The 72,089-nt window shown below is 43.8% G+C and overlaps 1 protein-coding gene across 8 annotated transcripts; it reads left to right on the forward strand.

Moving 5' to 3' along the window:
- The first annotated feature begins 22,274 nt into the window (after positions 1 to 22,274).
- Positions 22,275 to 52,486, forward strand: TBC1D24 (TBC1 domain family member 24). 8 transcript variants are annotated; one of them, XM_083585167.1, is made up of 8 exons: positions 22,276 to 22,466; positions 36,474 to 37,508; positions 40,091 to 40,108; positions 44,100 to 44,258; positions 45,177 to 45,240; positions 45,922 to 46,017; positions 47,570 to 47,804; positions 48,863 to 52,486. In XM_083585167.1, the coding sequence occupies exons 2-8, from the start codon at positions 36,550 to 36,552 to the stop codon at positions 49,015 to 49,017; spliced, it is 1,686 nt and encodes a 561-aa protein (XP_083441293.1). In that variant the 5' UTR covers positions 22,276 to 22,466; positions 36,474 to 36,549; the 3' UTR covers positions 49,018 to 52,486. The 8 variants fall into 8 exon arrangements, with proteins under 8 accessions (XP_083441295.1, XP_083441293.1, XP_083441294.1 ...); XM_083585168.1 differs by having other exon boundaries at positions 22,276 to 22,438; XM_083585165.1 differs by lacking the exon at positions 22,276 to 22,466 and adding an exon at positions 22,506 to 22,594.
- Positions 52,487 to 72,089: the final 19,603 nt, after the last annotated feature.

Below are 72,089 nucleotides of genomic sequence, written 5' to 3' on the forward strand. Positions count from 1 at the left end.
CCCTAATCCTTTATTGTAAAATTATATCAAATTAATTTTTATTTGATTAATACTGTGTGCAATTAAATAGCTATCAACATATCAGACTCCCTGTATTTATGCTCTGCCAGTTTTGTAACAATTCCTGGCCCCCTCGGGCTACCTCAACACAGCATTTCTGGCTCAGGGCCTTATGAGGGTTTCTTTTTTTTTACTAGCAAAAGACAGAAAAGAGGGGGAGTTGCATCTAATGCCAAGAACAAGATTCATATTCAGAAAGGCTGGTTTGAGCACTGGGCAAACTGCAATAAAAGGAGATTCAGTCAGTGTTGCTTGCTGGCATCCATCTGTCTCAAGAGACAATTGGGTGCACCTCTGGGGGTGAAGTTGAACTGCTGTGTTAGCAGCCCAAAGTGACTTTCCCTGGCCGCAAGCCTGGGCCATGTCTATGGAGGTCCAGACAACAAGACCCCCCTCTCAGTTTGGCTGATCTGGTACAAAAGTGCGCAGGATCACCACTTCTCTCTTTTTCCGCCACCCCCTTTATTTTTATTTTTATTTTTATTTCTCTCTCTCTTTAATCCCCTTTCCTTCCTTTCTTTCTTTCTTTATTTCTTTCTTTCTCCCTCCCCCTCTCTCTCTGCCACCTCCCCTTTTTAATTTTCTCTCTTACTGCCACCCCCCCCCCTTGGTGGATCTACACACAGGGGGGGAACGCTATAAATAAGTCAGAAATTAAATCGTTAGAGCAAAAGGGAAAAAGCCATGTAAAATCGCACAGAAAAGCTTTCTGCTCTACGGCGCTATCTGATGTTGCATGTTTACAACACATTCAAAATGCTGTTTTTGGACTAATGTAGCTGAGTCCTCTCTCTGTGTGTGTGTCTCTTTTTCTTTCCAGCCCTTTCCATTCCATTGACCACCCTCCTCCCTGCCACCTGAATGAAATTGGGCTGTATGGAATTAGGTTGAAGGCCGCAGGATTCCCACCCCAGTTCTAGGTTTCTTTAGCTCCACTCTGGGGACAAAAATGACCTTGATGGTTATGTTCTCTGTTATGTACTGAAGTTCTCACCCTGGGCCAGCAGGGGGATACTGTAGATAGTTATGCAAATAAGGGATCGAAAGTGACGTTCAGTGATTGGATAGTTTTAGAAAATTGTTACAGTTACGTTGTACTGGAGCTCTATATAAGCAGGCTGACTGAACCCTTCAGTTCAGTTCTGTTCTGGCCTGTGAATAAACAAGAGCTGTTTGAAGAATCGCTGTGTCGTCTGATACGTTCACCCACAACTTAACATTCTCCCTCCACCCTCAGAGGCATTATGCCTCTGAATACCAGTTGCTGGGGGGTACAAGTGATCAGAGTGCACTAACGTCCTGCTTGCAGACTTCCCATGGGCAACAGCAGGGCTTTTCTTGTGTTCCTATGATCACAAGCTAATCGTGATTCAGGCTGCATCATCATCAGGAGCACCATGTGAATGTAACATGAGAGATAACAGAACTTCCTCCCCACCCCCCACTGCTTAGCAGCAGGCCTTTGAAAAAATGGCTTCCTATAATTTGGGTCCTTCAAAAAAAGGATACCAAGGAGCTGGAAAGGATGCAAAGAAGATGAGAAAGGATGACAAAGTGTTTGGAATGCGTGACTTATGAGAAAAGTATGAAGAGTTTGGGCAGATTTTGCTTCAAGGAAAGACCATTGGAGGGGGGGTGAGTGAACAACAATAGCAATTTTCACATATTTTGGAGACCGCCAAGCAAAGTTGCAATTAACCCTTTGTTCTAAAGGAAGGGTTTGAAGATGAAGCAGGAGCAAGAGGTTGTTCCATTGGCCCCTAAATCAAGGGAATGAGCATCAGATACAATAGCATTCTGTTTTTATGATGATTGAGGCTCAAAAGGCAGTTGTCAGAGAAGAATGTGGGGTTTTGTTGTACAGGAGGGGAAACAGAGGCAAGGAACACACCAGAACCAGGGAGCTAATTGCTTCCTGGACTCTGCACATTAACCACGCTGGCATCCACCTGGGCCTAGAGACGCCTCTTCTAACCTGCAATATACATTATTGCAGAACTTCTATTACTGTGGTTTGCTGTTTTTGAAATAATTTTATTGGTTTCTTCCATGAGCCATGCATATTATATAAAGTCGCAAAACAGAAATTAAATATAACAAGATATAAAAAGCAAACAATGAAAAACCCTCCTCCCTATGCTGGTTATATATTCTTATGTATAGTCACTGTTGCCTGTTTAATTCATCTTGTGCATTGCTCTTGCAGGGCCCTTGCATTGTGTATTGCCAGGAACATGTGTCACTATTTTCATTGGCCAGAAGAGATCAAGATATCTGAGGACAAAGTTCAGAGCAGAAACATAATCATCACATCCAAATTTGAGCTGATGCTGATGATACAGTGTTTTGTAAACCTGATGTCTTGGCATCTGTAATAAACGGCCACCAAATAGCATATAATGTGTCTGGTTTCTTTTTCTTTTTCTTTTATGAGTGTGGTTTTAAACAAACCCCAAGCATTCTGGAGAGATTTGACCCTCTTGACTTTCCGTTTTAACTTTCCCCCCCTCCAGTCCCTCTCATTTTAGGGAAAATTCTGACTATGCTAAACTTCCTTCTCAATTGTACACTTAGCCTATATGTTGACTAGCAGTGGGTCCCCTGTTCTCAATTGGTTCAGGAACCCTTACATCTCATACCAGTCTCTGGGAACCCCTTAAGATTAAGCGTGGGTATCGTCTGCTGTTCTACCACAGGCGAAAATGTCTTGTGCCAGCTTTAGAAACGGTTCACAAAGCTCAGAGATCCCGGTTCCAGCCTTGGTAGAGCCTCACAGCTAATCGAACCCAGTTGGTTTCCCCTGATGGTTTTCTGCTTGCAGGCTTTTTCACTGGTGGCCCCAGGGCTGTGGGATGCCCTCCCTGCTGAAATACCAAAGGCCTCCTTGGTATTGGCATTCTGCCAGCTCTTGAAGGCACACCTGTTTATTTCCCTGTTCCCCTAACTACAGTCTCCTGGTTTAATAGCTGTCTTAACCATTTCGATGTGCTGTCTGGATAGGCTTGCATTATGATACATTTTAATTGTGGATGCTTTTAGGTTTTGGGGGAATTGTTTTGTTGTGCATTTTAATTACGTGTGTTTATAATTTTTGGCAATTGGTTTTCTCCATGAAAAAAATGTAATTGCCACCTTAGCAGTTTAGCAGTATATAAAAAAAAAAGAAATTGTTGCGAGTGACTTTTATTCAGACTAGCTGCATTTAAATTGACGTATGCTACTCATTAATTTCAATGGGTCTACTCTGAGCAGGACTAACATGGGATTAATAATACATGTAATTCACTCAGTGCAGATGCGCAGAATATCCTCCATGGAGCTCTGTGGCTCAATGGGGAACTTCAGAATTTAAAATATATCAAAGCTGAGATATTTATTCCAGATTAGTGCACCTTCTTTTAACATAACTAGAATATTATATCCTTTAGAGCTACACTTGAGAACACATGGGTCAGAGGACAGTCCTCTATTTGAAGGGCACCCTGGTCCAAAAGTGATGCTGTTTTAGCTCTATGAGGACCAACACCTTGTGAACTGTGATCATTCTTTGTATAGACAGCAGATAACTTCTGAGGCAGTTTACCTCTGAATACCAGATGCTGGGGTCAGACAACAAAGGCAGGCAATGGCCTTCAGACCATGCTTGTGAGCTTTCCAGATGCTTCTGACTAGCTGCTGGTTGGAACAGATTTCTGTAATGCAATGGTTTTCAACTAGAGTTCTGTGGCACCCTGGGGTGCCTTGAATGATGGACAGGGGTGCCGTGGGCAACACTGGGTTCTGTCCCTCTTTTCTTCCCTCCCTCCTCTGATGCCCTCTCATGTCTCTGCCTCCCAATGGTTTGCACAGCTGTTTGTTGCAGCAGCCCTGGCTATTAGCTCCACAGGTGAATGGTGCCTCTGGGGCTGGCCAGGGGGTGCTCCCCAGGCCCCTGTGGGGCAGTGTGAGGAGGCATCTCTCCTTGGGTCAAGCTGGGCAGCTCAGAGATCAGGGGAGGCAGCCCCGGCTGCCCAGAAGACTCCCAAGGAGAGGGGAGAGGGGAGGAGGCTGAGGGAACACTCCACAAGGAAGGTTGTTCGAAAAAGGGAAAGAGGCTGAAGACAATGGGTGGCATAACTGGGCTCCTGGGCTCCTGAGCCCCACAGGAGTGCCGCAGAAAGAATGTAGTTGGTCAAGAGAGCCATGGACTCAAATAGGTTGAAAACCTCTGCTGTAATGGATGTTGAACCGCATATTGCTCTTAAAGTAGTCAGCGCAAGACGGCAAGAGGTGTTATTGGGATATATCTTCTGACTAGTCTAGGGACGCGGGTGGCATTGTGGGCTAAACCACTCAGCCTAGGGCTTGCCGATCAGAAGGTTGGCGGTTCGAATCCCCGCGACAGGGTGAGCTCCTGTTGTTCGGTCCCAGCTCCTGCCCACCTAGCAGTTCGAAAGCACACCAGTGCAAGTAGATAAATAGGTACCGCTCTGGCGGGAAAGTAAATGGCATTTCTGTGCGCTGCTCTGGTTCGCCAGAAGTGGCTTAGTCATACTGGCCACATGACCCGGAAGCTGTACGCCGGCTCCCTCGGCCAATAAAGCGAGACGAGCGCCGCAACCCCAGAGTCGTCTGTGACTGGCCCTAATAGTCAGGGGTGCCTTTACCTTTACCTAATCTAGAGCAGGGCTGGGGAACCTATTTCAGCTCAAGTTCTGCATTTCCTTCTTGGCAGCCTTCCAGGAGCTACGTGCCAGCAATGGGCAGGGCCAGCTTCAAACATGGGCAGAGCAAGGGGTGCAAGTGTTACCGTTGTACAGTGGACTAAGAACACAAGAAGAGCCTCCTGGGTCAGGCCAGTGGCTTCCCATTCTCACGATGGTCTATCCAGTCCAACATCCCATTCTCACAATGGTCAACCTGATGGCTGTCAGAAGCCCGCAAGCAGGACTCGAACACAGGTGCACTCTCCCCTCCTGCAGTTTCCAGCAACTAGCATTAAGGAACAATACGGCAAAGGCTGAGCATAGCCATAATGCCTGGTAGGCATTGACAGCCTGCTTTTCCATGAATTTGGCTAATAGCTCTATAAGGGAAGAACACTCCAGGAGGGTGCAAAGCAGGGTCAGTGAGAGGCGTGGCCTGCAGAGAGGGGGTGTGGCTGGGAAATATTTCCAAGGCCTGGTAGAGAGGCTTGGAGGTCCACATTCTGACCCAAGAGTAGAGCCTTGGCACCAACTCACTTGCCTTTTCCCCAGCTGATGATTGCCGGAATCTGCAAAAAATATATATTAGGTTGCAGTCCCTTGTTGAGCAGGCGGGCGGCAGCGGAGCTATCGGTTTTTTTCCATCTGTCGTAATCTTGCCTTTGCATCTTTATTGGTAGAATGGGTAAAAATGTAAAACATCCTCCTTGGAAATTAGAGCAGTCCTTCAAAGCTCAGCTGCATCTGGACAATGTAGGGTTCCGTCAAAAATGTTTACAGAACGCGGAAGGGGGGTTGGGGGTGGAAATCAAAGCGCTTGTGGGGAGAAAGAAGAAGATGGCAGCCCCAGACGTCGAGCAAAGCCCCACTGTCATATCCCCTTGGGAAACGGAAGACGGGAACATCAGGACTCGTTTATTTTAAGTAAACTATAAATATCAGACGACAAGGAATGCATGTAAGAAATGAAAATTTGGGCCGGATCCAGTGAGTTTCCGAAAGGTCTTGGACAAACATGTCTGATTGAATCTGGCAATTCACCCCCCCACCCCCACCCACCCATTGGTTAAAGTTGATCAAGAGAGCAGAGAGTGAGATACAGTTTAATCCCTTCCAAATGAAAAGCAGATCGCATCAGAAAGAAATCAAGATAGAAGTTCTGCAGGAACTCGGCGGCGGGATCAGTCAAGACATGGGGCTGAGGGCACAGTGTGCCCTTCTATGCTTTGCAAAAGCAAAAACATGCAGCCAGTGGCCGCAAGGTGCTGTTGGGAATTCTCTGTGGGTGCCATTCAGAGGCCTGCAGCGCGATCCAATCCTGCATAGCATAGGACCACTGCCTTCATGTCTGAAAAACACTGCAGATGGTGCTGGTTTCTGTCTCTTGCCCTCTGAATCTTTTCCACTAGTCCTTAGTATGTGAAGGTCAGAGTTATTTTGGCAGCGGCAATGAAAAGCCACTCTGCACATCATAAAGGCACCCAGGTGTGTGTTTTTTAATAACTTCAGAGCCCTTTTGGTGCACCATATGCAGATAATTAGAAAGCAATCCATCTGCCTCTGCTCTGGGGAAGTGTAAGCAGGAATAAAAGCAGCCTTGGCCTATGGCTGCCTTTGTTTTAAAAAATCCTGCCATCAGGTCCTCTGAGCCTATGCAGAGTGCCTTTTCCTCTGATCAGAAACGGCTCTTACCATAAACAAAGCTTTTGCTATTTTTTTTAATTAGTGTCTCCTTAATGTTACTGTTTGCTTTATTCTTTTTATTGCTAAAGATGTTCTCTTTCGTTGTACAACATGTGACGTTGTAGGAACCTAAGAGCAAAAGCACAAGCCTTCAACTGAAAAACTATTGGATGATTTGCTGTGGACTCAACCCTGACCATTGGCTACCATATTGTTATGAACATCAGAATTGTCATATTGGATCAGAAGGCCATCTAACCTAGTTTTCTGTCTCTGTCAGTGGCCAGCCAGATTGTAGTCCCCAGTTACCAGTAAATTCATATATGTAAATAAAGATTTTGGGTAGAATTCAACTTCATACTCTTCCAGTCATGCTGTCTGCACAAGCATTGCTGCTTGCCAGATAGAACAAGCCCCCCCCCCCCATTCCTCCCCCCCCCCCCCCGCAGCATGCTGTTCTGGGGGTTTTCCTGACACACACCCTGAGCCAATTTGGAGGGGTGAAACCCCATTGCGCAAGCAGAAATATTTGTGCAGGGCTTCCACTGGCAAATGAACACCTCATCAGCTAACATTTACTCAGAGGAGACTCACTGAAATATCTTGTCCATCAGCTTCAATGGATCTACTCTGATCAGAACTAGCATTGGATGCAACCCATAGCCTCCGGTGTGTTAGAAAAACCCTGCTATAGACTGCTTGTTGCAGACCTGTACATTCCTTTTCTTTTCTTCCTCTTTAATAAACAGGACCCTCCCTGCCTCCCAGCCTGGGCACCCTTTTACTCACTGCCTCGAACCCAGAGTTCTGTCTTCCTGGGGCACAATTACTTGCTTTATCTTACCTCCCAAGGATCCCTGGGAACTGTTACGCTTGGTTGGAATGACTTGGGAAATCCCCTTTCTGCCAACTGTGTCCCAAGAAGAGGAGCAAGCAGGGGCAGGAGCCTGGGTGGGCATGCCCTGGCAGGGCTGTTAGAAAGAGGACAATACAACAATTCATTCCCCCCACCCTCTCCTTCTAGCCATTCCCTTCCTAGGCACTGATCTGCTCAGAGCCCTCTTGGAGCTGCCATTCAAAAAAAAACCCAATGATAATTAAATTCTGTTTCGACCTGCCCTGGCCTCCAAAGACTGTGGCAGTTAGCCAGGGACAAGGTGTTGCTTTCTCTGTGCAAGAAAGCCAGGCCCGGCTGCAGCCTTTTAAAAGGTCTGAGCAAAGGATGTGCTTAGGTCTTTATGACCTGCTTCTCTGGATGAGGTCAGGTTGCCAGAGGGGAGCGAGAGCAGAGCAAGAGTGGGCCAGACATGGGTTTAGTTCTCATTGAGGGAAAACCTATGTCTGGGTTAGACCATTTCGGGTTGTAAGTATGCATACCCATGAATGGTGATGTTCGTGTGTGTGTGTGCGTGCGTGTGTGTGTGCGTGCACACACACACATACGCTGCAACTGTCCTGGGAAAACCGGGACATCCTATTTTTTCACACGAGAGAATGGCGGCACCCCAAAATGCATGTTTTGGGGCACAATGTTGTCATGCAAGAGCACAGCCTTGAAAAAAAGCTGAGAAACTACCAGGGCAGGGAAAACACGCTCAGTGGTTTGGGCAAATAATAATAACAATAAATTTTATTTATACTCCACCCTCCCCAGCCAGAGCCGGGCTTAGGGTGGCTAACATCAATAAAATTTCAGTAAAAATATAACAAGAGGGAAAAAATTAAATACAGGTTAAAATGCAATTTAAAATGCAGCCTCATTTTAAAAGTCAAAACCATAAGGGGAGGGAAATATAAGGGTCAGACTGAGTCCAAACCAAAGGCTAGGCGGAACAGGTCTTTCTTGCAGGCCCTGCGGAAAGATGTCAAGTCCCACAGGGTCCAAGTATCTTGTGACAGAGTGTTCCACCAAGTTGGGGCCAGTACTGAACAGGCCCTGCAAAGGGCCACTGGTCAGTGGTAGAGCATCTGAACTACTAATGCAGACATCACCAACCTTTCAGGGCCCATTTGCACACAAGAGAAATTGTCGTGGGCGCAACACACAAAAAGCAACTTATTCTACTGGTTACAGTGCAGTCCTTCTTCCAAGCCTAATTTCAGTTGGAGTGGGTGGCTGGAAGGGACCTTGCTGACACCAGGGAAAGTCTCTGTGGGCACCGCATTGGTGACCCTGTCCCAATGCTTGCAGATTGAACTGCTGTTAAAGCCACAAACAAGACCTGAATAAAAAGATGGAAACTTGATTGGGCCAGGTACAAACCTGCAATTCTGTCACTGCACCAGGTTAGATTATAGGACTTGAGAGCTCCCAACCCTTCCCCTTGCTTGCATGATCTGACAAAGATAAACAGGCTGCTCCCTAGGCCTGTGGACTTACAAAGTGAACCAGAGTAAGATGGAGCTATCACAGAGAAGTTGGAGCGAACCAATGGATTCAAATTGCAGGAAAGGAGATTCCAACTAAACATTAGGAAGAACTTTCTGGTGGTAGGAGCTGTTTGACAGTGGAACAGACTAGCTTGGAAGATGATGGAGTCTCCTTCATTAGAGGTTTTTAAACAGAGGTTGGATGGCCACCTGTCAGGGATTCTTTAGCTAAGATTTCTGTGTTGCAGGGGATTGGACTCCATGACCTCTGACATCCCTTCCAATTCTATTATTCTATTATTCTTTCTAAAGATTTATACAATTCTGAAAGACTTTTGGCCCAACAGCTTCTCAAGTTTTCCTCTATCCCATCCCACCCTAAGTAAAATAAATATAAGAATTCAGCAAAGTGTTAGGATCTGATCTGCTGCTGGACCCCTTGAAGCAAGGCGGGTCAGGACCACGGATAGCTCCAGGGGAGCAACTTGCTCCAACAAAGGTTCAAAGCAGACTGAGCCCTTTTAAGCCTCTGCCCTCCTCCTTCCGACTGCCTCTCCAAGGCTCCACCCCCCCTTGTGGATGACCTCCTTTTCATAAAGGGCCAACCCTCTGGCCTGTACATAGGTACTGCTCCTTTGTTCCATAGCCTCTCATCCGGTGTGCTCCCTGAACCATTCGACCAGTGAGGCATTTGGGTCCTGAGATTCAGGGGGAGGCGCCATGAGGGCTGAGGTTCTGGCCCTACAGGCCACAGTGGTACAGGACGTTCTTCTCTGTGCTCCTGTCCATCAGCCTCAAGCTCAGTCTCTCAATTTGCAGGGCCTGGGGGCTGGGCTGGCTCCGTTGCCAGAGACTCCACAGCCTCTGACCCCAAAGCCAGACTCTGCAGTCATGACACAACGTTGAGTGAGGAACATCTTTTCATTCAGTTGCAGGCAGAAAAGATTGCTTCTTTTGTTGTGCAGATGGTAGTGGCTGGGCTGGGGTGGGTGGGGAGTGGAGTTGGCAACTCAAGGTATACATGATCCCCCCCCCTTTTTTTTTAACATCCTGCTGATCAGGGAAATAAGCATTAAGAAAGGTATGGAATGGCTTCATGTGATGAACCTGGTAGCCAAGAGCAAGAGGTCAAGCCAGGTATTTGCATATAAGTTAAGGATGGCAACTTTCCAACTGGCCATGACTCTGAGGACCTAAACAAGTGATAACCTTTACCCCTGTGTTATGAAAAGCTTTGCCTGTTCCTTTCTGCACAGCAGGCAGCCTATAAGAACTCTGCCCCATGTTCATTTTCGTCCTTTGGCAACTCTAACTTGCTTCTGCAGTACCAGTAAGCTGCAATGGGGAAGTTTGCCCTCTCTTTAAGAGGGTGCATCTTAAAACTCAGGCTTTTATTCCTCTAAGTTCTACTTTGACTAGACATGTTGGAATTAATAGGCCTAAATTAGTCATGTCCATTCATTTTCCTCATAGTCTGACTTAACGCAACACACACCAATTTACAGCTACTTCTGATATTCCTATACCGTATTAGGCGTTAGGAAGAGAAAGGGCGCTCTCTGCTGTTTACTGAGGAAAAAGAAGCTTTTGAACAGGGCAGAGTCTCCAACCTGGAACAATGGAAAATGGTATCGAAATGTAATGTTTGAATCTGCCAAAAGCTAGGCCAGATACCATTTGGAAGTCCCACCCAGAATTTTTGAGACAACAGGAGTCAGCGACTGGATTCAGTCATCATATAGAAATTACAGGCCAGAAGCACATGAGCCAAAGATTCTATATCCACCCCAACTCCCCAAGGACAGAGACATTCACTGTAAGGGGACCAAGCTGATGATATTTCCAAATTGTTGAAGCAAGCAGTTGGGTGATGCCCTGCGCCTTCCAGTCCTCCACTCTTAGCCCATGGCTTCCTTCCTCGGCCACTGCAAACGAACAACATAGAGTGCTATTGCACTCAGGTGATGCTTGTGGGCTTCCCATAGGCATCTGGTTGGCCACTGGGAAAGCAGGAGGCCGGACTAGATGGGCCTGCAGCCAGGCTATTCTTATGACTTCATGATCTACTCACTCGGTTCCTGGTGGGTATTACAACAAAGATTCAATAAATAGACAATAATGTTGATCAAGTCCCCTGCCTTAATTTCCCTGCTCCCACTCTGGTGCTCGCAATGGGAACCGAGTATAGTAAAGATTTTATGTTGTGATTTTATGTTGTAACTGCCCTGAGACCTGCGGGTATAGGGTAGTATAATAATAATAATAATAATAATAATAATAATAATAATAATAATAAACCCAGCATCATGCAAAAACATACAGCGGCTTAGCACTAGAAACTCTGTTGTTCACACCAATAGGCATTACTGCTTCTCAAATAATCAATGATGCAAGAGAGGAGGGGTGAGAGCTAAAGCTAAAGTGAGAGAGCCCAGAGATATATGAAGTCCTTCATGGTACAAGTGGTGTGCTCTATGGGTTTCCTTGAAATCAAGTCTCTCTGTTAAGGTCTATCCATTCAGAGTAGGTTTCCACAGATCCACCCACTGATTTGCTAGTAGCCAGGAGTGCCCCCAGTTCTCTGGCAAGTGGAACAACTGGTACCGTGTGGATTGTTAGCCCAGAAGTCTAATTTCTACTGCAGTTTCCAAGCAGGTAAGAAGCTGCAATACAGTAGTCCCTTCCAAGCAGCAGGAGAGACTCCTGCTGTTCCTTTCTACACCCCTGTATAAATGAGATAAGATTCTGTCTGTCTCCCATGCCAGAGGATAAAGGGGAAAGGTCTGGTGGCAAGCACAAATAATGACTGGCTGGTAAACCAGGCTAGAATCTGCCGACTCCTGATTAAGAAGTTAACCAACATATGCTCTATCGCTTATCCTGCATTGAGGTGAGAGAGAAATTCAGTGACATAAGAAAAGAATGGGAGAATCCTTGCTTGGCAGCAGTGAAAAAGATCTAGGTGTCTTTGGCCATATCTGTCCGATACATTTAAATTGTATATTGGTGAAAATGACCAAAAAAATGCTTTATATCATAAGAAACTGCTTGCAAAAATGTGTGTTATTTGACAAAATTTGTCCGCAAGGGAAATGTGAAGACTGACACCCTCCCATTCAGAAAGTCTCACCTTCATTGTCATCACCTGATGGGACCAGAAATACTTATCTTCCCCGCCACCCTGGAACACACGAGCGCTGACTTGGGCCCCAGATTAGGGGCACCCGTGATGTAACATGATGTCATGACATCGTGCCAGGGCCCCTGTAGTTGGTGCCAGTGCTGGAACAGGTTTCCTTCTCCCATCCTCTCAGTGCAGTAATATATTTCATAGCACCTGTGCTGGGAAAACCAAAGGACATTTCTGCACAATTAGAGTCCGAAGCATCAAAGAACTATAAAGATCCATTCATTGCTAGGGATAGACAAAACTATTCAATTTTTTTCTTCTCATTTTTCCCAATATCCACATGTTCCAGGTCAGTTTGCATATTTTTAAGCCCTCCTGAAAATTCATTTATTTTATTTTACTTTACTTTGGGTGGGGTGGGATGGGATAGGTCATTTATCCAGTCAGTTTTCCAATTCCTGGCAGTTTCCCATTCGGACACTAATCAGCTTCAGCAGTGGACAACCATTAGGTACCTCTGCCCTATTCTCTATGAACCAAGATGGAGTCAGAAGCAGCTGCAATATCTTATAAGAACTGCTTTCCTCCCTGAAACCTTTTTCTCCATCTCCCTCCAAATACCCTGCAGGTATTTAAGTAGGTTATAAATGTGGGGGGTTTGCCATGGCACTTTCCCAAACATACCCCATAAATTGCAGTCCCATGCCGATCATAAGCCAGGTAATAAGGCCACTTTTTTTTTTCGTCCCGCCAAAAGCACAGAGGTGGCAGCAGGGAGGGGGTGAAGGCTTATTAGCGTTAAGGTGAATTTTATGTGCAGTGGAAAATGTTTACTCAGCTGAAAGCAAGAAGGGTTTTGAACCCAAGAATGCATGTTAATGAAAACAAGAGCATGCAGAGGAGAAGTGAGTTTTGGCACAAAGTGGCAATTCACTTGCGTGCACAGGTGTAATCACACGGGAGGAGCCCAAAGCCTCCAGGTCAGAGCGCTCACAGTGCCCTCATTTGCTTCACACTTTTGCAAAAACTAATTGCAGGTGCTGCTTCATATTGCAGCAGAATGCCATGGGTAGACATCATTCCTTCATTCTTTTCTGTAACCGTAAAAGGTAAAGGTAAAGGGAGCCCCGACCATTAGGTCCATTCGTGACCAACTCTGGGGTTGTGGCGCTCATCTCGCTTTATTGGCCGAGGGAGCTGATGTACAGCTTCTGGATCATGTGGCCAGCATGACTGAGCCACTTCTGGCGAACCAGAGCAGCGCACAGAAACGCCGTTTACCTTCCCGCCGGAGCGGTACCTATTTATCTACTTGCACTTTGACGTGCTTTCGAACTGCTAGGTTGGCAGGAGCAGGGGCTGAGCAACGGGAGCTCACCCCATTGCGGGGATTCGAACCGCTGACCTTCTGATCTGTAACCATAGGCCATCATTAAATCTGGCAGCGATACAACAGTGGAGCCCAAAGCAACGTACTCAGTGACATAGCTCCTTTGAAGTGCTTGCATAGTCCTAAACAGCTTAGGACTTGGATATGAAGAAGGATATTGACAAGCTGAAAGGTGTGCAAAGGAGGGCAACCAAGATGATAAAGGGCCTGGAAATCAAGCCTTATGAGGAGCACTCAGTCTGGTTCAGAGCAGCAGCTGTTGCCTACTCCATCACCTTGGTAATGGAGACGCCAAGGTGGGAGAACCCTGAACAAAAGTATACAGGAACCTTTGAAGACTTTTGACATTGCCCAACCCCCTTAGCCAAAGACCAACCCAAAATCATCATACATACATCATAGGAGGCAGTCTACAGCAGAAATCCTGTCTGCCAGGATACCTGATAATGGTCGCTGGTTGCATTACCTGGGCAGCCTGGCCATTATTTTGTGACGGTTAATATTTTAGTTCCTGAATCCAGGTTACAGGCTCACCCTATTCATACACAAATACACCCTTAAGACGGGATTTGTAAGCGAAAAGACGATGGGAAGGCTTTCTCCATTTGCCTCCCTTACTGCAGAGGAATATTTGAGGTCATTGGGAGAGTCAAAATGGCTTCAGGATTGCTCTCCTGTACTGTTTCAGACACATGGTCTATATATTTAGATATGTGTGCATTTATGAATATTTATTCTATATTTGAGACCTTAAAATTCTTATAACAATCCCCTGTTTGGAGCTATAATTTTATCTAAAATTGTTGCATCACCAAACAACCTGATGTCCACCCTTCCCAGATGTTGTAACTGGATGTGTTTATGTAACCCCAAAGAGACTTGCACTTCAGGTCTCTTAAGGCTATTCGCAAGTGAAGCAGTGCACATAGCTGGACATAGGATTCTGTATCATATAAAACAGCACATCTTGTTTTGTTCTATGGTTAAATTACTTGTGGCATTCTAACAATTTGGGAGAAGTCTTCTCTCCCATTTCCCATTAAAAAAGAGGGTCTATGCTTTACACTCAGCAGGAAGTTCCATTTAAAATGAAATATGTAGTTGTTTTGCTCCTGCTTTTTTTGTGTTCTCAGGTGTCAATGTTAGCCTCCTGGCCTGCTCCTCCAGTATACCACAGCAACATCCCCCAGTAGGATTCCCTGGTTGGGCTTTCATTGTCCATAAGCAATATCCCATGTAGCTAGGTGGCAACACGCCCTGGAGAGAAATGGCCCATCTTGCCCATCTTTGGGGTTTTACTATGGCTTTGGTCTTGTGCTCAAGGGGTGAGTTGCTCTTCTTAGAGGTTCACCTATCCTGTCTGAAGGGAAAGATTTGTTTCCTGTGAAAATCTCTGTAAGGGTCTGCTTCCTTTGGGCTTTGCAAGGGAATAGGAAAGCAGATCTCTGTAAACTTCCAACAAAGCAGCTTGGCTTGGCATACACGAGAAATGTCTGTGCATGGAAGGAAAATGTGTATATTGGCAAATGCATAGCCAAGGACTAGAAATTAGCAAAGATTAGCATTAAAAATGGCTTTCCCAAGGCTTGAAAACTCCTCCGTGGATAAAAAGGAATTTCCTGTTCACAGGCCAAGGGATTTGGGAAAACCTGGAATTTTATTTTTTAAAGGGAAAAATCAGCTACTCCTAGCTGTACCCATTTCATACCTATCTGAAAAATGTCATTCCCCAGTGGCTGAAATGTTCTGATAGCTCAAGCTCTGATTACATATTGCTTTGGTGGTGTCTTTGGCATGTAGTAGCAACATGCTGACTGGGGAGTTCTGAAACATTATTATTTACGATTTAAAGTTGTGTTTATTTATTTTAAGCCTTTTAAAAGAGGAGTGTTGCCTGATTAAGAAATCTTACACTGAAGCCTAATGCATATTTATCTGGGAGCAAAGCCCATTGAACTCAAGGGGGCTTTGTTATGCATAGACATTTATAGGAGTACTCTATGCCTTTATTAATTGTATGAGTTTAGTCAAATTAAAACAGGACTGTAGCAAAATGAATACTAACTTTGGAGGGTGGGGCACAAGGTGTGCAAAATTCACCCATGCTTCTCCCAACTCCTTCATGCTGCCAACTGCTGTATTTAAAGCCTCAGAATGTCCCAGAATAATGCTGGAGCACAACATAGCTCCCCACCCCCACCCCGCGCAAGGTGTTATGTACTGAGTTGAATAGGATCCAAAATGCAACAGTCTGATTGGTCCTAGAACAATAGGATTCAGAATGCAGCAGTCTGATTGGTCCTAGAACAATAGGATTCAGAATGCAGCAGTCTGATTGGTCCTAGAACAATAGGATTCAGAATGCAGCAGTATGATTGGTCCGCAGGAGCCACCCAATCCAGCTCTAAGTGGAAGTGAATCTGCACCCTGATTGGCCTACAGGAGAATCCCGGAATTAGCCAATCACGTGGGGCCCATTGTGTAAATAATGTCTATAAAGCAGATATTTTGGGGAAACATTCATTCCTCCTCACCACTATGAGCTGAATAAAGAGCATGAAATCCACTCTAGACTCCGAGTATATTTCACAAGGGATTTTCTGGGAAGTGAGGAAATGGCATTCCCACTGTTGGCTGCTTTAAAATGCTAGTGGGTATGTCACCCAGCCCCTTGCAAAGCTAAGCTGTGTTGTGACATAGCTTTGTTCTAGAGCAGCTTTTGCCAACCTGTTGCCCTTCAGATGTTTTGGACTCCCATCAGCCTCAAACCAACACAGCCATGGTAGATACTAGGACAGCAAAGCAGCTGGCAGCTTCTGCTAGCAAACAAGATCCCTTGGTAAATGGGGGGAAATTACAAAGCCAGTGTGTTCGCTGGACCATGCATCCTGATGCAAGGCTTCTTATAGAGACACGGAAAACCCAACACTGGAATGGCCGCTTACACGTCACCCATAAAAGGATAAAGAGAGGACAAATGGGACACAGATTTGCATATTATTTGCATATGCTAATTTGTATGAATGCATGAAAATTTACAAGGCATTAGTATAACTTAAATAGAAATATATCTCAATAAAATAGGGACTATTTGTGACAAGGTAACCCATATGTCTGGAACGTGGGTGGCGCTGTGGTCTAAACCACTGAGCCTCTTGGGCTTGCCGATCAAAAGGTTGATGGTTCAAATCCCTGCTATGGGGTGAGCTCCCGTTGCTCAGTCCCAGTTCCTGCCAACCTAAAAGTTTGAAAGCAGGCCAGTGCAAGTAGATAAATAGGTAGCGCTCCAGCAGGAAGGTAAATGGCGTTTCCATGCGCTGCTCTGGTGTCTATGTTCCGTTGAGCCAGAAGCAGCTTAGTCATGCTGGCCATATGACCCAGAGCAGACAAACACCGGCTCCCTCGGCCTGTAAAGAGAAATGAACACTGCAACCCCAGAGTCGTTCACGACTGGACTTAACTGTCAGGGGTCCCTTTATCTTTACCTTAACCCATATGAAGGCTCAGTTTGCTCTCCAGATGCTGTGATGTGCATCTTCAAGGCCCTTCCTGCTTTCCCTTCTTAGGGTTCTTTATCGTCAAACCAGATTTGGCCAAGACATCCCTTTATATAGAGGGACCTCAGGAGTTGTCCTCTCTAGGGCAGGTCACTTAGCAATAGGGATGGGGGAGAAATTTGATTGTTAAAGGCAAGCCTACCTAATTCACTCTTTTGGAAACAACCAAAACACAGCCACCCTGCAAAATTTACACTTCTCCAACCAAATCATGTGTACAAAATGCATATATTAAAGTGTGCATATAAAGGCATATATTTGCACAAATAATTAAAAAATGGATTATATTGGGGAAATTGCTTTGCAAAAATGTGTTTATTAGACAAAATTGCATTTAAAAACTTATATAGAATATTTATAGGAGGAGAAATTCACTAAAAATTGCTGGTGAATTTTCTTGGGAACTTAAAAAATATATACTGCAAAAGAATGGGGAAATGTGGAGAACTGAGTTAAAGACTGGAAAAATGAGAAACTGAAATTGACAAATTTCGCCACCCCTCCTTAGTCCCCCTTGTCCTGCCTTGAACAACAGATTGTGAAAGAAATTGCTGATCAGGACACAACCCAATGGTGGTTTGCAGGTGTGGACGTAACCTAAGCCTTTGCGTGTCTGAAGAGGAAGGATTGTGGTCTGTGGGCCAGAGAAATACAACCCACTTGAACACAGTTCAGTACAGGCATTTACACCCACACAGAAACAGTTGGCAGGATAACAAATATTTGAGAAGTCCAGTCGAAATATTTCAATTCATGGAAGTGTGTTGCGCCACATTCTCTGTGCAAGGCAGGGACCTTCAGCCACCTGCCAACTGAGAAAAGTGGAACATGAAGCCCCTATGGTCAGGTGGGCAGAACTCAAATTCTGCCATGACCTCAATCCATTAAGAGCGCAGGTTTGCTTTCCAAATCTCAAGGGACTTCTTACTCGGAGCAAACTGTGGAATATGCGCAAGGGGGGGAAAGAGCCTTGATTTAGGAGAGGTCGCTGTTCGTACACCTGATAAAAATCAAAACACAGGATTGACTTTCCTCTCGGCTCGCTTCGCTTTTTTGGCACACTTCGCCTTCAGCTGGCAGAGCGGGCGAAAATCCATTCTCCTTTGGGTCATTAAACAAGCCATTTCCCCTCTAAAGGGAAAGGGGGGGCACTCTGTACGTCTGCGGACCTGCTGGCCCTACCAAGGCCTGCTCTCCCTCTCTCCTCCCCCCCCCCCACCTTGCCCATCTCCAAGGCTTTCTGGGACATCAGGCACATGGATTGGAGGTCTGCATTAGTATGAAAGCAGCGCACACATCTGGAAGTCCCTTCGCTTAATTGGGCAATTATTCATACCACACTTTCTGGAAGGAGCCTTGTTAAAGGCTGGCCAAGAGCAACAATGGAGTGTGGGCTATGCCCCACCCCTCTCAGCAATTGTATAGCGAGAGCTGAAGGGGGGGTCCAGGAGAGGAGAGGAGAGGACATTGGGCAGTGGCAAGGGTGGAGGAGGAATGTATTACTGTATTCAATCCACAGGACGCACCAGCATTTGGAAATCCTTTTTCATTCCAGCCTGTAATGAAAAGTCTAGATGGTGATGATGGTGATCATGAGCTGTAGCTCAGTGGTCTGCTTTAGGCACAAAAGTTTTCGGTTTCAGTCCCCAGCATCTCCAGGCCATGCTGCGAAAATCTGAAACGCCATAGAGCTGTTGTTGGTCTGCATAGAGAATGCTGAGCTTGATGGGCCAGTGGTCTAACTTGGTATAAGGCAGTTTCCTATAGTGATTGTGCCTGTAACGTATTGGTGTGGAAGCTGAGTGCCAGGGGCCAGATGTGACTGCCTAGGCCAAGCTGTCCAGCCCTGCTCAGCTCTCCTTGGGTCACACCCCTCACTGCCCCAAATGTTTTTGCCTGGCTGGAATGATGAAGATAATAATCTTCCGCTTGATATTGTGAAGTGTACAGTGGTACCTCGGGTTAAGAACTTAATTCATTCTGGAGGTCTGTTCTTAACCTGAAAATGTTCTTAACCTGAGGTACCACTTTAGCTATTGGGGCCTCCAGCTGCCACCGCGCCACCACCATGCAATTTCTGTTCTCATCCTGAAGCAAAGTTCTTAACCCAAGGTATTACAGTGGTACCTCTGGTTACATACGCTTCAGGTTACATACGCTTCAGGTTTCAGACTCTGCTAACCCAGAAATAGTACCTCGGGTTAAGAACTTTGCTTCAGGATGAGAACAGAAATCATGCTCCAGCGGCACGGCGGCAGCAGCAGCAGGAGGCCCCATTAGCTAAAGTGGTGCTTCAGGTTAAGAACAGTTTCAGGTTAAAAACGGACCTCCAGAACGAATTAAGTACTTAACCCGAGGTACCACTGTATTTCTGGATTAGCAGAGTCTGTAACCTGAAGCGCCTGTAACCCGAGGTACCACTGTATTGTGAAGTGTGTCTTTGAGGGTGAAGCAGTGACTGTGGTGGCTGTAGAGCTCAATACGGGAGAGACATGTTTTGTTGCAGCTCGGACAGATGAAGGCATCTGGTTTTGCTGCTGCAGATGCACCATGGTGTTTCTTCCCTCTGTGTTCCTTCCAGCGATCATTCCTCCCCAGGTCTCTGCTATGGATATAAGACCTGACTGTCTGTCTCCAGCACTGTGGTTGTCTGGAAGGAGTTTCCACACAGCAGGGTTGCCGTTGCCTGGCTTCATGTCACATTTGCATGAACACAGAGTTGGTCTGCCAATGGGCCTGGTGCCTGAAGCCAGCTCCCCATAGAGCATGTCCTTAAGGATCCTGCTATCTTCCATTCTGTGGGCATGACCAAGCCAGCATATACATCACTGAGTGCAGACATGCTTTGTTTAAAACTCTGTCCTTCCCCTGTTCAGCGTGAACCAATCTCTGGTCTTTTCTCAGGCTTTCCATAGCAAGAAACAATAGCAATGAACAGCAACCCTATTTCCACATACCCATTTCAACTTCCCAGAGAAGGCAATGTGCTTACAGGAAAATGTCAGAAAGGAGAAGGTGTGCTAGGATCCAAACCAGGTCCCTGCCTCTTTAAGATCTTATTTAAGAACTTCCATTCCTTAAAGAAGAGACAGACTCTAGGAGGGGTGAATTGGCCCTGGGTGCTTAAAACCTTCAAAGTCCACTTCATTGCAGCAGGTTGTTAACTTGGATCTGCAATTAACTTTGAACACGGCCCATCATTTTAATAACCACTTCATTGTGGCAGGTGGATCAGTTTTGTTTTCTCCTTATAGGCTAATGCTATTTTAAAAACTATTAAGATATGTATGCCATCGTTCTCCAGGCACTAGTAGGTAGTTCCTTCTTATCTCCACAAGGGGTCTCACATTCTCAGTGTTTGTCTGACCTCAAATCACTGAGGCTACAATCCTCACCTGGAAATAAGTCCTGCTACCTGCCCTACAAACTGCGGGAGGCAGTGGAAGACAGGAGTGCCTGGCATGCTCTGGTCCATGGGGTCACGAAAAGTCGGACACGACTAAACAACTAAACAACAACCTGCACTACTGAAATATACTCAGAGTCGCAAAGTGATTTCATGCTCTTTATTCAGCTCATAGTGGTGAGGAGGAATGAATGAAAGTCCCCTCAAGGTATCTGCTTTATATACATTATTTACACAATGGGCTGCACATGACTGGCTAATTCCGGAATTCTACTGTAAGCCAATCAGGTTGTGGATTCAGTTCTATCTGGAGCATGATTGGGTGGTTCCTGCCAACCAATCATACTGCTGCATTGTTCTAGGACCAATCAGACTGCTGCCTTTTGGATCCTATTGTTCTAGGACCAATCAGACTGCTGCAGTTTGGATCCTATTCAACTCAGTACATAACAACTACACATTTAAAGCAGTATCATATGACTTTAAACAGCCATGGTCTCCACTAAAGAATCCTGGGAACTGTAGTGTGTTCAGAGTGCTGAGAGTTGTTAAGAAAACCCCACCCAGAGCTACGGTTTCAGGAGTCCCCTGCAGGCAGGACTGATTGTAAAACCACTCTGAAAATTCTAGTTCTGTAAGGGGAATGAGTGCCTCCTTACAACTCTTAGCACCCTGAACAAGCTACAGCTCCCAGGATTCTTTGGGGGAAGCCATGACTATTTAAAGTGGTATGGTGCTGCTTTAAATGGATTGTGTAGATAGGTTCCCAGCCCATTCTTAGGATTGCACTGTGAATGTTGTTATGTATACCACATTCAAATGAGAAGCCATTTTTGCAAACTTTCTACTAGCTTAGTGTTTAAAATACTGTACAACTATCCATAGTCACTGGAAAGTACTCTGGAATGCAGCAGGAATGAAACATTCTCAGCACAGCATCAGTGGTGTAGCGTGGGTTGCCAGTGCCCGGGGGCAGGCAAACTGCCAACACTGTTGGAGCGCCCCCCCCACTAGAGCCAAGTGGGGCTGCACTGTGCTGTGCTGCCTGCCAGCCCATGCAGGGTGAAGCCCGGCTGACTGATGCAGTTCTTGGCGGGCAAATCCCCCCGACTGCCCACAGTCTAAGATGGGCAATGGGATAAACTACAGAGGGATGGGAGGGAAAAACCAGGGAATGGATTAATTTGTGTAATGGTCACAATTTGGGATTGAGGGTTGACTTGCAGCCATTTCCACCTGGTTGTGTCTGAGGGGGAAGACATTCAGCAATGGTCCAACTGCCATTTTGGCTCCTCTGCGGCCATTCCAGCTGGTTATGATGCAGTCATATTTAAATTTATGAATGATGAATATGTGTGATTACTGTCACTAGAGCCTAAAATATTACTTTTGGGCTAAAACATAATTTTACATGATATAGTAGTGGCAAATTTCACTGCTGGTAAAATGGGTATGTGTGGGATAAAGCACGCCACCTGTTTCAAATTGGATTGACAAAATGATGTTTACCTTTACATATTATAGAAGGCCATGTAATGAGCAACCAATTACATGTTTAGAAATATGGACTTCACTGTTACTTGTGGTGTTTTGGAATCATAAATTTCAAGATATATGCTTTCACTTTTTTTGCAATTATACTGTATATAGTTGTTTTCCACAGGTCAACATGTATAACCAAGTGGTTTAAAAAAATTTTTTAAGATACATCGCCTTTTAGGTATATAAGGGGACATAAAAACTAAAGAAGATGCAACTAAGATACATCTGAGGAGATAAAAATAACAGAGTAAACACAGCTAACTCTGCAGGGATATTTTCAACGGCCTTCACTGCGTCCTCAGCTATGAGCCATGGAGCTCCTTAAAAATGTATAAGCCACGCCCCCCCGGCCGTCGCCGTGCACGAGGAAAGGGAAAAGGCGGGGGAAAGGAAAATACAGACAGAATAACGCCACAGCCTGCGAGCGCGCGATGGAGGAGCGGAGCGGAGCGTGCACGCACGCACGCCGCGGAAGCACGCGCCAAGATTTCTCCTCCTGCGCCGAAAAGTCTCGTGCGCGGCCGTAAGCTCCGAGACGACCTTACTACGCATGCGCCTCCAGCCGCTATTTATAATCTGCTCCGTTCGTGGCCGCCGCAAGGGCTCCCGGAGGAGGTGTGTACGTGGATGAACTGTGAGATTGGTGAGTAAAGAAAACGCGGGGGGGGGGGGGAGCGAACGAGCGAGAGGAAGGAGAGGGAGATAGAATGGTATAAAAGTGCGCCTGCGCGGGCTGGGTCTTACGAGCTGGTACCTGAAGTGGGGCCAGAGGTAAGAGGGGCCGGGCGCGGAGGGAGGGCGCGAGGGCGCACTCAGCCTGCGGGGGGCGCCTCCGACCCACACCTCTTGCCGGGAGAGGGGGCTGGGAGCAAAGGCAAGGTGGAGACGACCGTTTTAGCGTTGGGGGGCGGCGAGGTATTTTTGTGGAGAGCAGCTACTGTGGGAGAAATACAGGAATACCCTGGAAGGGCGGGCTGTCTCCTCGCTTGCAGGGCTTCGTTTCAGCCGAAGTCCTCTTCTGTTTTTCATCCTCTTCCCCGTCCCAGTTTCCAGAGATGGATTTTTGGAGTGTGTGGAATAGTTTACACAAAAGGGGGCAGTGTCCTTGAGCATAAGCAGAGTGCCACCGCCAAGGAGCCCACTCTGCGTCTACATTTGGGGTCTCTGTGTGTGGCGTGCAGTGAATACGGTGTCAAGGTAGAATTCGGGAGTTCCTGGTCTGATTGACCCCACTCAGCCCCATAGCGTACTAGGTGACATTGGGGTCAGAGACAGATTCTCAGCCTTAACCGGCTGCACGGGGTGGTTAAGATAAAAGGGGTGTGGTGAGAGAACAGTGTGTGTTGCTTTGAACTCCGTGGAGGAATAAGGTGGGTTATTAAATGTAAGTTATCTTTTTATAAATACAGTGGTACCTCGGGTTACATACAGACTCCACTAACCCAGAAATAGTACCTCGGGTTAAGAACTTTGCTTCAGGATGAGAACAGAAATGTGTTCCGGCAGTGCAGTGGCAGCAGGAGGCCCCATTAGCTAAAGTGGTGCTTCAGGTTAAGAACAGTTTCAAGTTAAGAACGGACCTCCGGAACAAATTAAGTACATAACCAGAGGTACCACTGTATAGAAAAGCTCCCCAAAAGATGTGAATCCCAGCAGCTTTCTTCTAGACATTGGGTCACCTGTAATTGTGTGGAAGAAAGACCCTTAAAGTAGAAGTATTCATCCCTTTCACACTCCAGACCCAACTTGCAGCACTGGATAAGACTAGTATTGTTATCCTTGAGTTGGAAGTGACTCTAGGGATCATCTAGTCCAACCCCTTGCAATGCTAGAATCTCAAGTACATGGCCATCCAAGCTCTGCTTAAAAATCTCCAAGGAAGGAGAGTCCATCACCTCTCATAGGAGTTTTTCACTTTTGAACAGCTCTTACTGTTAGAAAACTCCTCCTGATGTGGTAATGTCCTGTTTTCTGTTGTTTTCATCTATACTGCCCTCCTTTCTCCTTAACCTCCACATTTCTGCTGCACCCCTTTGCCTTCTCTTTTAAAAATGAAATGAAATCCAAAGACACAAGAAAAGTGGTTCAACTGGGGCACCTGCTTGAGGTTGGGCTACAACCCCGTGTTGCATCGTAGCCCATTACATGAAGGCCAGGGTATGAAGAAATCTGATAATGATGAGGTAATTTTTAAAAAACCATTGAAACAGAGTTATGTACAAGTATTGGGTGATGTTCAACTAAGTTTTATTCAGAGTAGTGCCGCTGAAATTAATAAACATTACTAAGTTAAGGCCTTGAATTTCAGTGGGTCTGTTCTGGGTAAAACTCAGCTGAATGCCACCCATAGACGATTGAGGGCTGAATTAGAGGCCCAGCTTGCATTCCTACAGATGGAAAAACAAAATCTTGATTCCTAAAGATTGACATGGGACATTTAAAACACTGAATTTCTAGGCGAATGCAAAAAAGAGGTTCTGCAGCATGAGGGGAAGAGTGTCCTCATGGAAATAAGCCCCACTGATACGGTGGGACTCCCCAAATACATAACTATATAGAGGATCTGTTTACACAACTCCACCCACATAATTGGCATCCTTGCTATATCCTCTACCTTCTCTTTTGACTAGCCGTGTGTTTTGTTTTCCAGAGTGAGCGCTGAAATTTCTACCCACCCTCTGGCCGTAAAATATGGTTGGTGACATTAGGGGTGTAATGGTGCTTATCTGATGTGGGGGGGGGTTGCTAGTTTGGGAAATATGTAACTGGAATCAGATTCTGAGGCTCTAAAACAGGCATCCCCAAACTCGGCCCTCCAGATGTTTTGGGACTACAGTTCCCATCATCCCTGACCACTGGTCCTGTTAGCTAGGGATGATGGGAGTTGTAGTCCCAAAACATCTAGAGGGGCGAGTTTGGGGATGCCTGACCTAAAGTGAAGCAGTTGCTACCTCTAGAATGGATGTTGATACTACAAGCAGCCTGAATTGTTCGTAGTTACAGAGTGGTTGTTGTATAAACACAATAAACTAGGTTTAAAGGCATGTTTAAGTGCCTGTTTATGTTTTTCTTAATCATGTGATGCATGAATCTCATGCACTAAACTGTTCAACTTGAAATTGCCAATATCCTGTAGGTTAAATAAACAAAAAACTTGCCCTTTTAATACTCTTTGCACTCTGGATTATATTTTTAAAAGCCTGTATCTCTCAGGCCTAAGATTTTGAAATGACTTAGGATGTTTGCTGTATCGCTTCAGAATGCATGTTCCCCTGAAAATGTTTTCCGAAACATTCATGAATTTGTAATTAATTAGACTGATTCCAACCATGAGTTATCAATTAGGCCATTTTTTCTCATGACTCCTGAATCTGCCTATATCTGTAGGGTGGGGGAAAGGATTTTTTTCCAGCCCTGAATTTAATTGGTAATTGAGAAATCTTAGGCGCATTCGCACTTCCCTTTCTTCGAGCAGTTACTGCAGTAGTAGTAACTTCTATTTCCACATGCATGCTATAGTTTTATCTGGTTTTATTTTCCCACACTGGGAACCTGTGGGGTTTTTTTCCAGCAAATAGAGATGTATTGATGGTTTTTTTAAGATCTTACATCATATTTCATAAGATCACAAGTTTTGAATCCTGAAACACTTGGCAGCCTTATTGTTGGCGCTGCTGGGCTCTTGGAACTGATGCTGATAACTAAAGTGAGGGGGAAACCCAACTTCTAAACAACCCCAGAAAAAAACTGACTGACTGTGATTGTGATTTTAGCAATGCATCAGTGTTGAAAACCTGCACCACACAGTCATTTACATATCTAAGCAAACTATATTTCATTTCAGTGATAACATGCTTGGATTAGGTTCTGCCCATTTTGTAAAGGGTAGACACACTGGCGGTCTTACATAATGTATGTATAGTAAGCTCCAAATCATCACTTTTTTAAAAGGGTGTTTTTTGTTTTTGTTTTTTTGGTATGGTAAAAATCTGTGTTTGTGCACAACCTAAATAAACTGGACATTCTTTTTACTGCACACGCAGGACCTAATCACAGTATCTCTTTTTAAGAGTAACAGAGGCAAGAAGGAGGTTGCAGTGTTCACTAACCCCAAGTGATACCTGAACTTGTGGATTTGGGCTGGCCTAGTATGGTGGGTGACTCTTGACTTATCAGCAACTGACCACTTTTAACATTTACCGGTATATTTTTATAAGCTGAAGGTACAGCTAAGAGAACAGAATCATTTTAAAACATATTAGGCTGGAAGGGGGTACACAGCTGGCAACTTAAGTGAAAGAAACAGGGAGAGGAAATTGGTTTGGGACTCATATGGGGAAATAGAGGATAAAATTAGAAGGGAATCTGGGAGGCAAAAAGGAACCTGTAAAAAATCATTTTCAGGACATGAGGGGCAAGGAGTGGTAATAGCGTTGGTTATGACAGAAGACAATAAATATGTCCTTGTTACTAAGCAGAATTTCCTCATCCGTTTTCAAATTGCTTTGATCATATAATTTCATCAGATTGAGGAAAATATGCTTGATGCTAACTGCCAAGCATGTTTTCTTTTTTAAGGCTTGCACAAAACTACATATTTTTGTAGGCATTGCTGTGAGCAGGCCTGCTATATATTATTCTGTTATTTTGGGGACATTTCTGCATGCATTGTCTCTTACTGCTAAACAACATTTGTGCAGAAGCCCAAAAAAATAATAGTAATAGTATACTACCAACATTCAACTCCCAGTAGTCTTCCCCTTCATACAGCCCCTCTTATTTCTTTTCTTTTGGGGATTTTAAGAACAATTTCAGACAGATTGCACCTTTACATTTAGACTAATGTTTCTATGTTATCAGAGGCACTTATTTCTTGCATCCTTTTCCACATCTCTATATTTTCCTTTTTGTTGTTGTTGAATTCCTGGCTCTTGTCCTAGTCTTTCCACCTGTTTGTTCTTACTGGTACAGAAAAAGTCTACCAAGCAGATTTTTTGTGGGTGGTCGGTTGCAGTCTCTGAGAAACTCAGTTTACAAGCAGTAAATGAGGTTTTTCTTCAAATTAACTGTTTATGAAAGAAGCAGATCAATCTTTCATGCAACTCTACAACCTACTCCAGACACTGGTGAACCCAATGCCAGGTGTAAGGAAGCCAAGTATTTTTTCCACCTCAACTGTATATCTGATTGAAGTGACTTATTTGTCTAAGTGCCCATCATTGTAAGCAGTGCTGTATGCATAGAGATAGACTTGCCTACTGCAGAGACTGGGGCGCAAGGAGATTCTGCAATATTTTTCACACAGAAAAATGTTGACTCCCCACATTCAGTCCCATTTGAAGGTGGCTGGACTTTCCCTCTGCAACATTTCATTTGTGCCCCATCCCCACTTCATGAGTGAATGACAACTACTGTCTTGTATGGGAGAAAAAGTTGTACAAGGTCAGCACTGGAATGAAGAGTAAATCTGCCCCCTGCTCCTGGTGACCCCCAGTTACCTGGAGTGGCATTTTCATCTGTGTTCCTCCATCACACCTAGTTAACTTTTTATTTCTGAACTGAGTAGAAGCCACCCTGCATCCACACAAATAGATCTTCACCTAAGTAACTCTGGTTTACTCCTTTTTTAAAAAACAACAACAGGATGTATTTCATTCACATTGTTTACAGGCTTGGAGCTTTCTATGCAGAATTAAGTCAGACAGGTTGTAGAGTTGCATCCATCTTGATGGTCCTCAATTGTGGCTTCTTAAATTTCTTTCACAAAGTCGAGGGTTTCTGTTGACTTCTGTAGGTTGGTGTTGGTTCATGAAATGTGGTGAGCTGAAATTAAAAGTCTTTGCCCACTTCAGATATAACCAAAATAATGGTTTCTTACAAGTACAAGCCTTGGGCTCATACACTCTTCTCCCTTCTGTGTTTGCTGTACAAACTAGATTTCATTGCAGCGATTCACTTAATCTGTGGATGCTTTCACAGAGCCTGAGAACCAACCCAAGAAAACATAAATATTTTCACAAACTGAGAATAAGCAGTCGTGGTTTGCCTACATTCAGTGAGTTCATGAATAGATTGATATTTGAACAGGACTTCTGGTTTGTGCTCTTAGTCACTATACTACACAAGTGCTCGTTAGTGTGCAATTATTGCCCACACATACTCTGCTTGGATTACTGTGAATATGCAGAGCACAAGCAAGGTCATAGTTGTAAGCTTCCACATTTCCAGTGTTTGGCCTTATCTTATGGCACTGAGGGGCTGTTAAAATACAAGGATTATAGGTTTTATCTCCTGAAGTCTAGTCAGGGCAATATTATCAGTTTATAAATGAACTCGTGGAACAAAACGGAATACAACTGGACAGATCAATAGTTATGCTGCACATTCTAACAAAGCCCTTAACTTGCTAGGGAAATTGCTTTCAGACCTCTTGTACATAAAGCTCACTACTTCTGTGACCTAATCTGAAGAAGGGAATCTAATGAATAACCATTTACCTGGTCGTTTGGTCAAGTTCTCTTTCACACTGATTTTTGGACAGTGAGGGTGCAGGCAAATCACCACTGCTTATTCCCAGTTTGTGAAAAAAATTATGCAAGGTGGCAGCATGCATGTTTTAAATGAGATCTAAGCATAAATTTTACAGGTGAATATGCCTAGATGTTTATCCTTTCAAAATACAAAGAGAACATTTTTCAGTAGCTAACAAAACACCTCTACTCTTCTCTCACTGCCTCCATTTCTTCCCCTTCTATTTGCCAGGAGGTGATGGGACCAGTGGCCATGATCTTCGTTTTTTGATGTTGAGCTTCAGACCATATTTTGTGCTCTCCTTTCACCCTCATTAATAGGTTCTTTAATTCCTCCTCACTTTCTGCCATCAAGGTTGTGTCATCTGTATATCTGTTGTTGATATTTCTTCCGGCAATCTTAATTCCGGCTTGGGATTCATCCAGTCCAGCCTTTTGCATGATGATTATACAGTATAAGTTAAATAAGCAGTGAGACAATATACAGCCTTGTCGTACTCCTTTCCCAATTTTGAACCAATCAGTTGTTCCATATCCAGTTCTAACTGTAGCTTCTTGTCCCACATAGAGATTTCTCAGGAGACAGATGAGGTGATAGTTTACAACTGTTAAAAGCTCTTTTCCTGTAGTATCTGATATATGCAACTATGAAATATATATATGCTAGATGGACTGGTTGCTGACATATCAAAGATGGTCTTGTGTGATATATATAATCAGGTAATTAAATAGGCACAAGATAATAGTGAAGTACTGAGCGCTGTTCCAAGGCTATTGTGACTATTATGCCATTTTTGTTGCATTTGGATGTGTAAGCTTAACACAGGGTTCATCAGGAAGCCAAAGAACCTGCTGATGTTTCAATCCTTCTGTTTCTTAACAGCACTTCTGCTTATGATTGGGTGGTATTTATATCACATCTGTGCTGCTCAAGCAATGCTGAGTGGTTTTTGGAAATGCCATTCCATCTTTCCCTTAGTCACAAAACCTTCTCTTTCCTCAATACCAATTATTTGTCTGGGTCTCTGGAGAACTATTTAGCTCCTGGTGGTTTTGCACAGCCAGCTGTAATTAAATGCATGTAGTAATCTCTAATATTCATTACAAAGAGTTGAAGAATCTTAATGCAGGTTTTTAACACCACTCTATTTGCTGCTCTTTAGTTAGCTGTGTGGTTACAAGACTTGATTCATGAACTCTTCATAGAAGGCAGAGTGAGGGGTTAGATGTGGCATGCCACATCTGCCAGTCACACAATTTTGCTTTTTATTTTACTACATTTAGTAGTAACATGGTTTTCAGATTGGATTGCTCCTAGCGTCTGATTTCCAGGGCAGCTGAGTTCTCTCAGAATGGAGGAAGACACTTGAGTTCTGTGTCCTCCCTACCCTACCTCTAATTCTCATACCCACAACAGAAAAATGCAATTTCACCTGTCTTCAGAAATAATCCCTAAATGGAGGAGGCAGCACAAGTAGCTACTGTGCTTGGATGATTGTACCTCACTATGTTGTGATCTATGCTCTTGATGGTATTTGATCTAGAAATGCTGGTATTTGGGCTTTGTCAAAAATGAAGTTGAAGTAATTGTTGGATTCATTTATATAGTATTGTTATTTTTAAAAAGTGCTTCAATTGCCTTTCTCCTTGCAATAACACTCTGGCCTGATTCACACAACACACTTGTTGGCTTAGCAAGACCATGTGAACATGCTGGCTCCCAGAGAGGACCTCACACAAGCTTTACTCTTCCTTGGTCTTTCTTGCTGCCACACCAAGCTAAACCAAGGTTTGGCTTAGTTTGTCATCCAAATAGTGTTGTAAACTGAGATATGAAAGCTAGGAGCTAAATGGCAACTTAAACATAGGCTATGGGCACAACAATGGAATGTCTAGGCATACTTTTTTATAACAAGAATATAAATGAACTGCAGCTAAAATATTGTGCTCATTTTTCACATGGTCTAGTCCCTCCCCTGCCAACCCCCGTAATAGTCTTAAGAGGGTCTCTTCTCCAGTCTTCAGAGAGTAGCTGGAAGTGGGGAAGCAGAAAAAAGTCCTCCTTTCCTTCCACTCTGCAGTTTTAATCTAAAATCTTAGGTGCAGTACTGCGCCCAGAGCTCAAAAACTGCTTGCACTAATGAAATTCTCTGTTGCAAAATGCGCCTAGAACAATGCAAGTTTTGAACACTGCATCCAAACCAGGACTCCTGGGTAAGCATTCTCCCCACTAAGCATGAGTTTCAGCCAAGGTTTGTTCTTTGCAACAACTCATTATTAGTGAGCAGAAAATGTAACCACAAGTCCCAATCTGGATGACACATTGGCTTGTCTTAGTATGATACAGCAGCAAAAAGGACCACAGAGGAACAAAGCGACTATGAGGCCCTCTCCAGCAGCCTACACGGTCACACCGTCTTGTTGTGTGAACCAGTTATACAGTGGTACCTTGGTTCTCAAACTTAATCCGTTCCGGAAGTCCATTCCAAAACCAAGGTGCACTTTCCCATAGAAAGTAATGCAGAACGGATTTATCCATTCCAGACTTTTAAAAACAACCCCTAAAACAGCAATTTAAAATGAATTTTACTATCTAATGAGACCATTGATCCATAAAATGAAAGCAATACCAGTAATCAATGTACTGAACTGTAAAATAAATAAGACAGTATTGTAGATGATAAAAATTAAAATTAATATATTTTCTTACCTGCTCTGATAGTCATTGTTTGGATGGGGGGCTTTTATCCATTTCCACAATCACACAATCAATCAATCAGTAGCTGAACTGGGTTCCACACAGTCACCAAAACAAAGGAACCGAAAAAGCCTCAAAAACACAAAATAAATAGCAAAAACACCAAACTTTATCCATTCCGAAAGTCCGCTTCACTTCCGAAATGTTCGAAAACCAAGGCACAGCTTCTGATTGGTGCAGGCGCCCCTGAAACAATAGCCGACAGCCACATCAGATGTTCAGCCTCCAGAAAACATTCAAAAACCAGAACACTTCCAGGTGTTTGGGAACCAAGGCGTTTGAGAACCAAGGCACCACTGTATATAGATTCAGAGGGAAAATGGATCAGGAAGCAATTGTCACCTGAAACACTGGTTAGGTTAGCATGAGTTACTCTGATCTACATTCCTGTAGTCCCAGTTTAAGTGGTGAGAGAAGCTGATGCTGATGTACACAAAGCCTGAGGCAATTCACAGGGAGATAATCGAACTACATTTAACCTCATTAAGGCAATCCATTGAACTCAGTGCATCAGTGTTGGACAATTCCACTACAGAAACAGTATTTCATTAACTCTCATAGATAAACTGGGGTAGACATTTCCTGAGGTGAGAGAATTGTTTCTGTTGCCAATAATGCATGTCTTATTGTTCAGTAAATCTAATGTTTCCTGTTGCTGCACTTGTCTAGACTTCTGCATGTCTGTTTAAAGAAAACTGAAGCTTTGCAAATCTCTTGGAGCTTTTCTTCACCCCCACAAAAAAAAATGTTTATGACACTAATTTGGAACTTGGTCACCCCACAGTAGCCTTTCCCTAGTAGAATGGTCCCTCTTCTAAATACATCAATACCCATAAGGAATGGCATCAGTGTAAATACCATGAAATTGATACTTACAAACCTTACCTTGACCACTAGTAACATCCCTTGCTCAATTCAAGACTGGGACAAAAATAATCGCTGAACAAGTGCTGACCATCCAAGTGTGTGTGTGTGTTTAGAAATCTGGAAGTGCTGATATAAACAAGAATGGAGCCCTTGGAAATAGTCTGTTTGTATAAAGTGAGATGCCGTTACAGTCATGCTTCTCATTGTATTACTTCAAAGATTTGGTCATCTGTGGTATTGTGAATCTGTTCCCATATTTGTGAATATAATATGTGTCCTTGTAGCATTAATGGTAAGAAATGTTAGAGTCAATACAGAAATTAAGGAAGAAGGGGTGTTAACCTTTTTCACTTCTACAGTATTTTTGTACTAATAAAAGATACCCACATTCTCCTAAGTTGCAAAGACTTTACTGTATAAAATGTCAACACAGTTCTGATTGAGTTCTCTGGGGGAATGCCAAATGGTCTGCTCTTCTTAATCAAACCAAAGAAGGTATGTTGCCCTTCCAAATAAATCCACAAAAGTTATTAGCCATATATACGCACCTACATTAGGTGTATATGACCCAAAATGAATTAAGGATCTGACTTTTTATAAAAACTTGGTTGACAGCGATAATAAGTTACCAGGCAAGTGACTGGGCTACAGGTAAGAGCACAAATCAAGGTTTCACCTGTTCCCTTCTTCTGTAGCTTGCTACTTTAAAAACCATGATTGGCCACTATTTCCTGACTCAGTTGGAAACTATTAACCATAGTCCCTAGGTTGTATGCAGTAGGCAAGATTAACTGAGCCTTCTTGGTCTGTTTATATTAGCAGGCAAAGAGAAGAGTCAAGTGAGAGCAAAGGGTTTGTGTGCGGGTTGCTCAAAAGCTTGTGCATATCCTGGCTTTTTATCAGACCATTCTGCCATGGTCAAATCTATGTTTAAGTCTACAGCTACTCACTTTAATAGCTAAATGATACTTCTAGGTACAGAGCTCAAATATTGCTGTGTAGAAGCAGGGCTGTTTAGATCTCTCTGAGAAGCTTACATTAGACTTCTACAGAAAACAGAATGCTGGCTAGCTGGACCTTGGTTTCATCCAACAAAATAATCTCAACTACTTTCTCAGCAAATTTCTAGCCCTTAGTGTTGCAACGGTAGACCAGAAAGTAGTGCTGTGACTGATGCAGTCTCAAAAGCCAAGAGGAAGAGGATTTTCTGAGACTAATAAAAGAAGTGGCTCAGCTAAGCTGTATAGACAGGCCAGTTGAAGAGGATCAGATTCCCATCCATTCAGATCTGACGGCTGATAGAGACCAGAGCATCATAGTTCTTTGTGCCTCCCTGTGACTAACAAGATTAATTTACATGAAACAATCACCAGTGTTGTTGCATTATTTAATCGAGTTACAGCACCTGGATTTCTTCATAGAAAATAGTTTTTTGCTTTTCTTGGAAGAGGAGCTGTGGGGTTCACAGTTCTGCAAAAAGTGTTGTGGAGAGTTGCTACTAGAGAGGCAGCAGTCTGCAGTTGGCAATCTGACCAAATCAGGGATGTGACTCAAGACAACCTTACCAGGAACACTTAATCCCTGTTGGGTAATCCATAACAGTGGACTAAAATACTAATTATTTCCCATTCTGCCTCCTAATCCCAGCCCCTTTTTAAAAAGAACAGCGACGCTTCTAGTCTCAGCAAACAGTGAACCTGCTGGTAACCAGCAGTACTGGAAACTGGCTTCTGCCATTAAATGCAAACTCTCTCTTGTTTGCAGGGATTTTACTTTTGTTTTTCTCAGTTCTGCTTTTTGGTCAAACTCTTTGTGCATATTTAAAAACGAATATATTTTGCAGAGCGCAGACACTGAGATTTCAAAAGGTACAGAAGCTCATGCCATAAATGAATTGTCTTTAAGGTGGCTGCTATTTTCAAGCATGATAAAAATAACCAAATGTTCGAGGGCAACAGCTGTGATTCTCACCTGTGCTCTCTGCTGTAAACCCTGTATACTTAACTGGAATGTACAAGCAGGTTGATTTGTTTGTGCTGAAGCAGGAGAAAAAGGAACTCTACCAAAGAGGAAATTTTGATAGCAACTGTATAAAAGGTAAAGGGACCCCTGACCGTTAGGTCCAGTCGTGGCCGACTCTGGGGTTGCAGCGCTCATCTCATTTTATTGGCCGAGGGAGTCAGCGTACAGCTTCCGGGTCATGTGGCCAGCATGACTAAGCCGCTTCTGGCGAACCAGAGCAGTGCACGGAAACGCCGTTTACCTTCCCGCCAGAGCGATACCTATTTATCTACTTGCACTTTGACGTGTTTTCGAACTGCTAGGTGGGCAGGAGCAGGGACCGAGCAATGGGAGCTCACCCCGTTGCAGAGATTTGAACCGCCGACCTTCTGATCGGCAAGCCCTAGGCTCTGTGGTTTAACCCCCAGCGCCACCCACGTCCCTTAGCAACTGTATAGTAATAGTAAACTCATCTTCTGTATGTGGATCCTTGCATAGCCAAGATGGCACCAACTCTGGCAAGCGGGAGATATCGGCAGACTTGGATTTGTAGAAGTATTTTTTTTTAACGGAAAAAATATTTAAGGGGTGAGGAGATATTTTTGAAAAATACTGGTGGGCTATTTGGGGGTGGGTGGGAGGAATAGAATGGAGTGTTCTGGAAAAGGGCATGGCTGGCAGGAATTCTAAACAGAAGAACTCTATGCTGCAACAGTTCCCACTTGTAACCCTTTAACCATGTATTATAAAGGTGGCTAACCTGTGGCACTCTAGAAATTGGAATTCAAATACCATCAGCCTTGGCCAGCATGGCCAGTAATAGGGGTGTTGTAGTCCAGCAAGGCAACAGATTAGCTATCATTGATATAGAACCTACACGTGATATTCTATGTATACCCATAGAGTGTTGCATGTAATGCAGTTCTGATTCTCTGCATGTGCCTGATATAGTTTCAAACCATATCTGCATAGGGCTTCCTAAAGACATGGGTTGTATCAGAGTAGAATAATTGAAATGAATGTGCCTGAGTTAGGTCATAAATTTTAATCGGTCTACTTGTGAGTAGGACTAACATTGGCTATATCATTTGATCTGACACCATACTAATTTTGAGACTAATGTAGAATCTCAGATATACAGATTAATATTCAACCAAGATCTTGATTTATCTGGACAAGGGCTTGCCCTCATTGCCATGCCTATTTATACGCAGTATTTATAAGCATGTTTTCCTTACAGTAGGCAAAGGTTCAGAATTTTAACAGAAGTGAGACAACACCCACTCTTGGCACATGAGCCAGTATTTCATGCATTAGTGTAACCTGTTATAGAAAACATACTGATAGACACTTAATTTATTAAAGTTATCTGGTTTTTAAGTGATGGAGGACCACTTAACTTGTCTTTTATTAAGTCTGTCATAGCACTTAATGCACCAGCAAATACTGAATTTCCAAAGCTCTGCTTACAAAAGCAAATTTGCTTTCCTATTGGAAAGCTGCTGCTTAAATTTTGGGACTAAACAATTTATTGCCATTCTACAGACAGACTAACTATGTGTATGGTGAACGTACATCCCTGACTTTATTGTTGGACTCCTGCTCTTCCAAGTGTTGTACAGGCCTATGTTAACCTGACTTGTTAGGCTGTATCTTCCAGAGGATTAGCCCTGCTTGTTACAGCAAAAAGAACCAGAGGCCTGTGGCACTTGAAAGACTAATTTATTATGGTATTAATTAATTAGGCTTTAAGGTACTACAGGATTCCTGTTTTTATTTGGCTACAGCTAGTAAAATCCTTTCCTGCCTATGACCTAGTATGCTCACGAAGCCATTGCATTTCCCAAAAAGCTTGATAATGTAGTCTCCTATGGCAACTCCTTCCTCAAAAGACAGAGGATTCTGATATGGCAGTAACATTTGCATCTTTATTTTCTGATGTCCTGTATAATTTCCCCCCACCTCCCTGCTTTCTGGTACCATATAAGTAAGATGTGCTGGAAAGGAATGTTTGAGGCAAATTACAATGGTACCTCAGGTTACAAATGCTTCAGGTTATAGACTCCGCTAACCTGGAAGTAGTACCTCGGGTTAAGAACTTTACTTCAGGGTGAGAACAGAAATCACGTGGTGGCAGCAGGAGGCCCCGTTAACTAAAGTGGTACCTTAGATTAAGAACAGTTTCAGGTTAAGAACGGACCTCCGGAATGAATTAAATTCTTCACCAGAGGTACCACTGTATTCTTCAGCTCAGTTTACTACAGTTTTCAGCCACAGAACAGTGTATTGCACAGATAGAAAAGGTTAACCCACTGAAGGGAAATACCGGTACATCAGTTTAAAAGTAATAAGTCATTAATTACCTGAGTGAAGCCCCTTTGCAGGCAGTCTGGAACTTGCACTCCACTGCCAATAGCAGGACAAGCTATTAACAATTTACGTGTTCTTGACACGAAAGTAGCCATAACCTGTTGTGTTCTTTGTTCTTTTCCAGGAAAAAGTGAAAGTGCTCCAAGGGCCAGATAAGATACTTGCTTTTATGTCATTCTGCGAAGACTATCTTAATAGCTATGGGTGAATATAGCCGCTTTATAGACTGGGATAAAATGGATTCTACAATCCAGGACCAGGATGCAAAGGAACTGACCAGTACAGAATTTCAGGATCTGAAGCAACTGGCTCGCCAGGGATATTGGGCCAAAAACCACTCTTTAAGAGCCAAAGTGTACCACAAACTGATTAATGATATCCCTTGCCGCACTGTGACTCCAGATGCCCACGTCTACCGGGACATTGTGGTGAAAATTGCTGGCAAACGTAACAGCGGCAGTCTTCCACTTCCAGAATTTGTGGACAACAGCCTTGTTCCCACTTACTGCCTGAATGCAGAAGGCATTGGGGCAGTCAGGAAGATAATTTCATGCATTGCAAGCCAGTTCCCGGACATATCATTCTGCCCAGCTCTGCCTTCAGTGGTAGCACTTCTCCTCCATTACAGTAGGGATGAAGCAGAGTGCTTTGAGAAGGTCTGCCGCATCCTTGCCTGCAACGATCCCTCCAAGCACTTCATTGATCAGACGTTCTTGGCTTTTGAGTCGTCTTGCATGACTTTTGGCGATCTGGTTAACAAATACTGTCAGGCGGCCCACAAGCTGATGGTAGCAGTTTCCAAGGATGTGCTAGAAGTATATTCAGACTGGCAACGGTGGCTTTTTGGAGAACTGCCTCTGATATATGTTGCACGGGTCTTTGATGTATTCTTGGTAGAGGGCTACAAGGTTCTATACCGTGTTGCACTAGCTCTTCTCAAATTCTTTCATAAAGTCAGAGTTGGGCAGACTATGGAGTCAGACAACGTTCAGCAGGACATCCGAGCTTTTGTTAGGGATATTGCAAAGTCAGTGTCTCCTGAGAAACTGTTAGAGAAAGCTTTTGCGATTCGGCTCTTTTCACGGAAGGAGATCCAGCTTTTGCAGATGGCCAACGAGAAGGCTCTTCAGCAGAAAGGCATAACCGTCAAACAGAAGAGGTAAAAGGGATTCATACATACTCCAGAGAGGCTTTCCCTCTCCTCTAGTAATGCTCTTGACTTACATGGGAAGTGGATATGGTTGCAAAAGCAGAATAATGTAGGTGCTCAGTGGAAAAGTATAGAGGCTGTACCAACTTAACCGAATAATTACATGCGTATGTTTGCTTTTTCAGCTTCTGATAATTGGGCTTTTAAAGAACTTTAATTTTTCACAAGGACCATAGTGGTGGAGCTCTTTCAATGCTTAATTCAAAGCACTAGTCATGTTTTTTAAAACTCTAAATAGATTATGTCTTAAAATAATCTAAGAGACTGTGACTTCCCATATGAACTTGCCCCTCTTCATCTGAAGAGGGTCTTCTCTGCATTTGCAAAGCCTCAACTACTAATGGGAGAAGTAGGAGAAAGCCTTTTCCGATGCCCCACCTAGATTATAGAACTCCTGTCAGGTTATGATTGTGTGCTTGTTTTGTACTCCTCCCCCTGTGGCATTCCAACATTTTGATAAAAGGCATTCTTCTTTCAATATATTTTTGACGTGCTTAGTTGCGAGTTACTTTTCCCCTCTTTAAATCTCTTTTTGTTGTTGATGAAATTGTGATGGCTTTCTTTTGAAATGTTGGAAGCTGCCTTGAACATCTTAAAAATAATGGAAAGGTGAGGTGCATTTTTAATAATGAATATAGAGACTCAGAAGACAAGTAAAGGCAAAGGTACCCAGAGCTGTTAGGTTTTGAGAGAGATGCTTAACTTCTGTTTCAGAATCAGGCCTACAGAAGGCATGCTGGATGCAGCAAAACACAATTGTTTCTGATTTTCAATAAAAAAAGCCTTAGGAGGTTGGAATTTTGAGCGCAGGAAGTTGGAAGTTGCCTTATCATTCCTCTCCTGCCCCTCTTTTACTTGCTGTTTGCTCAAAATTGCCTTCTGCTTTCTTTCCCACATGGTTCCAGATGTTTATATAGTAGCTGAGATGGATGATTTTGAACATAAAACAGCTAGAGAGAATAGGGTAACACACCCCGTTCCCTTCTGCTGGTCTTCAATAGCCTCCTAAGGCTACTTTTCATTAAAAGTTAAAATGATTTTACGACATATATTTGTGTTACAGGTAGGTAGCCGTGTTGGTCTGCTGAAGTCGAAACAAAATAAAAAGATTCCTTCCAGTAGCACCTTAGAGACCAACTAAGTTTGTTATTGGTATGAGCTTTTGTGTGCATGCACACTTCTTCAGATACTTCTTCAGATGGTATCACCACAAAGAAAGGCTATTTATCCCAGGGGGTTGGACTAGATGACCCTCAGGTCCCTTCCAGCACTACAATTCTGTGATTCTACAATTCTGTGACCTCAACTACATTGCTTGACTGTAGATTGCTCTTACAGAAATTCAGTTGTCCAATATGCAAGAAAGAGAAACACACAGTGGAAATGGAACTGGTATTAACTATGAACTAAGGCAGAGGTTTTTAAACTGTGATCTGTGAGTTGCATTTGGGTGGCCTGTGGCAAGGCTGCATCGTGGACCTGCACCAGTAGCAAAAAGTGCTGAGCGACCAGTTAATTTTGAACACTGGCTTACAATCTATAAAGACAAACTTAAGAGAAATGGGGGGGGGGGGCTACAGCTAAAAGTACTAAAACTGGGCAGAGTTAAGTGCACGAGGCATCTTTGATGAAAGAGCCCTTTAAGATGTTCCGCTGGGGCTTATTCAGCTGACAAGTGTTTGTGAAAGCCTTAAAGTTTCTATATTCTTGTCAGAAGCATTGACATTTCAGAGATTTGGGTCAGTGTTCTAAATATTCCATTTATCGTTAGTAGAAATAGCACAAGACCAGTGGCTGACAGGCATGAGAACTCTGTGCTTTTGTATAAGCTGAAGAACAGCTAGTATTCTGTAATCACAGAAACTTGACTGGAGGAAATGTGTTCTGGCTGTGTGACCCAAAATGTAAAGCTTCAAGGAGCTCGGTTAACAGCCTCACAAATAATTTCTTAGCATTTCACAAATGCAAATGGTTTGGTTTTTGAAATTATGTAATCTGCACCTGTCCAATTTTCCAAGGGGATTCCATTTTTATGTTAACTCTGTATTTTTGTAATATTTTGTTTAAGTTGTCTGTTGTTGCTTCATTTTTTGTACACCAGTTAGATATATTTTTAATACATTAAGCGGTATGGAAATTAAATAATCCATATCAGATCAAGTCAAAGGGTAAGTACCACAGCACTAAAGACCCAATTTCTACATTGTGCGAAACAGGAAAACCTCAACAACAGAGCGCAGTCGCATATAAGGAGTGAGAGTAGAAGGGAAGGTTGAAGGGCAAGTGCAGAAGTCATAAGCAGTTAGGTGAAGAGACATTGTATAGAAAGATAAATGTGATAAGAGAATTGAGGAGGAAGAACTATGATACGGTGGTTGGGTGTCCATCTGTTCTTTAATCTCGTTCATTTGACTTCAAATCTTACTCTTGAGTTTTTCTCTAGGCTCTAATTTACTGAATTTTCTTGATTTCTCTCTCTCTTTTGTCTCGTACTGTCATTTCCCTGTCTGCTGCACCCCTCCTCTTTGCAGCATTGCATCCCCAAAAAGGTAGGTTTCAAGATTTGAATACTCCACGCTTTGCTTTTCTCTTCTGCCTTGGCTTGACTTCCAAATGGCTGTTATCACGGCTTATGCTTGGCTGGTTATGCCAGTACTTACTGCAGTATCAGATGGTGGGGAAGCGGAAGGTGGGGGGGTTGCAATTCACAAATATCTTTCCAGAGCTTTCAACAGTCCTGCTGTCAAGTATGCTGTACAAGGTTTGCATTCTAGTCTAGCCTTATTTCTCTGCACTTTCGTGAGGATTTCACTGGTGAAACACAAGCCTATTCTAACATACTGTAGGGGCTACTAGTCTTTTGTTGTTAAAAGAACTTCTGAGCCATATAGTGATAGGCAGAATGTTAAACATGAAGTTGCTTTGTGTGAATAGATAAAGATTGTTAATAACTGTAGTACAGGCATCCCCAAACTCTGCCCTCCCCTCCAGATGTTTTGGGACTACAACTCCCATAATCCCTAACTAACAGGACCAGTGGTCAGGGATGATGGGAATTGTAGTTCCAAATCATCTGAAGGGCCAAGTTTGGGGATGCCTGCCCTAGTAGTACAGCCCAAGATAGTTTTGTGCCTAGGGAGGTGTTCAGATGATCTGGTATATAAATTCCACTTAACTATGATAAGGGTATATTGGCTGCAATTCTTCAGATAACGTTATAGGCATAAAGTACCTTACTCTTACTGACAGGGTTGTATGTTGCCACTTATATGTCTGAAGGTGGTTTGAGGACTAAGGCCGGGTTGCTATATGGGAGTCATCCTCCCTGCCATTCAGACAAGCACATGTGGTAGGTGTAAAGTCCCTCCATATAGTGCCTATACATTTACATGTTCCTTGTATTTTGTTCCATCTCCTTGCTTCTGACCACCTCTGCCCTGCTGGTTCATACATATGTTGGTCAGTCGGTCTCTCACATATGTGCATGCGTGTGCTCGCACAGACACACACACACACACATATATATATATATATATATATATATATATATATATGCATTTCTTTTGCCTGTTTGCTGCTTTTATTATTTCATGACACTATCCTTCATTTGCCTTCTCCTTTTTCCAGAGAGTCTTTCAAAATAAATGATGGAAAAGTTCCTAGGCCCATATTGCTCTGGGACATGTCAAGCCTCCTTCACAGCCAGATCTCCTCCCAGGCTCGCTCTCAGTGAGCCCTGGCCCTTGAATCTCCCTAATTTTTTTCTTCCCTGAACCTTACAGTCAGATGGTTGCACATCCTGATTCCCTACCTGATCCCTCCTGTTACCCCTAGGGTCTTCTTTGTTGCTCAGACTTCCCCCTTAGTACAGGCAGTGACTGCTTTGCGCAAGTTATGTTCCTTACCCCCTCGCATGTTGGCGGAGTGCGCATAAGCCAGTTACCCTCCAGCCTTTTTTCCAGCCCCTTCTGGGTTGTGGCAATGCACATGTGCACTGTCACGTGTCAGTTAGTCATTGCCTGTATAACACCAGTTCCTTCATATTTTTTTCACCTTGGGAGCAACAGAAGCACATTGTACTGGAAAGTGTTGGAAGAAAGCAACTAAGATAGCCTGGTGACAATCAGGGGCATGGCTCAGTGCATTAAGGCATTAACCAAAAAGAGCTTCCTGCAGGCCATGCACAAATACAGAAAACAAATGCAACATATGAAGGTGTGACTAAGTGTGGAACTATTGCCTGCAGCCCAAATTGGATGAATGGCATGTTCTTCCCATAGAACATGAATGGCATGTTCTTCCCCACCCTCAGTTACGCTTGTTTCCAAGATCTTTTTAAAAGTATACAAGCCCATGTGGTATTCAAACCCATAGCTGAAAAGCCAGTAGTGAATGTTTAACAAATTTCTTGTTAGCAGCAGTGCTTTTTTTCTGTGGGGACTCAGGGGTACACGTACCCCTAAACATTTTGTGAATCTTTGTACTTTTGTCCATTTAGTGTATTTATTTTTCCCGATTTGAACCATAAAATGGTGATTTTCTTGAGTCCAAATGAGAGTACCCCTAAAAAAAAATTTTTAGAAAAAAAAGTACTGGTTAGCATCATGTTTATTAATCACTCTGCCACAGGTAGGTACACAGTCCATGTGCTTTGGTAACAAGACATGAGATTCATGTTAGCTTGAGCTGCCTAAGCCTTGGTGGTTTTAAGGCTTAGAGATTAGTGATAAATTGTAGCATGCACACTGAACAGAGCAGCCTTCACAAGTTGTAGATCATGCTTGGAAGGAGACTAATCAACAACCTGATAATCCTCTGCTGATATCATGCAGGCTCCTATCTGCAGTGCTTCGGAAGGACATATAACTGGCTCTGTGGCTTATCTGTGCTGAAGGGAACACATCCTGCCCTTAGCATATGCAGTCAACTATGCATTTTGATTAACTTCTGGTTTAAGGACAGAACATGAGTTGCTTCAGAAAGGCAGCCACACGATTTCTGAAACTGTCACTGCACTTCAGTTAAATTTTGAAACTACCCATGAATGAGAATCCCATTTCCCTCACTTAATTAGAGATGTGCAGGCGATTCCGACTAAACATTAGGACAAACTTTCTGGTGGCAGAAGATGTTTGACAATGGAACTGGCTACCTTGGAGGGTGATGGAGGTGATGGGAGATTTTTAAAAAGAGGTTAGATGGTCATCTGCCAGGGATTCATTAGCTGAAATTACTGCATTGGAGGGGATTGGGCTAGATGACTTTGGGTCCCTTCCAACTCCACAGTTCTGCCATTCTATTAGCCGCTAGTTTTCTGCAAGGTTTACAGTATGCAGATGTGTCCATAATAAAATGGACAGGTGGCTCCCCCCCTTTTTTTTTAAAGAATGCCTTTGCACTATAAGTGGCCTGCATTTCAACTCTTCTTCCTAGCATGTGCTGTATAATAACTCCAAAGTTTGGCTTGCTTCATGGTACAGTTCTTGCATATCTCTGACATAAGCTGTGAAACCTGCATCTAACTCTAGCTTGGGTGTCAAAAAGAATTGGCTATATTTCCTTGTCACTGGCTTGTGTGTTATCCTCCTGTTTTATGTATTGGCTTCCAGTGCTTTGGAGCAACTGAGCCTTCTGTGGAGTCTTTAACTCCATGGATATGGCCACATTCAAGTCTGTTTTCATACTTGGGCAACAGTTGGAAGAGAATTTCCAGGAGTGGCACATAGCTCTGAATATATTTATGGTTGTACAGTTTCCTCTGTAATGGTATCACCTGGGTCCCCTGCTGGTTTTGAACTGCAGCAGTCATAGCTGGGGAAGGGTGTTTACATCAAAACCTTCCAAGTGCTTTTCAATGGCTATAGCTTTGATCGGTGAATTGGGCTAGCTTGTAAATACATCTACCAAATCAGTGGGAAAACTATGAAAGGGCAAAGCCGATCCTAGTTGCAAGGAAACAACTTATGGTATAGTAGGTTTTAAAATTTCCCAGAATTCCCACCATTTGAAAATCCGCATTCTTCCTTGGGGACACAAAAAAATGTACAGCTATCGATTATTCACATGAAAATCAAATACAGAAAGTAACTTCCTGTTATCCATGTAAAAATGCTGATTTGTATTTAAGAACATTATTTTGACAAAACTACTTAGGGCTGCTGAGATCTGCACCCTTATACAGAGCTAAACACCACAGCATTAATGTGGATATCAAGCCCCCCTAATTTCAAGCTGTGGGTGACTGCAAACCCCTTAATTGTTTTGCCCTTTTATTGTTTTTCCTGTGGTGTAGTGTTGCCCTCTTTCTGCTCATAGAGTTACTAGCCCTTCTGCTAGTTTCTTTGTTAGTCATTTACAATGCATCTACAAAGGGAAAGGGAAAGAAATGTTTTAATTTGCAATGCTTCTTTGCCTTCTGGATGTCAGGAAGGGACTCTTTTCTTGCCATAGGCAACAAGTTGAGGCCCGAATTGGGCAGTAGTTGCTTTGGACAAATGCCCATGGCTCCAGTTTTAACACCAGTTTTCTGTTATTCCACAGGCAGAATGTCCACCTGGCAGTTCATGCTGAGAACTTCAAGTCTGAAATAGTTGATGTAAAGAAGATGAGAGACATCTGGTCATGGATTCCTGAGCGCTTTGCACTTTGCCAGCCACTGCTGCTGTTTACCACCTCAGAACATGGCTGCAGCTTAAGCAGGTAAAATGTAGTCAGCACTATTTTAAAATGAATCTTTGGTACTGTACGCCACAAGATGATGTAGACAATCATAGGCCAATTCTCTTGGCAAGGGTGCTTTGCTTCTGTTGTATGATGAATGTTGCTAGAGTTGTCTTGCCTTGCATCAACACAAGCAGAGTTTGTAGGCTGGCTTTACATTGAATGCATGTTGGTGTGCTATCAACTCATATAGATCTTTTTTCTAAGTCAAATCGTGGCTGAGTGTGAAAGCATGTGGTCCCAGAAAGGTGATTGCAGCTGCTTTCCCCCTCCCTGGCCATCCTGCTGTTGTTGCCATGGTTTCTTGGCATGTCATCTGAACATGGGCTTGTGATTTGTCTCACTCCAGACAAACTACAATCTGTAACCAAGATTCATTATTGGTTTACAGCTTAAGGAGATGGACCACAAACCCAGATTTGGATGATGTGCTAAGCCAAACCATGACTTGGCTCATAGCAATGCAGCAACAGCAGGACCAGAAATCAAGCAGCCACAACCTTCTCTCTGGGAACCTGCACATTTGTGATGTACTGTGATTTTGCTTAGCGTTATGGACAAACTGAGCCATAGACTATGCTGTGCTATAGAACTCTGGGTTTTTGCTCACTCTTCCTTAGCTGAGAGGCCTAACTGTATGCTAAAGCAACAAGGAATGTTGTGGCATTAAAAAAACCTAAGACATTTATTATGACATAAGGTTTTGTGAACTAGAGTCTGGTCTTTTAGCACATCACCCAAACAGTTTTTACTGTTGATTAAAGAGGCCGACAATGAACTGGGACTTGATTGGCAGTGTGGTGTGGATGCAAAAAGTGTGTGGAGAGTGTGCAGTTACCAAGACCAGCAGTGGGATGTTTCACTAAGGGAGCATCATTTTATATGTATCTTTATCAGGTTCTATTCGCATTGCGAGGGACATGAACCAACTCTCCTTCTGATTAAGACAACGGCCCAAGAGGTAAGTTAGTAGGACAAGTAGCAGCTTTATAAAAGACACTTTATAAATTTCATAGGATTCACTAAACTGCTGTCCATCAATTATTGTAGTTGCCATAGACGAAAAATGAAATAACTCCTTAGAACTCTCCCTGGTGTTCCACTAACTCATTTGTGCCTTGCTTGCTTAATGAAGCACAATTTAGCTGCTTTCTTGGGAAATTTGAATTTGAAATTCAACCTGTTTTCCAGGTTGACAGACTCCCTTCCCCTACCACTACACAGGGGTTGCTTCATCACAATGCACACACTGCAATATGTGTCTCCTACACAACTGCAGAGCTATTCAAAAAGACCCATATACATTCTCTCTCCAGGCCGCTCTTGACACTGATAGGAGCAGTCATAAAATGTGATCTTGGTTGAACGCCATAGACTAACTAAAGATATAGCTTGCTACCCTCACACCAGGGCCACTTCAGAGGCAAACCTTGGTTTGCTAAATTCAACTGTGAGTTACTGCTGTTGACAAATGTACATGTTTGATTTGCATTTCACACCTAAGGTGTGTGTTAGGTGTGCACCTACAAATGTTGTAAGAAGTGTCCCTTTATCTACCAGCTTTGAGACCTTTCAGTATTACAGCTTCAAGTGTTCGAACTTCTTCATTGATTCTCTAAAATGGTGGCTATTACCATCCTAGGTCTGTGGGGCTTATTTATCAACTGACTGGAATGAACGCAAACGAGGAGGAAACAAGCTGAGCTTCTTTGGAACAGGGGAATGTTTTGTGTTCAGGGTAAGAAGCAATCATGTTCACTCTTGCCATAACCACCCCTTGCCTTTGGAGAACAATCTACTGATCCGTTTAGAAGACTCAACCCGGCTGCTATTAGTAGCAGCAGTTTAACCAACATCTTCAGAGCAAACTTTTTTCCAAGTTCTTCAAAAGTCTTCATTAGGCTGAATGTTATGACATTCTACTGCAATAAGAGTCTTGATTATTGTTGGGTGTCACACTTTCTCTGCCATGGCGTATGATGCAGTGTTGCCAAACTAGGAAGTGTAGAAATTTTGAATTATTGTTATTGTTAATTGAATTTATATACCGCCCTATACCCAGAGGTCTCAGGGCGGTTCACAAAAAAGATCACAATATATAAAATGAAAATAAAAACAATAACCCAATAAACACACACACACACACACACACACACACACACACACACCCCAAAGAAAGATTCCAAGCAATCATCAAAGTGGAAAACACATATTCATCCAGAAGAGCACTGATTATACAGATAAGTAGGAGGTCGTGCTGCAGCTGCTGATTGCATGTAAAACTTGGGGCAAGGGACCAAGGCACACAGTGTAGTATTGGTGCACATGGATTGTTGATGAGCTACCAAAACAAATGTGTCACTCTGAAGTTGGTAGGCAGCTGAATTCAGTCTGCATTTAAAGGTGAACCTACCAAATTTGCACTTTCTGAAACAAGAAGCAAACCAAAACACAGCCATGCTTCAAAATTGACATTTCTCTGAATTCTGTCATGCAGTTCTTTAGCCAAGTAATGTATACAAGAACGTATATGCTAGTGTGCATATAAATATATAACAGTGAAAATAATATACAAGAATGCATTATATCATGGGATATTGCATAGAAAAATGTGTATTAGGAGAAATTCACACTAAAATGCTGATAAATTTTCACAAGGCCTTTAAAAAAAATAGCAAACTGATGTGGAAATGGGGAGAACAGAACTTAAGAGTGGGGAGAAACAAGAAACCAAAAGTGATATATTCCCCCATCCCTAGTTGTAAGTACCTTTTTCAGATTCACTTAACACACGAGTCTTTACAATTAAAGTGGCAATCAAGAGGGTCACCAAATGAAACATTTGAGTAGCTATCCTGATTTTGCAAGATTCCTGATGCAATGTCAGGGAGAGGTGGTGTAATATAACTGTCATAATGTCTTAACACTTCTCTCATGCATTGAAGTCCTGCCTAGAACAGTAGGCCAGAAGTACTCTATAGATTGGCTGCTGAGCAATCTGAAAGCCCCCCATACTCTACAAATACCAAACCTGATTAATGCCTAGTAAGGAGACCACTGAAAGTTGCTCTGAGCTTTTCTAAAGGAACAGCAGGTTATAAATATAATAACTTCCCTTTTTAGTGTCTGCCACAACATTCATAGTGCAAATTCATTCTGAAAATCTTTCTTGGGGTGTGAGTCAAGTTCTGGCCATGGGGGGGGCAGGGGGGAGAGAGATGCCAAGTGCAGTGCATTTTCTCTGAAGAATTCCTTCATACATCTCTCCTCTCCTCCTCTCCTCTCACTAGCTGGTGCCTGAAGTGGAACGCTATGAGTGGGTAATAATCAGGCACCCAGAGCTAGCCATGACAGGACCTGAACAAGGGAACAATTCCTCCCACGTTTCTGACCCTCCATCCGCCACCAGCCTCCCCTCGGACCCCTCAGACCGCCTTTCCCCCTTCCTTTCTGCCCGGCACTTCAACCTGCCTTCCAAAGCTGCATCCATGTTTATGGCTGGTGGAATGGAATGCATCATTATAGGTAAGCCTGTGCTCTTCTGTTTCTGCCTCTTGCAACAGTGCTGTGTAGTTCTATGTAGGGACACAAAGGCGTTTGCACTTTTTAAGACTTTTATTCCTAAATCATCTTTGAATCTGGGTTAAAATGAAAGATGGAGTAGGAGAATGATTTTCATTTGATATCGAGCTGCAGTTAGGCCTGCAATGTTGACAGTTGGGGGGAGAACTATAATAATATAATGATAATTTATTATTTACACCCCGCCCATCTGTCTGGGTTTCCTCAGCCTCACTGGGTGGCTCCCAACAGAGTGATGATGATGATGTGGTAAAACATCAAACATTAAAAACTTCCCTTAACAGGGCTGCCTTCAGATGTCTTTTAAAAGTTAAATAGTTGTTTATTTCATTGACATCTGATGGGAGGGCGTTCCACAGGCGCCACTACTGAGAAGGCCTTCTGCCTGGTTCCCTGTAACCTCACTTCTCACAGTGAGGGAACCGCCAGAAGGCCTTCGAAGCTGAACCTCAGTGTCCGGGCTGAATGATGGGGTTGGAGACACTCCTTCAGGTATATTGGGCTGAGGCCGTTTAGGGCTTTAAAGGTCAGCACCAACACTGAATTGTGCTTGGAAACGTACTGGGAGCCAATAGAGGTCTTTCAGGACCGGTGTTATATGGTCTTGGCAAATAGATCCAGTGTGCAATATTTTATCTGTTCTGCATCAGACTCTTGACCATAAGCTCTTCTGAAAGCTAAAATATCCATAATTGAATGCTCTGCATATGCTAGCCTTCACCAACATGGTGCCCTCCAGATGTTGTTGCCCAAAATATCTGGAGGGTGTCAGGTTGACAAAGACTGGTATACAGCTTGGATTCTGAGAGATCCATGAACTCTTAACTGTAGAGCAGTTTGATGGGGTGATAATGTCTTCTCATAATATATATTCCCATGTTGGGGCAGCTGAAAGCTGTCATTCTGTTGTCTCCAGAAGTAGTGGAACTGAACATGTGATTGGAGCCACTGCTTTGCATCTTGATGCAGGGACAGTGTAACTGTGGTCTTTTCCCCCACAGGCGGAGGCGACGGTCAAGCTCTCTACATTGACGCAGACCTGAACCATGGAAGAACTGGCCACTGCAACACTTTCAACAACCAACCATTGTGCTCTGAAAGTTTCCAGATAGCTATCATAGAGGTTTGGGGTTTCAAGGACACTATGAGCAACTGAGGAGATAGAGCCTACTTTCAAAAACAGCTAGCTCGTGGAGCATCTTATGATTCTGACCACAACTCCAGTTGCAAGAGTCGAGCTTATTTCTGAATCCACAAAATCAGTAGGTTCCTTTTTTGTAATTTAGAAAGCTAATTTGCAGGGCTCACTTAGATGCAGGGGCCTCATTGTTCAGCCATTGTATTCTTCATGTGCAATTTGTATTTGGCTAAGCGATTTATCCTTGACCTCCTGTTCTTACCTCTGGAAACCTTTATGCATATCCTGATATTTTTGGTAGCAAGAAGGTGGCCTCACTGAAGTATCCAAGTTGACTTTTATCCGTGTCAGAGCCTTCATGATGCCAGATAACATTTCTGATGTCAGCAGGTGCTTGTTGGTGACTGGATTTATCCAGCAGTGTCATTTTTCTTCTTTTGCAGAAGCTTCTAATCCCTGCTAACGTTAGCTTGGATACAGAGTGACTCCCATGCAATCCAAACTGATTATGTTGCCGATTTTTCTCTCCTCCCAACTGCAGTCTTGCTTACTGCGTGCCACGCCAACCTAGAGGCTTCCCCAGATCCCCAGGGGGCTGCAGTGGGAAAGGGAAGAATGAGAGAGACCCATTGCACATGTGCAGAACACACTGCAAATGGATTGTTTGATCCAAGCCATTATTTTCTATAACCTATTAGATTAGAGAAAGCTGTTAAAAGCACCATTTTGTGTGTGTGCCCGCACACACTCATTTACACACCTTACAGCTGGCTGTTGCCCTAAGAGCCAGTCTTCGTTTGACATTCCGCTGTGTGTGAAGTGAGGCTGACTGAGTAATTTGGGAGTACTTTTTCCCCCTTTGGTCTTCAGTGCCACTGCTCTGTCGAAGGCATCCTGTCTGACATGCTGCCATCCTGCTTTTCTGTTTACATTCCTGATACTGCATATCAGTGATACCATGATTTTTTTTAGGGGGTACATTCAGGCAGCTAAGGACCCTTATGGGATATACAACACGCTGAACTACTTCCTCCTGAGTCGTTGCTATTTGTGTTGAAAAGAAGCTGGGAGGAGCTTGAAGCAGTATTAGCTAATTGACCTCAAACTTTGGCACAGTCTTTTAAAGTGAAGCTATTGCAACAAGTTCGGGAAATGGCCGATAGTTGTTTTGACTATTAAAGGACTGTTTCTTCTAGGGACTCTAGGGGGTGCTGCATCCTCATTAACCTGACAGATACCTGGTCACTGGAAGCTTTCTTGCATGCAGCCTTTGGCTGTTTGGTTAGTAGTGACATCTCTTCAGTTCAGGTTGCCACGTGGTAAGCAAAGTCTGCCCCTAGACTAACACAGAAGCATTAAGCACATCTTGTTGGTTTTGTGCTTCCCTTTTTTCGTCTCTGAATCTCTGTGAGATCTGCTCACTCCTAGCTTAGCAAATGAAGAAGGGAGCTTTGCCATATCTGATATCCGCACAACTGCAGTAAAGTGGCCAGCTTAGAAGATTTTCCTTTAGAACTGGTTATTGAGTGTTTTCATTTGATTATGCCCTGTCTTAGAAATGACACAGCCTATGGCTAAAAATGGGAAAGCCAGCTTGTTACAGAACTTGCTCGGTTGAGGCGATGCAAAACTCAGCATGCTTTAGCCTTTGGGGAGGTTACATGCATTTGAAGCTAGGAGGTACTTAAGATAATAGCTCAAGAACATATCATATAGCCTGGCTTATTTTAAGCTTGTTTTGGCCCTTTCTCTTACAATTTCTAGTAATGTGGGCAAAATTCTACGATTTGATGGACGTTGTTAGGTAGTGGAGTAATACAGACACAAAAAGAAGCCATTGCATGGTGTCTTACAGCTGAAGCTGTTTGCTCGTGCTGTCTGGGGAGCTTTATCTGCAGTGGGACTGCCCTCCTCTGAATGAAAACTGGTGGCATTTCTGGCCATCTTTCCACAGGCCAGCCCAGTCCACTCCCCGTCACTTCTCTGTTGGAGTAGAATGCAGCACATGTGAACTACACCAAAACATCCAACTAAGGTGAATTGTTTAGGATGTGGAAGTCTCAGCAAACCAAGTTGAGCATGTTTCCATATCTAACCAGAGGGTGGCACACATTTCTCAGTGGATGTTGACATGGTGAAAAATAAATAGGTGTTAACAGTCATCTAAGCTTTTGTGAAGCAGAGCTGTGAAAGTGGGGGCTGGGATGTTACTTGCAGTCTTGAGAAGGGTGCAGCTCAGAGTTTGCTGCAGCAGGTTTGGCAAAAATAAAAAAATACATCTCCCTGTTATGTTTCCCAATCTGTTTTAAGTGGGGGGGTTTTTTAGCATTAGCAGTTTTGGATGATATGTCTTGAAGTCGATACCTTATTCGTGATTTCATTAAGTATGTTGATATTAAGTTTTATCAGGTTTGTGTCTTCAATTTTTGAGATCTTGATGATGACTGAAAAGGAGCTATTCTAAAAGTGGTTTCCTGAGAGATGAGTCCCTTCCTTATAATAACAGGTTGGACGGCAACAGTTGCTGGGTTGAGGAAGGGAGAGATGTCTTGGTGGTAGCAAGAAGTGACATGAATGTAACTAGAAATAGCTTCCAACCTAATTCTTTGGGGTGCAGGCAAATTTCTACCCACCTACAGTAGACTGCTGCAGTGCTAGAATTTTCTTGGGAATGTTTCAGTAATTCACTGAGAACCATGTACTTGTTGACAACCAAGATTCCCTATTTCTCATTGAGATTATTTAGCTTTTATTGCATATGAAGAGGGAACAGAAGAGAAAGTCAATATTACCATTAAAGAGTTAAAAACACCTCATACTAGAAATACTTTCAGTTTTAGGAAACCATAAAAACTGCTTCATTCATTAAATCAGTTGTTAATCCCAGAATTGATGTTAAGCACAGACTTTATTAATTCTTTTTTTTTAAAAAATATTCCAAGGTGTTTACTTCATGTCTCTTGAAATAAGTGTTCTAGTTTTCCTCCAAAATCTGAATATGTATATTTTTGCCTCGCCATCATAATGTGTTAATATCACAAGCAAGCAAGGCCTTTGCCCTCATCTACACACAGTTGGGGCAGAGGAACTCTGGTGTTGCAGATACATATCTAGAAGGTGGACCAGCGGCCAGATCTCAGCTGCTGTCTCCTCCCTCTCTTCCTCCAGGTTGCTGTGTGTCCCTTTGGTGTGTTTTGAGATGAGCATTGTACCTGGTTGTAACGATACATGTGAATGTGCCTACTGCTCCTGACAATGTGGTGATGTTTATTTCCCTGGAGGCAATTGTAGCTTTTGTGCAATGTGACTTTCTTCCCTTAACGTATAGTTTATGTCTCCCTTCCACAACTGATGTCACTGATGGCAGTTGTCGCTGTGTGTGTGTGTGTGTGTGTGTGTGTGTGTGAGAATGTGAATCTGTGGCCACACAGAAATCAAATTGACTTTTAACAGAAAAATAAACTCTGGATATGACTTGACTCTTCAATACAGCCACATGGCTATTGGTGCTTCCTATCTTAACTTTTCTGTAAGTAGTTGGTCCTGCAGCCAGCAACTTGTTTAGTTGGCCATGTGCTGAGATGCTGAGATCTTGGGTGTGACCAGCTGCTACCAAAAACACCAGCACTCTACTTAGGTAGCATGATTCATAATGCCCCCTCCATTATTGCTGTTCTCCTAAGCACCAAAGCAGTCCCTCTCTCTAACAAGCAGGGAGACCAGCTTCTTGCATGCATCTTCCAAGGCAATTAGCATCATCCTTAGAAATCAACCAGGAAAACGTTTCTGGCAGGGGCTCAGATAGTACCTCAGTTTTATTGCACAGGACCTCTGAAAACTTGAATGGGTTGCATGCTGTTGAGTCCGAGAAACAAAACCTCTTGGACGATCACAATTCCATGTAAACGATATAAATCTGGACAGCATGAGACAGCTAATTACCAACTGATTTGAATATGATAAGCTATGTAGACACAAGGCAGTTCATCCCTTTGGACAAGTGGGATCTTGTGGCAGTTGCTCATACTGTATTAACTAATATGCAGCATGCAGGCCACTGCAGCTTGGCCTGTTTGTAGTCTCCTAGACCACAAGGTGTAGAAATACATTGTCAAGGTGGTCACAAAGGTTGTGTGCACCACCATGCATTTGAAGCATATGGCTTCCTGCAAAGAGTCCTGAAGTCTGGGATTCCCCAGGATTGTTTGGGGGGGTGGGGATAATGTGCTTTAAATATATGGTGTGTCCATTGCCTAATGCAAAGTTAGACTTTGATGTAGCTATGGCCACTCTTGCCTTTGGCACCACCCACCACAGACATGTGGCCCCTGCAAGGCTGCCTGTGGAGGAATGTGGCCCTCAGGCTGAATTCCCCATCCTTGCTATATAGTATAAGCATTGTACATTATAATATAGCAGTACTTCATTCTGGCCTCTAGAGTTCCCTCTTCAACTGATTTCAAAAGCAGTAGCAACCACTAGACCTTCTGTTTGCAGAAGGCCTTACTGTGGATTCAAAGCTGCTCTTTGCACGGGGAGGAAATACTCAGCTTACCTGAGGCACAGGGCGGGAGTCTCTTTCATGAGCTGCACCACCACAGCGGTGGCACCTAACCTGACCTGGCACTACACACTGGTACATAGTAACACAGGTCTAGATTTTACTCTCGCAACCTTGCAGTGCATACAGACAGGCATGGGCATTTTGCTCCTTGCCATTTTGCCCATTAAATCTCTGGTCAGCTGGGAGCTGTGGCACATTCTTGGCTTGACAGCATAAGTCTGGCAGGGCCCTACAGCCATCTTAACCCTCCAAGGCATGTATCAAGTGTACCTGGTTGCCCTTGCCCCTACCCTACACTGGCCTGCAAACAGCTTCAGAGGAGCAGTTTTCATCAGGAGCACGAGCGGCTTCCACATGCATTTTCTAAAACACTTTAAATGTAAAGACCAATTTAATGTTTCTAGTCCCCCCCCCCAAAGTGTAGGGTGTCCTCAATTAGAGGAGGAGACATCTGTCTGAATCCCTCTTTGGTAACAGCACTGGAGTGAACAAGCAGCAGCACATCAGATCTTGGGACTGATCTGCACAAGCACACGCTACTTCCTTGCAGTTGGAGGTGCAGTTGCACCAGGCACATGGAGCAATGCTGAGGTATCAAGGTTGGTGCTGCATACAATGAAATATTCTAGCGATTGCTGGAATTCTTTGGGGAGGCAGCGGCCCTTCACTCTGGATAAGCTGATGCCCACCATGCACAGCTCCTCCAGGGACTGTTCCTTGAGCTTCTCCTCAGGGCATTTCAAAACTGTGGTGCTAAGCTTCAATACTGATGCTGCATTATGAGTCACTATGGAGGCAGCACCAGGCATCCTGGAATCTCCTTTCCTGACCAACAGCTTGAAGAAGCCTGTAGATTATCCTTGCAGCAAGTGCTGTACTGCTATTTCCATCCAAAGGAGAGTGTATGTCTGGTTGCAAATTGTCAGTAAAATGGAGTCATCTCACACTGGCTTTCCACATCTCTGAGCCCCCTTGGGCCGGGATCACAGAAGAAATGCTGTGGCTGATGGGAAAACAACTGCAGGGTGTGCAGCAAGGCAAGTGTAGTTTAAAATGTGGGGTTCTGCTTTGCCTGCACATGATGATTTTTCATCTTCAGCCTTATGGTGCTTTAGTAATATAGGAACATTGGAAGCCTTATATTGAGTCAGACCCATTGGTCCATTTAGTTCAGTATTGTCTGTACTGACTGACAAGCAGCTCTCCAGAGTTTCAGACAGGAGACATTCCCAGTCTTACGCAGTGGTACTGTACCTTGAACTGAATCAGGGTTCTTCCACTGCACTGTGACTCTTGCCCTTAAAAAAAATGAATTAATTTTTTAGTGCTCATGATCTAAAGGTAAAGGTACCCCTGCCCGTACGGGCCAGTCGTGTCTGACTCTAGGGTTGCGCACTTATCTCGCTTAAGAGGCCAGGAGCCGGCGCTGTCCGAAGACACTTCCGGGCCACGTGGCCAGCGTGACAAGCTGCAGCTGGCGAGCCGGCACCAGCGCCGCACACGGAAACGCCGTTTACCTTCCTGCTAGAAAGCGCTACCTATTTATCTACTTGCACTTAGGGGTGCTTTCGAACTGCTAGGTGGGCAGGAGCTGGGACCGAACAACGGGAGCTCACCCCGTCGCGGGGATTCGAACCACCGACCTTACGATCAGCAAGTCCTAGGCACTGAGGTTTTACCCACAGCGCCACCCGCGTCCCACTCATGATCTAGTCATCATCATAAACTTTTACTGCACCAGCCAAAGGCCATGACATCTTCCAAAAACAGATCTACAGTGGTACCTTGGGTTAAGAACTTAATTCATTCTGGAGGTCTGTTCTTAACCTGAAACTGTTCTTAACCTGAGGTACCACTTTAGCTAATGGGGCCTCCCACTGCCGCCACACGATTTCTGTTCTCATCCTGAAGCAAAGTTCTTAACCGAGGTACTATTTCTGGGTTAGCAGAGTCTGTAACCTGAAGTGTCTGTAACCTGAGGTACCACTGTATTTGGAGGGACTTGGATTGTTACAGAAGAATATTCAGCCATGCAACATAGAAAGCAGTCTTACGCGCGCACGCACACACGCACACGCACACACACAGAGAGTCAGACCATTGATCTACTTATCTGAGTATTGTCTACACTGACCAGCAGCAGCTCTTTGAGGTTTCAGACATGGATCCTTCGCCAGCCCTGCCTGAAAATGGCAGAGATTGAACCTGGGACCTTTGGCATACAAGGCAGATGCTCTACTAATGAGTTACAGCACTTCCCCATCACTTGCTTCAGGTAAGCTCAAACTCATAAACTCAGTACAGCTGTACCACCAAACACTGCATCCTAAGTGCCATGCACTAACTGATTGCATCGCTAGAGCTGCAAAACGCTTACCTTTTGGAGTGGAACACAAATTTTTGTATTTATATATTTTGGAAGAAAGTGCAAGGTAGTTAATGGTTTTGTTTTTTTAAAAGGGTAATACTTTCCCATGAATTCTTCCCAGTTATCCTTTGCTGGTGATGTCATTCATCTGTCTGCAGGTCATTCCTTCCATCAGTTTCAAACACTAAACAAGTAATAATTCTATTCCAGAGACATCAGGAGGTCGAGATGGGTTTCCACATATTTTATAAAAGTTGTAAATAATTATTTAAAAGGTTCAGGCCAATACTGTATTTGTCTTCATTTCTAAATAAACCACAACCTGTCATAACCACAAAACAAAGTATAATCTATTTATGCTCTACCAACTTCAAATAAAATGAAGTTACAGAATATAAAATGCATAAGATCGTTGAAAGGCGGGAAGGGGGGTTCAAAAAGTCATCTTAGATTGTCTAATGTCCTCGGATGTAGGACAGAGGCAGAAGGCAGAGTGGAATCCAGTATCTGTTGAGGGATGATGTTCCTGAAACTACTGAGATTGTTTCAGGATATTTAGCTGAGATTTTTAAAATCAAATTTAAAACTACTCATTTTACTTAATGGTGGCTATTGCGTCTTTTTTATGTTTTATGTGTTTTAATATGTAGGGATTACCAATATTTTATGGATGGCTTTTATACATTTTATTGCCCAATTATGCCAATAAAGGCTGAAGGAATGACAAATTCATGCAGAGTAAGGCTATCTCTGGCTTATAGTCATGAGGGCTATGCTGTGCCTCCATAGTTGGAGGCAGCAATGCTTCTGAAAACCATTTGCTGGAAACCACAGGCGGAGATAGTGCTGTTGCGTTCAGGTTCCGCTTGCGGACTTCCCTTAGCTATCTGGTTGACCACTGTGAGAACAGGATGCTGGACTAGCTGGGCCCACTGGGCTGATCCAGCAGGCCCATGTTATGTTCTTGTGTTCCTAACAGCGGCTCAAGAATGAAGAAAACTTCCAACAGCCAAGTCAGGCCTTTCACTTTCAAGTTCCATTTTCTGTAAATGCTTAAACTGACATCTTTTCATTTCTTACGAAACAGACTTCCCTGTATACAGTGCTACCTCTGGTTACGAACTTAATTCGTTCTGGAGGTCCGTTCTTAACCTGAAACTGTTCTTAACCTGAGGTACCACTTTAGCTAATGGGGCCTCCCACTGCTGCTGCGCCACCAGCACGTGATTTCTGTCCTCATCCTGAGGTAAAGTTCTTAACCCAAGGTACTACTTCCAGGTTAGCGGAGTCTGTAACCCGAAGTGTCTGTAACCCGAGGTGTTTGCAACCCGAGGTACCACTGTATTAACTGACTGGCTGTTTCTTGTTCCACCCTTCCTCCATCTCCCTATTTAAAAACTACACTTCGCTTAAATTTCCCAACCTCCCTCTCTGTATGTCTGGCAGCCAGCCCATGAAGCCCATGAGAAATGTAACAGCTTCTATTTCTTGCTGCTTCTAGGGGGGTAAGCCAGGCTACGAGACCTGTTGTCAGTGATAACAAATCCTTTTGTTAAGCATATTGAGAACAAATAACATTTGCTTTTCAGTTTCTTTCCAGATTTTGCAAAAGACGGTTTGTTTGCATACAAAAGCTAACTGAATAGGAGGGCATCGTGGCCTGAAAAACTAGAGTTGAAGGAGAGGAAAATGAGCCCTGTGACAGATGAGTGATATTACACATTTTGTTTTCACTGATTTTTGTGTGTGTTTCATCCAAGGAGCTCCAGGCAAGATGCAGCTGCCATTATCCCCTTTTTATCTTCACATACCTGAGAGCTAGGCAGAGGAACAATACTATACTTAGCATTTGCTTAGTTATTTATTTATTTGAGCAGTTTAAATAACCCTTTGGGGAAAAACCAAACCATCTCCAAGGCGGCTTACTAAAGGGTAGAGCACCCATTTCGCTCAGTGTTGTCTACACTGGCTGGCAGTGTTCTCTGAGGTTTCAGACGGGGGTCTCTCCCACCTAGGGAAGTGGGCAAATCTGTTGGTTTTGCTCAGTTTCTCATTTCACCAGTCTTAAATTTCAGTTCTCCACATTTCCCAATGAGTTTGCAATTTTTAAAAAACAAGTCTTTATGAAAATTCATCATTTTACTGCAAGTTTCTCCCAATATACATTCTTGAATGCAATTTTTAGTACTACCATGCATCGGTGTGTGTTTATTTTCAGTAATGCATGCATTTTGGGCAATAGACAAATTTAATAAATTAATTAATAAATAAGAATTGCATGCATTATGGAGAACTGCACTACAAAATTTGGAGAGGTGTGAATTTCAAAAGATGGCTGTGTTTTATGCATTGGTTTGGAAAGTGCAAATCAGGTAGGTTTGCCTTTAAATGCTAAATGAATCAAATTTATTCCCCATCCTCCCAAACCTCATTGGGGATGCTGGGGATTAAATCCTGAGTCCTTCTGCGTGGAAAGGGCCTTTTCTGTCCCTCTCTCATTCTCCCTGCCCAGGGACGTTCCAGCAGGGGGGGGCGGAGATCCCTTTTTTGCCAGACTGCTGGAACTGACTGCTTATAGAGGACGTTCTTCCTTCCTACTTCTGTCACTGAATTTATGTTGACTCCCTTTTTCCCTTCGCCCATCTCTGTCTTGGTTCCCCACCGCCATCAAATTAGGCTGAGGGTTTCAGGTCTCCCTAACCCCTGGTTTAAGCTACATTCAGCAACTGCGTAATCAACAGGCTGGTGTTAGAGGTGATCCCTATGTGACAGCTGGAGTGTCATAGAAAGCTGCCTTCTCCTGAGTTAGACCATTTGTCCATGTAGCTCAGTTCTGCCTACATAAGGAGTAGCCAATGTGGTGCCCTCCAGATGTTAGACTACAACTTCCATCCTCCCTGACCTTTGGCTGTGCTGCCATAACGGAGATCCTTATTATATTCCTCCATAAATAAATCCTCCATTGCTGCAGCTGGTGGGTGAACCCCCAGTTCTGGCTTCCCTTCCCAGGAAGAGCTGAGCCACTGACTCAGTTCATGTCGGCTCTTTGGCATGCAGGAGGAGGGGAGAGAGAAAGAGCTGACTCCATTCTTTCATTTCCCATTCTTCCATCGCAGGTGCTCCAGGAGTGTGTGCACTGTAAACAAAGCCGAACCTGAGCCCAGCAGCATCCATGCTCCTCCAGGCTGGCTGGTGCTGGCGGGTGTTTTGTTTGGCGTAGCAGCAGGAGCTGGCTGGAGGCAGCGCATCCCTGCTTCCCGCAGTCATGGTACGGTGTGATACTTGCCTGCGTCAGCAGCCTCCCCTCTCTTAATGCCCTTGCTGGCAAAAGAGCTATTTTGGTCTCCTTACCTGTTAACCCCATGTGTGCCGCAGCCTGCAAGGATGCATCAGGCGCTGCTGAGTCTTCTAAGCAGGGAGCTGCCCATTCAACAAGATATTCAAGGGTCCCTTTTCACTCACTGAATGCATTTGCATACTGCCTTTAGGGGAGGTAAGGTGCTCAAAGCCGAGACAAAGAGGGGGATTGATCCTGCCCAGCTCCCAGGTGTGGCACGGCAGCCTGGACCACGCATACGACACACATAATACATTTTACATCTTCCTTTTGATAATTTATACTCTGCCTTTTAATCAAATGCTTCAAACAGAGAAAAATTACATTTTAAAAAAAGCAAAAGCAGCCCTTATTCCTCTGGCTGGAGGCAAAAAGCCTAAAGCAGCCTACTTCTATCTAAAGCAGCCTACTTCTATCTTGCTGTTGCTCAGGGATGATGGGAGTTGTAGTCCCAACATCATCTGTGGCGGCCAAGGTTGAAGGCCTAGACTGGGTCCTTCTCTCACATTTTCAGGCCCACATATACACACCATACATGCTGGTATGGCACACAAAGTCACCTTTCTTTCTTTCTTTCTTTCTTTCTTTCTTTCTTTCTTTCTCTCTCTCTCTCTCTCTCTCTCACACACACACACACACACACACACACACACGCCACATCACAGTCATTTCTAACAGCACTGGGCTTAAGAGGAAGCCTCTCTTCTCAGTCCAGCGCTGCAGTGGAAGAAACAATCACTATTTGAAAAAGCACCTAACCAAAGACTCTTGACTAAACTTTCCTATTTCACGGAAATATGAAATTGCTGATCATGTAATCAAAATATGTAGCTTCTCCTTCAGATAAGTTTCCATGCCTGCACACTGGAATTTGTAACTTCTAGGACCAGGTTGGATCCTAGAAGTTACAAGTTAACTTAATGCCTTTCCCAGGGAAACTGGTGTAAAGTATTATTAAAGACAGAATTACCCAGCAAGATACAAGAGCAAGAAGCCTTGCTGGAGCAGAGGAATCTCTTAGCCCAGCTCAGTACTGAAAAGGAGAAGACTAGGACTGGCCATTTCAAAAGGTTTCCAGGTCCTGATCTGACCTATGGTTTCTCCACCCTTATTATATGAGCTTAATTTCCAGCTCTCCTTTAAGGAACACCTCTCTCCCTCCAACCCCAGTTGAACAAAACAAGACAAGCCATTTGGAGATATTGCGACAGGAAATTCTTCCTCTTTCCCACTGATAAGTATTTGATCAGTAATGCAGCAAGCAACCATAAGAGGGAGCTCTCTTGCAACCACAGCCACTTCTCTACTGAGCTGTTGATAAAGGGCCCAAAAAGGTTGAGTGAGCCCCTCTCCAGCTATGTCCAGCCTGTAATATGATTACTCTGCTTTGCCTCCTTGGTTGGACGCAGCATGGCTCTGGATGTCAGTTGCTGGAAACGAAAGGAGGGGGAAATGCTGTTGTGTTCAGGTTTCCCACATTCATCTGGTTGGCCACTGTGAGAACAGGATGCTGCACTAGAACTTCTATTGGCTGATCCAGCAGGGCTGCTCTTAAGTTCACGTTCAAGTAGATGACCTGGCCTGCAGGCCAGATCGTTCCCAGTCCCAACCCATGCAGGATGCCCACCTGTCAATTCATCTGACATTGCAGTGGCATCAGGTGACCCATTTTCCAAATTAAGCTTTGTGGGCAAAGGCATATGGTGCCAACTATCAGCTGATCCTAGGATCTTGTGAAGCGCTAGGTATGGTGCTCCGCAGGGTCCAATGATCATTGGAAGTATCTAAAGCATGACTCTGACAGCCCAGGGTGCAGTGCAGCAGAGGGCTTTGCAGGTGCCCTTTCAGATGACCCAGGTCATTACATCTGATGTCATACATGAGCTAAAGGGTGTGTGGCTTGGCCAGAATGGTCTCAAGGGCCAAATGGGGAAGGTTAGGCACACAGGCTGGAGGTGCCCCACCACTACACTAGGGTGTCAGGCCAGACACACAGAAAGCTACCAGGGCATGTATGTAATTCTTAGTGATCCACTCCAGTTTCAACTTCCGTTTTCTCCATAAACTTTCCCACCCCCATAGTTAATAAAAATGAAACGAAATGAAACTCGCCAGTAGCCTTTGGTTGTCTAGATATACCCAGCTGAACTGCAAACCTTGACTTACAGCTATTTGAAGCCTCAATTTCAAAATGCAATTGCATTCAGAAAATTGCATTATGCAGTTGCAAAATGTGTGAGACACTTACTGCATATTTGCAAGGAACATGACTGCTGAGACATTTTCCCATGTTCTTGTAGCAGACCTTCTTGCAGAGAAAGGAGGTGCAATTAAACACTTTGCACAACACTGAAGCCCTAGCTCCTCTCAGCTGATGGTCAAGAGGGGCCCTCAGGGGCTGGATGAAATCTGGCAGCCACATCCAGTCTGTAGGTTGACAGATTTATTTATTATTCAATTTATATACCATCCTATACCCAGAGGTCTCAGGGTGGTTCACAAAATAAAATCAAAATATAAAACCACAAAATACATAATCAGAATAAAAACAACAACCCAATAACCCCCCCCCAAAAAACCCACATTTTAAAAGGGCATAGGATGTCAGTCAAATCAACCAAAGGCCTAGTTTAAAAGGAATATTTTTGCCTGGCACCTAAAGGTGTATAATGAAGGCTCCAGGTGAACTTCCCTGGGGAGAGCACTCCACAGACAGGGAGTCATTGCAGAGAAAGCCCTTCTCCTGTTGCCTCTCGAGGAGGAGGCACATGAAGGAGAGCCTCAGAAGATGATCTCAGGCTCTGGGTAGGTTCATATGGAAAGAGGAAGTTCTTGAGGTCCTGAGCCATTTAAGGCTTTATAGGTCAAAACCAGCACTCTGAATTGGGCCCAGAAACTAATTGGTAGCCAGTGCAGTCGGACCAGAATCGGTATAATATGCTCAAACCGTTTTGCTCCACTGAGCAACCTGGCTGCTGAATTCTGCACCAGCTGAAGTTTCCGAACCATCTTCAGAGGCAGCCCTACATATAACACATTGCAGTAATCTAACCCTGAGGTTACCACAGCATTGGCAACAGTAGTTAAGCTATCCCTGTCCAGATAGGGGCATAGCTGGGCCACTGATGGAAGGCACTCTGGGCCACTGAGGCCACCTGAGTCTCGAGCAACAGCAAAGGATCCAGGAGTACCGCCAAGCTACAAACCTGCTCCTTCAGAGGGAGTGCAACCCCATCAAGAGCTGGTGATCTCCCACTCATCCGGTTTAGGGCTCAAGGGTTGAAAAAGCCTCTCTCCTATGGTTTTATGACGGGGTCCTGGAACACTACTTGAGTCACCAGTGTTAGCAAAGTGTTAGCAAAGCCATTTAAATAACAAAAATGGAGTCTGGTGATAAAAGTCCTGATAACACTTTGCAGAGCAAACTGGACAAAAATAGCATAATTTGAGGAGAAAGGAAGAGAGATACAGGGACGCTTGGGTTGCGAACGTGATCCGTGCAGGAGGCATGTTCGCAACCCGCAGTGCCACATCTGCGCACGCACGGGTCACAATTTGGCGTTTCTCCGCGTGCGCCGAAACCCGGAAGTAACCCGTGCCAGTACTTCCAGGTTCAGCGCGGTGTGCAACCTGAAGCGTCTGTAACCCAAGGTATGACTGTACTTTGTCTTGCTTAGTTTAGGCCTCATACATAGCAGGAGATGTACAGAGGAAAATGCCCTTAGAACTACATGGCCAATTAGAGTACATGCTACTTCAGTAAAGATCATACCACTCTGCCTAGTTGCTAAGCAACACCTTCACCTTGGCTAGTTGACTTTAACACTAACAACTAACCCTTAAGTTAGAAACTGAACAATCTCTGCTGCTGCACTTCCAACAATCAGAAGTGTTTCCTCCTTAGTGTGCTTTACTCCTACGCTTACACTCCAGGTTGCAACAGCCCCTTCTTGGAAAATATATTGACATGTACAAATTCTGAAGACAAAAAATAAAGAAAAATGCAGAAGTGAAACCCACAAGAGGAAAGATTCATTGGGGAAATAGTGAATGCATGCTGTGAGTCATGGAAATGGGATGGTGCTAGCTGCTTTTTAAGGGAGGACTCAAGAGTGACTAGCCTTGTCCTCTGACACATATGAAAGGGATGCTACCAAATGAGAGAAGGAATCTTTTAAGGTCTGGACCTACTTCAGTTGATTCTTTTATCCTAGTCCAGTTGGTTTACGGTTCGTCATGCTTTGTGTAAAACCTCAGTGCCTAGGACTTGCCGATCGTATGGTCGAATCCCCACGGCGGGGTGAGCTCCCGTCGTTCGGTCCCAGCTCCTGCCCACCTAGCAGTTCGAAAGCACTCTTAAGTGCAAGTAGATAAATAGGGACCGCTTTATAGTGGGAAGGTAAACGGCGTTTCCTTGTGTTGCGCTGGTGCTGGCTCGCCAGAGCAGCTTCGTCACGCTGGCCACGTGACCCGGAAGTGTCTTCGGACAGCGCTGGCTCCCGGCCTCTAGAGCGAGATGAGCACGCAACCCCAGAGTCGGACACGACTGGCCCGTATGGGCAGGGGTACCTTTACCTTTACTAGTTGGTTTATAAATATATATTGTTTTAGCCATTAAGCATTACAATTTTACAAATGCAGTGACTTTTGCCTCTTCCGTTGTGCTATACTGCAAGAGTGCCCCTCCATACGGTAATAATGCAGTAGCTCTGAGTAAGCATTGCAGAACAGCTAATCAAGCAGAATGGTGTGTGGATTGTCCAGTATAAACCCACCACTTAATGTGCTATTATAACAATGGCATGTTGCAGAGTTACAGCTGCGTAAAAACTCCAGACTTGGAAGAGCTGTAGTTAATCGGTTTTGAGGCTGCAATCATGTGTACAACCTCCTTTTCCTTAGAGTAAGACCTTGAATACAATGGGATTGACTTAAATGTAAACATGGGTTAGTTGCACTTTAGGTCCTGGTGGCTTCAGGAGGAGACATGCCTTGAAAATTGCAGAGTTGGGAAAATGAATACTAAAACTGAATAGATAACAAGCACATGCTTAACTTTCTCCCTTTCAAGGGCTTAGCTTTGGTTGGAATGTGCCCCCTTTGTTGGCATACCCACAGCAATATTATGTCACGCTGCAATGGCACAAAATCTGTGTTGTTTTAGGGAAATTAATGTGTGGGCTTGCAGTCCCAAGAGGAAGAAGTGCAGGTATGCACCAGTTCAGGGAGTGGGCGAGAATTGCAGAAAAACGCAGAAGAGGACAAGAGACGAACCCAAATGCAATACCACAGAGGAGCAATCCTGCTAATCTATAGTTGGTCATTTTCCAAACTCTCTCCACACAATTTCCACTCCTCCATCTAGATTGGCCTGCCCAGTTCTTTGCAGTAGCTTCCTTTTTAGCAGCTCTTGTGGCTGGGGGAGCCCAGGGTTAAAGCCAAATTAATACCAGCAGAATAGTCTGAATACTCAGAACGAGTGGTGGGAAAGGGGGGTAGGTGATGTGCCAGCTCTGATCTGAAAGCCCCACACAGTAACCAGGACTAGCCTGTAACAACCGGGCCTGTGCTTTCTATGTCCACAAAGCATGACGAACCAAAAACAACCAGCTCCCATTCTGACATGTTCCTCTGTCATTGGGCAACCGGTCAGGAACTCAAAAGACTCTAGGTTTCATTGGTGTCCCTGCCCCCAGAAGAATACGAGCTGCTTATGAAAGGAAATCAATGAAACATTAAATTGCCTCCAAGTACACCACCAGAGGAGGCTGGCTTTACAGAGGCACCATAAACAAACTTGTGTGTTTTTCTGACCTAAAAGGGCCAAGGGAGGCATAGGAGATTTTGAGATGGTAATATAAGAGCCTTGCTGGAACAGGGCTTCTCATCTACTCTTGTTTCCCATAGTGGCAAATCAGATGCCCTCCAGCCATGGGTGTAGCCAGGATTGGGGGGGGGGGGGCAGAACTGATGTGATTGGTCAGTTAGTTACATATTCCTACTGTTTTACTGTTGTAAACAAAAAATGCCCATATAGAGTCCTTACATAGGTTCCCTATTGGTAGGAGAGAATAACAGAGGCCAACCAGAGAATATTGAGAAGCAAAGCAGCTAGTAAGCTTGATCTTTATTGATCTGTTGCAACAGGGTACTCCCCTCACCCGCAGGAGGAGGAGGAACCCAGAAACATGGCGTGCAAGGCCTTATAAAGACTTTTGAAATTGCCACCCTGTAGACCAAGGCCTCCCCCAGAAACATCATACATACATCACAGAAGGGGTGTAACCTAAGACCACCACCCCACCCACCCACCCCATACATCATACCTACATCACAGAAAAGGTGGTCTAAACAGAAATTTGAATGTTGTTTTTCTCCTGTCCTTGTTTATCTCCTGTCTGGCAGGTTACTTGACTGGATTGCCTGGGGAGCCTGGCCATTCTTTTGTAGTGATAAATACTTAGTTCCTGGGCCAGGTCACAGGCTCACACCCTATTCATATCTTAAATGTGCCCTTAAGACAGGATTTGTGAGGAGACAATTGGAGGTTTCCTACTTTGACCTTGCAGAGAAAACACTGGCTCAGATTAGGAATCAAAATGGTTCCAGGTTGGTCTTCCTCTGCTGATCTATGTACGTGCTTGGTTGGTACACTTATGAACATTACCATATATCTAAGACCATAAAATTCCTATCACAATACTTAATGGGGGGGCATGCCTCCAGCAAACCCATAAAGAGGGGCAACTCAGGTACTCAGGAGCATGCTCGCCAGGACTGCTTTAGAATCACCTTGTTCATTTCAATAATGGTTGTGCAAGAGAACCTTAACCTGGTTGGTGTCTCATGCTAGGCTCTTGCTCACTTCCAGCCCTATGCAAAAGGAGCTGCATGAGAACTTCCAGGTAGATTGCCCCTCATATTCATTAGTGCAAAAGGGGGGAAATTCAGAACTCTGCTCTATACCCAATACTGTAATGTCTTGGCTGGCCCTATGGATGTTCTGAGCAGAAGGAATCTAGGAGGCTGCCTTATACCAAATCAAGCCAGTGGCGCACCTAGTCCAGTACTGCAGACACTAAGTGGCAGCAGCTACTTCCCAGCCCTGTTTTGAATGGAAGGGAAGGCACTGCCTTGTCCTTTGTATCCTGGCAGCATAGGAATGCAGGCAGTTGCCTTATACAGAATCAACGCATTGGCCAATCCAGCTCAGTATTGTCTATGCTGACTGGCAGAACAGGGTTTCGGACAGGAGTTTCTCCCAGCCCTACTCAAGGATTGAACCCGGGACCTTCTGCATGCAAAGCAGATGTTCTACTCCTGAGCCACTGCTCTTGTGTAGCGAAAGCTAGGTGGCAGAGAGCCTGGAGCAAGTGGTGTTGTGGTCTGGAGTCCCATTACTGTTCTGCAGCAAGGTCCCTGCAGAGGCACTGTCTCCCAGCATCCTAGAGCCTCCCAATTAGGATAAAAGGAGAGTGTTTTAGGCACTGTATGCTCCAAAGCTAAGTATTTAGGTGCACGAGGTGCTTCAGTTTTCAGGGGAATGGTGTGTAAGTTCTGTTATGTGTAATGGAACTTCGTGGAAAATATAACTTAAGTCACTTCAAAAGAGGATATTGGAGCATTCCAATTCATTTCCCTATGTATCGTGCACAGAAAATAGTACACCTAACTGAAAGTCAACACATGGAGATCTGCATCAATTGTTGAAGTGCATCCCTAATAATTATTATTATAAAATTATAATAATATTGCAGAATTGTTGGCTGTTGTACAATCCTATAAGCAGCACGGCTGTAGCTATCACGAAGGGACCTTGCACTTCTGAATTCGCCACTACGCTACTAGTCTGGTGCAGAGGAATCATTACCTTCCAAATCCCTCTCGAGTTACTGTTAACTGAAGATGAGCCATTTCCTGCTGCTCCGGATCTCTCCATGTGATACTGACTTAGTCAGGGGAAGGAGGATGGAAGAACTGTGAATCTGTCTGCCCTCATCACAGTCCTCTTATATAGCCCCATCTTCTAGGTTCAGTTCCCCAGAACTGAACGGAGCAACAAATTAGGATACAATCTTGCAAAAGTTAGTCACCAGAGCTGTTGTCTCATTAAAATAAAGAAAAAAAGGAAAAAATAATAGGAGGAAATCAGCAATTAAAGCTACCTCCCAATACAAAGAAAACTGGCATTGGGGTAATTTTACAGCGGCTATTCATATTCATTACTAATTGCCCCACTAGGGTCAACAGGAAGAAATAAAATCCACTAAAACTTAGAATTTCAGTTAGCATTAAAAAAGGATCTCTGCTGAATGTAACTTACTTGTGAGGAGACAACTGGAACGTTTGTGTTATAAAAAGCCAGTGTTCCCCCGCCCCCCCAAAAAATGTTTAGGGGTACTCTCATTTTCCTACTCATATTGAAATGCTGCCCCTCAATGAGGCCAAACTTAGATTCACAAAATGTTTAGGGGTATGTGTCCCCCTGCGTGCCCCCAGAAAAAAAGGACTGTAAAAAGCTGTAAAAAGTTATGGGGTTTCAGAAGGAAGTTACAGGATATGCACTGATCGGATATGATGTGGTGTGCCCCAAAACTTTTGCATGTGCAAATAGTATTGAAAACAGGTTTAAGTATGACTGATATGGTAGCATCACAAGTACGAATCATCACAAATGTGCAATAAAAAGGATGATAATAATAATAATAATAATAATAATAATAATAATAATAATAATAATAATAAAATTTATATGTATCCCACCCTCCCCGGCCAAAGCCAGGCTCAGAGTGGCTAACATCATATAAATAAGACAATATGCATAATACAAGTGATCAAACAATTAAGATACATCCCACGATTAATTCAAACAATTAAAATTAAAATTAAAACTGGAGTGACAATCTTCAGGTTAAAATTGGAAGCGGTTAATACTCACCAAGACCAACTGTTTCCAGATATTATAAGGACCTATGAGCGGGCTGGGAAGCAGCCCTATTTCTGGAAAGTTATGCTTCATTCAAGGGCTCCAATGTGGATGTACCCTTTATGGAAGATGTATGGTTACCCCCGACTATGGGCTTGTTCACACATCACATAGTAAATCACAGCTAGCGATCCCAATAAACCATGGTTTACTGTGAATGTGGTTGAGCCAGGAGACAGAAATCCCAAAACTTGGTTGAGCATGATGTGCCAACCAGCACTCATGGTTTGTTTCTCACAAACCATGAGTAGTAATCCACAAACAAATCAGGGCATCCATCTGTCCCTATTTACAGCTTTAAAGGCCAGACCCAAAACCTTAGACTTGGGCCCAGAAACAAGTAGGCAGACGATGTAACTGGCAAAGAATACATGTGATGTGATCTACCTGCGGCCTTCTGTACCAGTTGCAGTTTCCAAACCATCTTCAAGGGCAGCCCCGCATACAAGTGCATTACAATAATCTATGAGAAAGGGTCATCATAGTGTTATCAAAGCCCTAAGGACTAAGTCAAGTAAGGGAGTTTTCAGCCCTCTTTAACTGTGCAGCTTACCACATGGCTCCCAGTCTAGACTGGCCCACTCTGAGTGCTAAGCAGGAAAGTTGAGTGGGTGGGTAGGGATAAAACATGCATTTAAATTCTGGATCTAAAATCCTGAGCCTCCTCACCAAGACTTTGCCCTGAAATGTGGTTTCTGTGATTTGAATATGCGTACCAGAGAACCTTAATCAAGATCACGTCCTCTGAAATGAGGAAGGGCAAGCGAAGTCAAAGAATGTGACTAGTAGCAGAAGAGCTGGCAGTGAGCTTTGCACATCCTCTGTGTTTAACAGACAAGGATTTGGTTGAAGCTGTATCAGGCCTGGAGCTCCGTTTGCTTCCTTTAGACCAGGGGCTGTACCCATGAAGGTTGCACGACACCATCATTTCCCACATTTCTGTTTTTTGCATGAATCTGCAATAACTGTCTCGTTGACAGTTCCTTTTCCAGACTCGCATGGTAAACGTGCAGAGGAGGTCTGTTGCAAGAATAAAACTTCTGGGGTTTGTAGGCCAGATTTCCGTACCCACCCCAATCCTGCTTGCTTGTTGTTGACATCTGAGATTTACATTTTTAAGACTCGCTTTCTATGGTTGTGATTTGTTTTAAATAGCTTTGAATATTGTGTTTGAATATTGTGTTTAACTGCCATAACCTTCCCTGGAACCTTTGAGTGAAGATCATCCTCCATCATCATGAGTAACCAATGTGGTACCCTCCAGAGGTTGTTGGACTACAAGCCCCATCATCCCTGCCCGTTGGCTATGCTGGCTGGGGCTGATGGGAGTTGGAGTCCAGAAATAACTGGAGGGTACTGAATTTGTTACACTTGGTGTATATATAAGCACTTGCCACTTGCTACTCTGCCACTGTCATGCCCCCCGAAAGACCACCCATGTAAGGACTTTCCCTCTGTGAAACTTTGTTGGTGATGCAGCCACCAGCCGACTAGCTTGCAGTCCTACCTTCTATGTTCTTTCTGCAGCTCTAATAAGATCAGCCGAGACCATGCATAAAACCCCAAAAATCAACAGTTCCATTCAGTGTCGTACCTTTTTAGCTGTTTGGTTTGTCAACAGGTGTTATTCTGGGTGAACTGAATCTGAAACAGGGCCCCGCCAGACTTATCTTAGCAAGTAACCATGGCAACAAAGGACAGCTTGTGGAACAGGGTGCCATTCTGAAGCCATCTGCAGAGAATCCCTGTAAAACATTTGCAAAACCCATTCCAGCCCGTTCTTTCCATGCTTACTGCAAAGGTCATTTCATGATGCTCGGCTGATGACTGAGCTCCATTTCCTAATCTGCAACACAGGTGAGAGAGCCACTGGGGAAGAAGGTCCTTAATAGGACTAAAGGTCTGGCTCCCCTCCAGTCCCATGAAGGATTTTAAGGGGGTGGGTAGTAATGACATGGCCTGCTCTTGTGCCTCTTTGATTGACAGAAATCATGGAAGGCCTTGGCTCAGTTAAAGGATATTCACCCAGGCTTCCATTGGGAATCTTAACACCTGACTGGATTGTTGTGCATTATTTTAAAGTACCAATTTAATCCATGTTACAGTGGTACCTCGGGTTAACAACTTAATTCATTCCAGAGGTCCGTTCTTAACCTGAAACTGTTCTTAACCTGAATGGGGCCTCCTGCTGCTGCCGTGCCGCCGGAGCACGATTTCTGTTCTCATCCTGAAGCGAAGTTCTAACCCGAGGTACTATTTCTGGGTTAGCCGAGTCTGTAACCTGAAGCGTCTGTAACCTGAAGCGTCTGTAACCCGAGGTACCACTGTATATGTTCTGAGTAGCTAAAGCATTGCTGAAGCAAATAATAAAAAAGCAATGCCTGATACTGTAGCACCCTGCTTGTGGTTAACGCTTAGCTGGAATGAAATATTCAACGCAGCAATAGAGAAATTAAAATAATAATTTATTTGTCAGACAAATAAATGTGAGACACAGTGGTATATGGTTACCAAAGCTCTGCCCACTCCAGCCCTGATGGTCAGCACTTATATTTCCTCAGCTCAGCCCCCTTGCTCCTCCTTTGGCTGCCTCTGTCCAATCAGCCTGGTTGAAATTCCTATTGCCTGTTTGCTAGAACCAATCATAAAAGATACACCCATTTCCTATTGCCTTTTATGGGAGACAAAGAGCTATATTTCCTTCTATCTATAACTGGCAAATAAGTAGTCATATTTCTTAGATTAACATTATTATACCTTAATTAACATTTCACCTTTTGCCCTATTGCCCTATTCACTGCAAAACAGATGGCTAATGGTTTTTTAATTTTTATCTTAAAAGAGATCTTGGGTTCACCTCTCACACATTATCAATGAAAGATCTCCTTCTTTGGAGGTCTTTAAGCAGAGGCTTGACAACCATCTGTCAGGAGTGCTCTGATGGTGTTTCCTGTTTGGCAGGGAGTTGGACTCGATGGCCCTTGTGGTCTCTTCCAACTCCATGATTCTATGATTCTATGAAATAAGAATCTAACATAAGAATCTAACATTTCTTACTTTCTAAATCTTTTGCATAATTACATTTAAGCCAATATATTTCATACATAACATATATAGCTTTTTAGAAGGAAAGGAAAGTCCTTTTCAAAGTAAAAAGGAACTTAATAAAAACAGTTTTGAAAGCAACCCCTTAAATCTACACCCCCCCTTTCAAACCAGCTGCTGTTTTATTAGCTCTTTCCCTTTTAACCTTAGGAAGATGTGGCTCAAGTTTAATGGGAGGCACAATAATTATTACTATTTAATTGTGTTTTTGCAATCTTGATTATATTCTGTAATTTGTATGGTCAGTGTGACCTTTTGCTCCCAGCCTGTAATTTCCTTTTACAACCCTGAAATCAGTGGGGCCCAGGAAGATAGACACCTGCCAAACCCAGCTGCCTGGCATAAAAACACACAAGCATCTGCAAATATATTTTTAAGCTCATTTTAAAATACAGATCTTGATCAGAAAATACAGGCCTTGATCAGATGCCTCAATACCATTCTCTGTGCCCACATCTAATTTCTATCCCAGCCTAAGACCAGAATAACTCAAGAACCACCAACTCCTATATGACCCTGCCCAAGCTTTAATATCATTTTCCAAGCATCTACTTTTTACTGTGTCTTCATGCAATACAAGATGGGCAGGTGCAAGAGACAAGGCCTTTCTGGTGGTGGCACCGATACTGTATAATATCCTCCCTGCAGAAATTACCTGGGCTAAACTGGTCTATTCCCATTTTAATAAGTTTCTTTCTTCAAAGATGGCTTTTGAAGCTTATAAACTACC

Source organism: Podarcis filfolensis (assembly GCF_964270895.1).
Source record: "Podarcis filfolensis genome assembly, chromosome: 14".
NCBI classification, from domain to species: domain Eukaryota; kingdom Metazoa; phylum Chordata; class Lepidosauria; order Squamata; family Lacertidae; genus Podarcis; species Podarcis filfolensis.

Coding starts and splice junctions, on each gene's coding strand:
- TBC1D24 (XM_083585169.1), top strand. CDS start 36,550: ATGGGTGAATATAGCCGCTTTATAGACTGGGATAAAATGGATTCTACA. Junction 44,259..45,176: donor CATGGCTGCAGCTTAAGCAG/GTAAAATGTAGT, acceptor TATCTTTATCAG/GTTCTATTCGCATTGCGAGG. Junction 45,241..45,921: donor TTAAGACAACGGCCCAAGAG/GTAAGTTAGTAG, acceptor TTACCATCCTAG/GTCTGTGGGGCTTATTTATC.